This window comes from Mytilus galloprovincialis, chromosome 2 (genome assembly GCF_965363235.1).
Source record: "Mytilus galloprovincialis chromosome 2, xbMytGall1.hap1.1, whole genome shotgun sequence".
NCBI classification, from domain to species: domain Eukaryota; kingdom Metazoa; phylum Mollusca; class Bivalvia; order Mytilida; family Mytilidae; genus Mytilus; species Mytilus galloprovincialis.
In genome coordinates, this window is record NC_134839.1 from 50,102,088 (window position 1) to 50,174,176 (window position 72,089).

General features: G+C 31.7%; 3 protein-coding genes across 3 annotated transcripts; 1 reads left to right on the forward strand and 2 right to left on the reverse strand.

Moving 5' to 3' along the window:
- Positions 1 to 5,578: 5,578 nt before the first annotated feature.
- Positions 5,579 to 22,029, reverse strand: LOC143063780 ((3R)-3-hydroxyacyl-CoA dehydrogenase-like). Its single transcript, XM_076236155.1, has 8 exons — positions 21,932 to 22,029; positions 16,845 to 16,973; positions 15,410 to 15,597; positions 12,862 to 12,957; positions 8,124 to 8,209; positions 6,993 to 7,120; positions 6,333 to 6,407; positions 5,579 to 5,626 (listed from the first exon to the last, which is right to left on the reverse strand). The coding sequence occupies exons 1-8, from the start codon at positions 21,960 to 21,962 to the stop codon at positions 5,610 to 5,612; spliced, it is 750 nt and encodes a 249-aa protein (XP_076092270.1). The 5' UTR covers positions 21,963 to 22,029; the 3' UTR covers positions 5,579 to 5,609.
- LOC143063779 (geranylgeranyl transferase type-2 subunit beta-like) lies at positions 22,010 to 35,567 on the forward strand. The gene is made up of 9 exons (XM_076236154.1): positions 22,010 to 22,142; positions 23,280 to 23,387; positions 25,101 to 25,298; positions 25,836 to 25,941; positions 28,402 to 28,454; positions 30,371 to 30,593; positions 31,427 to 31,515; positions 32,911 to 32,985; positions 33,699 to 35,567. Exons 1-9 carry the CDS (start codon positions 22,140 to 22,142, stop codon positions 33,834 to 33,836), a joined length of 993 nt encoding a protein of 330 aa, XP_076092269.1. The 5' UTR covers positions 22,010 to 22,139; the 3' UTR covers positions 33,837 to 35,567.
- Positions 35,568 to 38,279: 2,712 nt separating this feature from the next.
- LOC143063781 (MORN repeat-containing protein 5-like) lies at positions 38,280 to 45,120 on the reverse strand. The gene is made up of 5 exons (XM_076236156.1): positions 44,966 to 45,120; positions 41,142 to 41,289; positions 40,536 to 40,647; positions 39,759 to 39,890; positions 38,280 to 39,151 (listed from the first exon to the last, which is right to left on the reverse strand). The coding sequence occupies exons 1-5, from the start codon at positions 45,076 to 45,078 to the stop codon at positions 39,057 to 39,059; spliced, it is 600 nt and encodes a 199-aa protein (XP_076092271.1). The 5' UTR covers positions 45,079 to 45,120; the 3' UTR covers positions 38,280 to 39,056.
- Positions 45,121 to 72,089: the final 26,969 nt, after the last annotated feature.

The following is a 72,089-nucleotide window of genomic DNA, read 5'->3' on the forward strand; positions in this document are numbered from 1 at the left end:
TTTAAAGGTAATCTTTTTAAACAACAAAAAATATACAAAAAAACTTAAAAACATGAAAATTTTTTGTGACTAGTTTTCTTTTTATACCACTTTCAAAATAACTTGAAGATTATTGCCCTCAAGAGACATTGTGGTTACTACACTAACTTATATAAAACTTAAATAAGTTTTGGGATCAGTGGCTGATCAGGGCAAGTAATACAGGGCAACCAAACGTGCCTTAAAATCATCATTTTTTTTTAAATCTCATGTTTCTTACACTGATCATAGTTAAAAAGCATAAAAGCATACCAAAAAATGTTCACCTCATTCTGCTCAGCAGTAACTATTACCTTTTCCAAAATATGCCTCCAATTCAATTCCCGGATCTGCCTCGGGCCAGTCTGGGGACTTAAGTTTGACTGACTTTAATTCTAAGCCAGATAATCTGTTACTTGGTAATTAAACAATCATTCTAGTCCATTTTATCAAAGTGAGGCGAAAGATACCAAAGGGACATTCAAACTCATTAGTCGAAAATAAACTGATATGACTAAAAAAGTAAGAGACCAACATACAAACAATAATACACAAAGCACAACATAGAACACTAGAGTGTCCCTAAATAAAGGGAACAGTAGTATACCTCTGTTCGAAATTCATAAATCTATAGAGCTAAAACAAATCCGAGCTACAAACCAAAACCGAGTGAAACGCATCAAATACAAGAGAACCACGACACAACAGAAACACAACATTAAAATGTAACACACACAGGAACAACTATAAAATAACAATGTCCATTTCCCTGAATTGGTACAGGGCATTTTAAGATAAAAATGGTGGGTTGAACCTGGTTTTGTGGCATGCCAAACCTCCCGCTTTAATGGAAACGTTAATTATAACATTAAAATGACAATATTACACGACAGGACTACAACAATACAAATAAATGGGAGAAAATATAGGACAGAGAAACAAACGATTAACAGCTAACAACAGGTACCTGGTTAAACTTTTTAATACACCAGACGCGTGCCACGTCCATCCAAGACTAACCAGCGACGCCCAGAATAAAAGAAGTTTGAAAGCCAAAATATGTACAAAGCTGAAAAGTAGTGAGGACCAAAAGTTGCAAAAAGTTATCACAAATACGGCCAGGTTTATCCACCTAGAACCAGAACATCCGTATTATTTTTGCAAACAGTAAATATTATAAAATAACTATATAATAGATATACATGATTAAACTGAAGTGGTGACTAGCCATAGAACAAAAACAGATAAATAACAAATATTCACAGCCTTGTTAGCCATAACCAGTGTTACGCTCAAAATGACGTCACATTTGAATTACTAAAAATTACAAAGGGATGATTCAAACTTCACCACTTGAAACTCTTCGTTTAATACATTCCTTGTGAGCAACAAACCCAAAAAATATTGATATGAAACACAAGCCCTGGAATATCTTCTCAACTGGGAGATATATACTCTGCATGCAGGTGCAAGATACGCAAGATATGAGGCAGATTTAACTGTATCTGTTGTATCCTTATCTCAAGTTCGGTCAAGAGATGTGTTCATCATGGTCACCAATTTTTTTTTTATTATTTAGTGAAAGAACATCACCTTTATAGCGGAAAGAAAAGTAAAAGGATACTACTATCTTCTTTTCTTTCTTCCTAGGAAGTTTCTGTTCGAAGTCAGCATCATGTAAAATAAAGGAACAGGTTGGCAAGAAGAGGGGCACAGTTGATTCCCATTGATATGCCAATTGATTGTTCGAAAAACATGTCCTCAATAAAAATTCTTACGAAAAAATCTGACATCAATTAAAATCTGTCTAAAGAGAAAATATTCAAACTTACTCGAGTAGTTTTAAATTGCAGTAAGAGTATTTTCACACTGTAGACATAACAAATTTAAATTTAACTTCTATAATGACGTAATATATTATCTTAAGCTGATATATATATATATATCAATGTTGATATTATTTGATAGCAATGTTGACATTCAGTATGTTTAAAGTTAGACAAGAAAAATACTGCATTTTCTACGATACACAAACAAACTGAAAGTTTAACATGAACTTATTTTAGGAGGGTTAGCCATGTATGCATGGCTTAGGTGTGTTTGTTAGTTTATACTGAAATATCTTTGAAAGTAAAGTTTTACCTTTACCATGAGTTCATTGATAACTCTCTTTACCGGGGCATGTTGTTTTAGTTTTCTATATACAATTTTATCAATTTGCCAGAATAACACATTAATAGAGGCAGGCGTGTTTTTTTTTTTTTAGAGTAATGAAGTCACAACTTTTTTACACTGTATTTTAATGTTCAAAACCAAAACAAGGGCCTAAATAGTGAACAGGTTTTTATTCATAAAAGTGATTTAAGCTAGGCACTGTATTAAACTAGGTTGCAGTGATTTATTCCAAGTCCTTAAGTTTATAATGAAATTTTGACACACTTTTGAATATTCAAGCCAGGGATGGGGTCGATTACTATGAAATGTAATCGAATTAATTACAATTACTTTGCTAATTTAATGTAATCAATTATATTACAATTACACTTAAATATAATTGAAACAGATAAATGTGTGCTAAAAAAGACATAAAACACTTACAATATGTGGATGGTCCTCTTTCAAAATCAGCCATATGGCTACCTGAGCTGCAAGAAAATTTTATGAAATCTTTGTTGTATGTGGGTTTTTTTGTTGAAAAGTTAGGTTTTGTACTACACACCCTTTTGGGTCCCATTTTTTCTTTTTACAAATCTAAACATTTCATCTGGAACCATGCAAAGTTTAGTGGAATATATGATCCTAATGAGTGATCTAAAGAAGTGAGTGCATGTACACATAGCCAAATTCAATGTCAGAACTAGTTTCCAAGTCCTGAGTTCCATCATTCATCTAAGATGGCTACCAGAGAATCTGAAAGGCTGAGACAATTGCAACATCACATAGTTCTTACAATGTTAATATTGTTATGGTCATATTAAGTTTTTTGTGATAAGGTTAATCTCTGAACTACTAGATTGATTGATTGTTGCAAGCATTTGCCAGTGGCAAATATGTCATGCATATTCATGGCTAATAGCAATGTGATAAAGTCAAAGGCATCTGCTTTCATGTTATTGTAGTGGATTTTTTGTTACCAAAAACAATTGCATTATAAGTTTTAATATAATCTTCAATTATTGTTGGAGCCTTGCTGTCCAAGTGGTCTTAAAAAAAGTTGTCTACAGTGATTTTGACTAACCTAAAATAACAACACTGAGGTTGTGAGTATGAATCCCTGTTGTTGTAGGTGCATTTGACTCTGATCTTTATTTAATATTGAAGTCCAATCAATAACAGTTTAGTCAAGAGTGATAAAAGTAGCATAAAACCTGAACAGTCAAGTAAATCAGTCAATATTAGAGTTCTTTTAAACCAAAGAACTTCTGTATTATATTTTTATACTTGATCTTTTAGTTTATTATTTGAATATCTGAAAGCATTTAGAAACTAGAGGCTCTAAAGAGCCTGTGTCGCTCACCTTAATCTATGTGAATATTAAACAATGGACACAGATGGATTCATGACAAAATTGTGTTTTGGTGATGGTGATGTGTTTATAGATCTTACTTTACTAAACATTCTTGCTGCTTACAATTATCTCTAGTTATAATAGTACTTTCTGTGGAAAATGTTATTGAAAATCTTCAAATTTTAAGAAAATTGTTAAAAATTGACTAATATCTCCTTAGGGGGTCAATTGACTATTTTGGTCATACTGACTTATTTTTAGTTCTTACTTTGCTGTACATTATTGCTGTTTACAGTTTATCTCTATCTATAATAACATTCAAGATAATAACAAAAAAACAGCAAAATTTTCTCAAAATTACCAATTCAGGGGCAGCAACCTTACAACCGATTATCCGATTCATCTGAAAATTCCAGGGCAGATAGATCGTGACCTGATCAACAATTTTACTTCCTGTCAGATTTGCTCTTTGCTTTGGTTTTTGAGTTGTAAGCCAAAAAATGCATTTTACACTCATGTTCTATTTTTTAGCCATGGTGGCCATCTTGGTTTGTTGGCCGAGTTACCGGACATATTTTTTTTAACTAGATACCCAAATGATGATTATGGCTAAGTTTGGTTAAATTTGGCCCAGTAGTTTCATGCAGAGGAGAAGATTTTTCTAAAAGATTACTAAGATTTACGAAAAATGGTTAAAAATTGACTATAAAGGGCAATAACTCCTAAAGTGGTCAACTGACCATTTTGGTCATGTTGACTTATTTGTAGATCTTACTTTGCTGAACATTATTGCTGTTTACAGTTTATCTCTATCTATAATAATATTCAAGATAATAACCAAAAACAGCAAAATTTCCTTAAAATTACCATTTCAGGGGCAGCAACCCAACAACAGAATGTTCGATTCATCTGAAAATTTCAGGGCAGATAGATCTTGACCTGATCAACAATATGACCTCATGTCAGATTTGCTCTAAATGCTTTGGTTTTTGAGTTATAAGCCAAAAACTGCATTTTACCCCTATGTTCTTTTTTTAGCCATGGTGGCCATCTTGGTTGGTTGGCTGGGTCACCGGACACATTTTTTTAAACTAGATACCCCAATGATGATTATGGCCAAGTTTGGTTAAATTTGGCCCAGTAGTTTCAGAGGAGAAGATTTTTCTAAAAGATTACTAAGATTTACGAAAAATGGTTAAAAATTGACTATAAAGGGCAATAACTCCTAAAGTGGTCAACTGACCATTTTGGTCATGTTGACTTATTTGTAGATCTTACTTTGCTGAACATTGATGAGTGATGAGAAAAGCTCACTTGGCCTTTCGGCCAGGTGAGCTAAAAAGGTCTGTATAACTGTGATTTTCAAAGTCCAAAGCCCGAAATTACAGCAAAAACTAGCAGAGTGGAACAAAACTTAAACTTGATCTATAACTCATCATGAGTAACTCACATACCAAAAATCAGCCCAATATCTGAAAGCTTTTAGAAAAAAAGTCGGTATAACTGTGATTTTCTACAATTTATCAAAGTCCATACCTGTAATAACATTAACGGTACCAATTTTTCTGCACCAGAGACTACTGGACATGAATAGCTAAACATTTAGTAAAGGAATTAAATTTTTTTAGACGAACTACAAGGAGGCATATATTCTTTAATGAGATATGTATATGGCTGTTAATAAATAACATGCTGTTTCCAATATTTTATTTAAAAATATATAAATATCTATCACAGATTAATAAACATTATAAGTTGTAATCCTTCCATTCAACAACAATGTACATATTTATCTTTTATACATGTGCCATATAATGGTGGAAAAATCATAAATCTGATAACTGGCAAGATGAAAACAGAAAGGGTTTAGAGACTATATAGTCAATCAAGATAGTCTTCTTTAGTCTTATACTGTCTTTAATTAATGACTAAGGTAATTTAATGTTGATTTAATCATTTTTGAACAAAATCACATCAATCACTCGTTTGCTTCCACTTTGCAACTGCTGTGGTCAACTTTCTGTGTATTTTCTCTTTTATTATACACATCACATGACATACATCACATGACACAGCTCACAGCTCACATGAACAGACCACCTGTAAAATAAATAGAAATAGAAACATAGGCTCTGTTAAGATATGTAATATACACTGGAATTCTTTATTATCCTGAGTACTAATTTTCATTTATTGAGGAAAAATTATACATTCCTGGATTTGCAAAAGCCTGCAGCGTACAGGCCTTTTTAAAATTGATATCAAAACAATATTATAATAGTGAATTACAGTACAATGTTTTTATTTATTTTTCAAACATAGGTCTTACTGACTTACAAATAACCTTTAATGTAAATTCATTGAATTAAATGTGTAGATGTCTTTAGCGTATTTTTCTGTAGTGTTGTATTGCTGTCTCATTCACATATACCTGTATCACTTTTTATTCATTTGAATGATGCAGTCTATTCATTATTTTGTCTATCAGCTGGGACCCTGCTGTTGAATTGATTGATTGATGTATTTGTGTTTAATGCTACTTTCAATACTATTGTGCTATTTAGTGGCAGTCAGTTTTTACTGGTGAAGGAAGCTGGAATGTCCATAGAGAACCACTGACCTCTGGCAGGAAAACTGACAATCCTACTGCACCTGCCCCATGCCGGATTAGCTTTATATATGTGTGTATAAACTGATGACAATTTTTAAAACATTTTTTGGTGTAGGGATTCTTTAAATTAAATCATTTTTAGGAAATAAAGACCAAAATTGGTATACTGTAGATTCATTTGATTTCTATACATACCTGAAACTTCCAAAGTAGCACCAGTAATGTATCGACTTTTATCTGATGCCAAAAATACACAGGCATCTGCTATGTCTGAAATACAAACAAAGTATATAAATCCTTATTCATAGAGTTGATACTGTACACGTTCAAACAGTCGATTACATAGTAAAAGATCAATTGTAACATTATTTGAGGAATTAACTCAGAAGTTAAATTAACCATGTTTCAAAACAAAAATATATATCCATTTGTAGTAACACTGTTCTTGCTTGTACTGTTGAGCACTATTTGGCATGTTCATTTTCAAAAATATGTATTCCTTTCCAGTATTATTTGTGAAAATTATGAATATTGCTAATTTTTACATTTTATACAGTGATGCTAAGATCAATGAAAATAAAATTATATGTATAATTCAAGTGAGGCCAAATAAAAATATATGTGTGGTTCCAGTAACCCTACCGTCCCTACTTTTTCGGCTTAAAAATAGCCAACCCTAAAGATTTTATTGTCATTTTTCATTAAGCACTGTTAAAGTCAGAATGTTGCTCCCATAGATTCAATGTAAAAAAAAACATAAAATAATAAAAAATCCCTACCTACCTACCCTAACTTTTTTTCAGATGTACCTGGAACCACACATACTTTTTTATTTGGCCTGACTGTTATAGCTACCTTCTGGTTCCCCTAGCTTAGTCATTGGTATCAACATCTGTGTAATCTGCATAAGATGTTCTGGTACCTTTTCTGTCATTGGTGTTTTGATAAAGCCAGGTAGAATAGCATTTACTCTTATGTTAAATCTGAAATTAAATTTAATATGTTAAATCTTTTCTGTTTATAGTTCTATATACTTTGTTTATGCTTATACATTCTTATTTCAAATTACATTCAAATTAGGAGATAACTGTTTTGCATTTAAAGCTTGGCCTTTGTAAAAAATAGATTTTACTGTCGTAAATTGAGTTTACCTTAGTGACGTGGAGCGTAGCTATGTAAACGGATATTTGCAACAGTAAAATCAAGTTTTATGAAGGCCAAGCTTAAAATACAATACAGTTGTCTCCATTCGTATGCAGCATATTAAAATAAATACCATTTAACAAATATTTTGGCTTAAAATAACATAAATTAAAAATCTGCGAAACTGTTGCATTGTCTTTAGCAACTAAACAATGTGACGTCATATGTATACTCACGATGTCAAACATAAAGTTCTAGACGTATTTATACCTTTTGTACACTTCAGAATGGTTTCAACATTGACAAAAGGAACATTTTGAGGCTCAAAATGTGACTTTCATGTTTATTTTGTGAGAAATTACATACCCCAAAAAATCGGAATTCAAAATGGTGCTTTTTAAGTTACGGACTGGTAGAGCGTGGAATTTACCCCTTCAAAATATTTGTAAATGTCCAATGAAAAGTATTGTTACAAACAAATGCATTTGAATGCCAAATATCAAGCATATGAAGCTGATTTATCACTGATTAAAATACATATACTAACATATAAGTGTTCCCAAGTCAAAATCTCATTCGTCATGTGTTTGAATTTATCCTCTTTTTGTGTATGAAAGGAGGTGTTGGCGATATGTTAATGAAACAGCAACCCAACATAAAAAATTAATAAAGGACTTTTTATCCATAAGAGAATATTTACATTAATGATGACAAATTTTTTATGATGATTGTAAAATTTATTCACTTCTTGTCATGACTCAGAATTGACTAAACCCAAACTAACAGACATCCAAATAACTGTGTATTTTTGTATATTATTTAACCTGTATATATGTGACTTACTTTGCTACTTCTTTAGCAGCTGACTTTGTGAAGCCTATAACACCAGCCTTGGATGCTCCATAATTTGTCTGCCCAACATTACCTACCTGTAAATCAGTAAGCATTTATTAAGCAAAACGAAAAGTTAAACTGGCCTTTAACAAAACTAAAGGCTCTCAAGAGCCTGTATAGCTCACCTGACTCAATTTTTTTTTTTGAAATCATATAAAAAAAGATAAAATTTGGCTACAAAGTAACAACACTTGGCCAGCACCTCATAAAGGAAAGGAACATTCATGCTGTTTGGTTTCATTCAATTCAGTGATTCTCTAGAAGAAGACTTTTAAATGCATTTCCCATAGGGTCCTATGTTAAACTATGTCCCCTGCTAGCAGCCATCTTGGATGATGGATCAGCTAAAAGTAACAATACTTGGTCAGCACCTCATAAGGAACATTCATGCTAGGTTTAATTTCATTCCATTCAGTGGTTTTCTAAAAGAAGTCATTTGTATGCATTTCCCATAGGGTCCTATCTTAAACTAAGTCCCTGCTGGCCGCAATCTTGGATAATGGATAGGCTATAAAGTAACAACACTTGGTCAGCACCTCATAAGGAACATCCATGCTATGTTTGCTTTCATTCCATTCAGTGGTTCTCTAAAAGAAGTCATTTGTATGCATTTCCCATAGGGTCCTATGTTAAACTAAGTCCCCCTGCTGGTGGCCATCTTGAATGATGGATCGGCTATAAAGTAACAACACTTGGTCAGCACCTCATAAGGAACATTCATGCTATGTTTGGTTTCATTCCATTCAGTGGTTCTCTAAAAGAAGTCATTTGTATGCATTTACCATAGGGTCCTATGTTAAACTAAGTCCCCAGCTGACGGCCATCTTGGATGATGGATCGGCTACAAAGTAACAACACTTGGTCAGCACCTCATAAGGAACATTCATGTCATGTTTGGTTTCATTCCATTCAGTGGTTCTCTAGAAGAAGTTCATAATGTAAATTGTTAACGACAACGACGACAGACGACAAGTGATGAGAAAAGCTCACTTGGCCATTCGGGCCAGGTGAGCTAAAAATGAACAAGATATACAAGTAAAATTCACAACATTAGATTACTAAAAACATTTCAGCAATTGGATAGAAGTAATAATTGGAATGTGCTTCATTTTTTTCTTTGAGAACCAATAATAAGATGCTTTAGTAAAATGTGGTACAATGACTTGTTTAGAGTTCTTGGAAATTCCACTACACTTGTAGTGATTTTCCATGTGCAAAACTTGAAGATGACAATTTTCCTGCACCATAAGGCATCTGTTATTACCTTTTGAATTCCTTATTAAATTTTCACTATTTTAAAAAATATGACAAAAATATAGAAAGATGTTAGAAATCCCATTGGCTCTAGATCTAATAACTCTGAAACATACACTGAAGTAGCACTGATTTTCTATGATAACCATTGCATGTTTAAAATAAAAGTTGATTATGTTTTCCAATTCAAAAGACAAGGTACGATAAGGTCTGTTTTTGTAAGAAAGTTTTAAATCTGAATAACTTACTAGTAAGTTGAAAAATTTTAGAGAGAAATGGTGAGTGCATTTTTTTCTTTCTATAAAGTATTATAAAAGATATGCAATGTATCCAATACTAAAGGAAGAGATGTATGTATTCTACTTGGAAGATTTTAAGTCACTGCTAAAAAGATAAATGTCAATTTCACAATGAATTAACATTTAATAGAGTTATTTCCTATAATAGAGTTATTTCTCTTATGTTTTATACAAAACCTAATTAAGGGATGTTTTTTTAGTTTGTTTTGAGATGTCCCCTTATCATTTTATCAGTTCATGGAGTTTGGGCTAGATAAATTCAAAATGTTTTACGTATATTGATTTCTTAATATATGACACAATTATAAACCAAAAAAATGAAAATAAAAAGCCAAATTTTTTCACTAATGATAAGTTATTCTATAAAAATATACCAAACAATAAGTTGATGAGCAACTAATTTGAAAATGCATCCCACTGGAAAGCATGTTTACCTGAATTACAGATAGTCCTGAATTGTAGTACCCGAGACAAATGCAAGGAAAATTCCAATTATGTCAATGTATATAAAAGAAAATATTAGTACATGTATTGTGTAAACAGAAATTTTATTAGACAGAATGTGAAAACATATTACAAAGAACAACATACTCAAATGAAGTGGGAAACATAATTTTTTTGGTATTAGTTTCTGAGAAAAGGCAACAGATTATTTTAAGGGATGGACAGCCATGCTTATAAACAGATATATCCCCTTATTATGAGCTGGGGGTATAACATTTTGGATGGACAGCCATGCTTATAAACAGATATATCCCCTTATTATGAGCTGGGGGTATAACATTTTATCTTTTTTTCAAATTTACTAATACATGCATCAGTAATGTTCCCTATTGCTCTATCAAAACATAACCAGGTGCTCCGCAGGGTGCAGCTTTATACGACCGCAGAGGTCGAACCCTGAACAGTTGGGGCAAGTATGGACAAAACATTCAAGCGTGATACAGCTCTGAATTTGGATTGTGATCAAATTTTTGACATTACATGGTTTTTTTTCACACAAAACAAATGTCAAGATTTTACAAATCAATTAAAGATTTCTTCTTCAAACTTTTTAAATCTAAAATTAAATAGTTGACACAGCATAGGTTTCTGACACAGAATGAATGTGGTCTAATGAACTTTTTTTTTTTTTGCCTTTGAGCAATTCACTTTGCTGTTGAATATTAATCCTCTCAAAAAAATGTTTGAAGAAATTTTCTTTTTATTTATGAAATCTGAAATGAGAAAAATTTACCCCCCCCCCCTTTTTTTTCACATCCCTGTTTCCCTTTTTCCAAAACTGATATCAATTCATATTTCTAATGGAGTTTGCAACAATAACTACTCTTTTAAATACATCATAAAATATTAAAATGTAAAATAAAGTGCTTGTTATCACTGAATGGTAAAGATTGGTTGGTAGTAAAAGTGAATATACATTGTTTATTGTATAAAACAATAAAAAAAACTTCATCAGCAACATTTTATATTGGCAAATTTCCAATGAAGTTATTTACATAAAGTTATTGGCAAATAAAAATAGAAAATGACATCATAGTCATGTCTGGCAAATGTCCAACATACATTATCTAAAAACATTTTAGATAAGATAAGGAAAAAAAGCTTCATCAGCAACATTTTATATTGGCAAATTTCCAATGAAGTTATTTACATAAAGTTATTGGCAAATAAAAATAGAAAATGACATCATAGTCATGTCTGGCAAATTTCCAACATATATTATCAACTACTATTCTATACAAAGAAAGATAACTCCAATTGAAAATTAATTGCTATTGCACAATATTGTGCAATTAGATATTTCTTGCTATTGTGCAATACTGTGCAATTGAAAATGTCTTGCTATTGCACAATACTTGATATGGAATCCTGATTTGGACCAACTTGAAAACTGGGCCCATAATCAAAAATCAAAGTACATATTTAGATAAAGCATATCAAATAAGCCCAAGAATTTAATTTTTGTTAAAATCAAACTTAGTTTAATTTTGGACGCTTTGGACCTTAATGTAGACCAAATTGAAAACTGGACCAAAAATTAAGAATCTACATACACAGTTAGATTTGGCATATCAAAGAACCCATTTATTCAATTTTTGATGAAATCAAACAAAGTTTAATTTTGGACCCCCATTTGGACCAACTTGAAAACTAGGCCAATAATTAAAAATCTAAGTACATTTTTAAATTCAGCATATCAAAGAACCCCAAGGATTCAATTTTTGTTAAAATCAAACTAAGTTTAATTTTGGACCCTTTGGACCTTAATGTAGACCAATTTGAAAACGGGACCAAAAATTAAGAATCTACATACATAGTTAGATTCGGCATATCAAAGAACCCCAATTATTCAATTTTTGAAGAAATCACACAAAAAAAAAGTTCAATTTTGGACCCTTTGGGCCCCTTATTCCTAAACTGTTAGGACCAAAACTCCCAAAATCAAACCCAACCTTCCTTTTATGGTCATAAACCTTGTGTTTAAATTTCATAGATTTCTATTTACTTATACTAAAGTTATGGTGCAAAAACCAAAAATAATGATTATTTGGGCTCCTTTTTGGCCCCTAATTCCTAAACTGTTGTGACCTCAACTCCAAAAATCAATCCCAACCTTCCTTTTGTGGTCATAAACCTTGTGTTAAAATTTCATTGATTTCTATTTACTTATACTAAAGTTATTGTGCGAAAACCAAGAATAATGCTTATTTGGGCCCTTTTTTGGCCCTTAATTCCTAAACTGTTGGAACCAAAACTCCCAAAATCAATCCCAACCTTCCTTTTGTGGTCATAAACCTTGTGTCAAAATTTCATAGATTTCTATTCACTTAAACTAAAGTTATAGTGCGAAAACCAAGAAAATGCTTATTTGGGCCCTTTTTGGCCCCTAATTCCTAAAATGTTGGGACCAAAACTCCCAAAATCAATCCCAACCTTCCTCTTGTGGTCATAAACCTTGTGTTAAAATTTCACTGATTTCTATTCACTTTTACTAAAGTTAGAGTGCGAAAACTAGAAGTATTCGGACGACGACGACGACGACGACGACGCAGACGACGACGCCAACGTGATAGCAATATACGACCAAAAAATTAAAATTTTTGCGGTCGTATAAAAATTTAATAAAATACCTTGCCAACAATACTTGATAAATTGATGATGGATCCACCACTTAATTTGTTCTCTACAATGGCTTGACTCACTGCTTTGTTCAACAGAAATGTTCCCTGAAATAAAAGGGAGATAACTCAATACAGATAACTAGAACATTGATAGATTGATGATGGGGCTTGACTGACTGCTTTGTTCAACAGATATGTTCCCTGAAATATATGGGAGATAACTCAATACAGATTGCTAGAACATTGTTAGATTGTTGATGGGGCTTGACTGACTGCTTTGTTCAACAGATATGTTCCCTGAAATATATGGGAGATAACTCAATACAGATTGCTAGAACATTGATAGATTGTTGATGGGGCTTGACTGACTGCTTTGTTCAACAGATATGTTCCCTGAAATATATGGGAGATAACTCAATACAGATTGCTAGAACATTGATAGATTGGTGATGGGGATTGACTCACTGCTTTGTTCAACAGATATGTTCCCAGAAATAAATGGGAGATAACTCAATACAGATTACTAGAACATTGTTAGATTGGTGATGGGGATTGACTCACTGCTATGTCCAACAGATATGTTCCCAGAATAAATGGGAGATAACTCAATACAGATTACTAGAACATTGTTAGATTGGTGATGGGGATTGACTCACTGCTTTGTTCAACAGATATGTTCCCAGAAATAAATGGGAGATAACTCAATACAGATAACTAGAACATTGTTAGATTGGTGATGGGGATTGACTCACTGCTATGTTCAACAGATATGTTCCCAGAATAAATGGGAGATAACTCAATACAGATTACTAGAACATTGTTAGATTGGTGATGGGGATTGACTCACTGCTTTGTTCAACAGATATGTTCCCAGAAATAAATGGGAGATAACTCAATACAGATAACTAGAACATTGATAGATTGATGATGGGCTTGACTGACAGCTTTGTTCAGCAGATATGTTCCCTGAAATAAAAGGGAGATAATTTAATAGAGATAACTAGAACACTGATAGATTGATGATGAGGCTCGGCTGACAGCTCTGTTTAACATACATGTTCCTTGAAATAAATGGTAGATAACTCAATTCAGATTGCTTGAAGAAGAAAAAATGAATAAATATTCCTTATCAGACTTGCTTGCAAGAGTTTCTGAAATAACAACAGGTCTTTTGGGGCCCCACTTTAAAAAAAAGTTTATAATTTTTTTTCCCATATTTACAATTTTCTACAAGACATATGACAAGTCTTAAAAATTCATGACAAGTTGATTACAATACCTGTTTTATTATGGACCCAAAGGGCAAAAGAAGCATCCTTTTAAATAAACATCTGTCATATATATTTCAATTTTACAAAATTAAATTGGTCAGAATTCAGATTCATTTTTTAATCCTAATTTAACCTGCCACATGAACATTTGCTTGTCCCATGTCATCAACCTGATAAGTGATTGTACTTTGTGATATATATTAATGTTTTTGTCCCTTAGGTAATTTCATATTGACAACAGAGTTTCAGTAGTTGTTGATTTCTGTTAAATGAATTTCCAGCTATTTTAGACTCAGAGGATTTCGTTGATGAAAATTGACATATTTTCTTTATGTGCATTTCCCGACTCCCAAGTCAAGAGCGTGTTCCTCAGTGGTTGTTGTTTAAAAAAAAAAAGAAGATGTGGTATGATTGCCAATGAGACAACCGTCCACAAGAGACCAAAATGACACAGAAATTAACAACTATAGGTCACCGTACGGCCTTCAACAATGAGCAAAGCCCATACGGCATAGCTCTCGACTTGGGAGTCAGGACATGTATATAAAACTAATATGACCAGTATGAACTAATGACAACCACTAAAACAAATATGACAATGCCGTCATATTTGTTTTATATACCTGTCCTGACTCCCAAGTCAAGAGCTTGTACTTCAGTGGTTGTCGTTAGTTCATGCTGGTCATATTTGTTTTATATTCCTGTCCTGACTCCCAAGTCAAGAGCTTGTACTTCAGTGGTTGTCGTTAGTTCATGCTGGTCATATTTGTTTTATATTCCTGTCCTGACTCCCTAGTCAAGAGCTTGTACTTCAGTGGTTGTCGTTAGTTCATGTTGGTCATATTTGTTTTATATACCTGTCTCAACTCCAAAGTCAAGAGCTTGTACTTCAGCTATTTAAGTGGTTGTTGTTAGTTCAAGCCTGTCATATTTGTTTTATATAAAACTGTTTTGTTATATAAAATTAGGCTGTTAGTTTTCTTGTTTGAAATGTTTCATATTTTTCGTGTCAAGGCCTTTTATAGCTGACTATTTGGTAAAGGTTAAAACCTTCATCCCATTGATGAAGTTATACAGTTGTATTTTCATTTGAACTTTGGTGGATAGTTGTCTCATTGACAATCATACCACATCTCCTTATATATTTCAATATAGATACCAGTGAATTGTTGAAGACAGAATTTTGGTCTGTAGATAAAATTGTTTTTAATGTTTATGGCTGTATTGTTGACACATACCCCACAATACTTTCTATTTGTTTTAGTTTTTTAATTCTGTTTTACTACCTTTAAATTGACATTGATCACTTCATCCCACATTTCCTCTTTCATTTTTAACATGTATGTATCTCTTGTGATGCCAGCAGAGTTAACAGCAATTGTAGGGACTGCCATATATCTATCTCTTATGTCAGTCATTAATGTCGCTACTGAGGCTGAGGATGAAACGTCAACAGTAAAAGGTTGATGATTTCCTGAAAGTAACATGAACAATAGAAATAAAATTATATGATCATGATGATAAAACAATGTCTTGACAAATGTGAAATTTAACCTAACTTTCTATATGAACTAGCCTTCATAAGTATCTAAGGTCAATAAACATATGTTAAGGGGGCTCCCAGGTATAAATAAAAACAAAATTCTAATATAGGATTTCACTATATTTTTTTTATTAATGAACTCAAGGATTTGTATACTATACAAATCCTTGATAAACTTTATCATATACTTTATCATATACTTAATAGAAAAATGAAATAAAAAAATGGGGTCACCGTTCATTTAAGCTCACAATCTGCCTCCGGAAGAAGCATACATTTTTGTTTATGTCCTTTTTTTCTGTTGAACTAATAGAAGTAATAGAGGTAATATCGAAATAAAAAAATAACCTAATTACAGAAATCGCTTAAATTTTACAATTATTTAGTTGATGTTCATCTTATTCAAATACAATAATAAAAAATATAGGTCACCAATGAGTTAAAAAAGATATTTCAAACTTAATGCCAAAAAATGGCATTTTTGCACCAAAGGGAGATAATTTGGAGCTTTTTCAATGATATAAACATTTTAAGTCATCTGGGGCCAAACCGAATTGATTTTTTTGGTTGATTTTTGTACTATATCATAAAGTAATAACTAATAGTGTAATAAATAAAATTTGTAATGAAAAAATAAATGTTTAATTTTTTGCTGTTTTTTTAGCACCCGCGAGCCTCCTTAAGTAATACAATGTACATGTATATAAATCTAGGTTATAATCATGATAATAAAATCACTAGTCACCAACCCCATGGTTAGTCACAGTGGAAAATTTAAATAGGGATTAAAATGGGCTGCATCAATACTACTTCACACAAATAAATTACTCAATAGCAGCAAAAATGAAATGATTACTATCAGGTAATATACAGGTACTAAAAAATGTAATAACTATCGTAATTTGTTTCAAAGTCAGTTCAAGTATTATAAAGGATAGTAATTATCAGTATATTTCATTGTAGAGTTTTTTTATTTCTTCATATGATTCTATGTGATTGTATTTTGTATATGTTTACCTCCTGTTTCACATGTGAATGTGATGGAGTGTTTCGAAGGAAAGCATATTGACTTATCTTGAAAGTTGTTTTACAGTACAAATGTATACTGTTTTTAAGAAAAAAAATTCATAAAATTATGACAATAGAACTTGCAAGCTATATACATGGTATATTTTAACCTTCACTAATTGACTTGAGAGTTTCATGTACTTGGTGTACTCCATCTTTGTTTACATCAGCCATAGCAACCATTGCACCTTCCTTTGCAAATGTCTGACATATTGCTCGCCCAATACCACTGCCAGCACCTGATTATAAAAAGTATACATAAACAAACACATTTCCCATTATATTCATATGTTTTTCAATTGATATAATTGCAATATTTACTGCATCTGGTAACAAAACTGCTTTAATAACATGAAGAAGTGAATATCACATTTAGTTTACCTAGTTTTTTTTCTAAATTATAAATACCAATCAACCAAACTCTTAAACATAACAGATCTGTATTGGATAACAGTTCAATTTGACACCCCATCTATATAAAAACACATCATTTCAGGCCTTTTATAGCTGACTATACAGTGTGGGCTTTGCTCATTGTTGAAGGCAGTACAGTGACCTTAGTCCTATAGTTCAAGTTGTTAATTTTTGTGTCATTTGGTCTCTTGCCATTTGCTTGTAGAGAGTTGTTTCATTGCAAATCATACCTAATCTTCTTTTAATATTTACAATAATATATCCTAGTACAGTATTCCATCAATTGCATTAAAATTCCTCAGTTTTATCAATTTTTATTCTAACTTTAATAATTCAATTGAATTTATCTGACTTGTTGGAAGGCCTCACAGCAAATAATAGACATATTCTTTTCAAGACATCATCAATCATTTGGACTAGAGTAGATCTATCATCATGATCATGTCTATACATGTACATATTATGATAAGTTTGTTTTTCTTTTCAACATGAAAATAAGGAGATGGTGTATAATTGATAACGAGATAAATATCCACCCAAATTCAAATGAAGTGGATGTAAGCAATTATCATGATTATATGTACATGTTATAGGCAACCATACACCTGTCAACCATTGTCAACAATAAGAAAAAACCATACCATATAATTGGCTATAAAAGGCCCCACTATATGTATCATGACTATGAAAAATATTGAATAATTCAACTGAGAAAACAATTAGCCTAATTTACAATAAAACAAGAAGAAAAACAAATACGACAGGCATGAAGCTGAACCACAACCCACAACCACTGAACTACAGGCTCCTGTCGTGGGACAGACACATAGAGATTCAATGCAACGGGGTTAAGAACTCAACCCTACCCTAATCTTGGACAGTGGTGTTACAGCACAACATGAGATCAAACTACATTTTTGTATAAAATTAGTTCAAAATGGGGGTACCTTCACGATGATTAACAGTAATAATTCTTGACAAATGATGTTAAAATTAATTTTTGGTGCAGGAAGATCAAATATACACTACATCTTTTAGAAGATAAAACTACAGGCTCTTAAGAGCCTGTGTCGTTCACCTTGGTCTATGTGCATATTAAACAAAGGACACAGATGGATTCATGACAAAATTGTGTTTTTGGTGATGGTGATGTGTTTGAAGATCTTACTTTACTGAACATTCTTGCTACTTACAATTTTCTCTATCCATAATAAACTTGTCCCTTTAGTTACAGAAGAAAATATTTTATAAAAATTTACAAAAATTTATTAAATTAATGAAAATTGTTAAAAATTGACTATAAAGAGCAATAACTCCTTAAGGGGTCAACTGACTATTTTGGTCATGTTGACTTATTTGTAGATCTTACTTTGCTAAACATTATAGCTATTTACAGTTTATCTCTTTCTATAATAGTATTCTAGATAATAACTAAAAACAGTAAAATTTCTTTAAAAATTACCAATTAGGGGGGCAGCAACCCAACAACCAGTTGTCCAATTCATCTGAAAATTCCAGGGTAGATAGATCTTGACTTGATAAACAATTTTACCTCATTCAGAATTGCTCTAAAAGCTTTGGTTTCAGAGTTATAAGCCAAAATCTACATTTTACCCCTATGTTCTATTATGAGCCATGGCGGCCGTCTTGGTTGGTTGGACGGGTCACTGGACACATTTTTAAAACTAGATACACCAATGAGGATTGTGGCCATGTTTGGTTAAATATGGCCCAGTAGTTTCAGAGTAGAAGTTTTTTGTAAAAGATTACAAAAATTTACGAAAAATTGGTAAAAAATGACTATAAAGGGCAATAACTCCTTAAGGGGTCAATTGACCATTTTGGTCATGCAGACTTATTTGTAGATCTTACTTTGTTGAACATTATTGCTGTTTACAGTTTATCTCTATCTATAATAATATTCATGATAATAACCAAAAACGGCAAAATTTCCTTAAAATTACCAATTCAGGGGCCGCAACCCAACAACTGGTTGTCCGATTCATCTGAAAATTTCAGGGCAGATAGATCTTGACCTGATAAACAATTTTACTCCCATGTTAGATTTGCTCTAAATGCTTTTGTTTCAGAGATACAAGCCAAAATCTACATTTTACCCCTATGTTCTATTTTTAGCCATGCAACCATCTTGGTTGGTTGGCCGGGTCATGGGACACATTTACTAAACTAAATACCTCAATGATGATTGTGGCCAAGTTTGGTTAAATTTGGCCCAGTAGTTTCAGAGGAGAAGATTTTTGTAAAAAACAGACGCCGGATGCCAAGTGATGAAAAAAAAATAGACTGATTGTAAAACTTTCCCCAAAACAAATAGTGACGATAATTATTTGAGACCTCTGACAAATCACAAAAATTAAGGATATTTTGACGAATCACAGTAAAATTTTAACCTCCCCTTTTGTCAGGTTGGGAACAAACCCCCTGTTTGGTGATTATACCTGTATAGAGGGATAATCCTTCTTTACAGGGATAAAATTATCACCCTATAGAGGGGTATTTTTGTTTACACTGCATTTAAAGCAAATTAGGGCAGAATGGCATTTTCTAGTTATATTGGCTATAATCTCGCATTATATGCATCAACATATGCACTTTACTGAAAATTGGGATGACCTGAGTTTTCTGCTAAAGTGACAAAACTTGCAATCTATTGTATACCTATCTGAACACCTGATCAACAACAAAATGAATAGTTGACCTTTAAATTTCATGTTAAATCTAACAATAGAAATTCTATCCAGTGAGGCATAAGTGAGTAGAATTTACCTGATCATCACAGCTTTCAATCATAGTGAACAATAGATTGTATATTTAGTCAGATAAGCAGCAAACTGGGCATGTGCATATATGGGTCATTTTCAAAAAATGTCGAATTTTGAAATTGAAAAAATTTATTAAAAGTTACTTATTCAAACAACCCTCTACATAAGCAAATCAAAACAAACAGTACTTTAAGAACAACATATTAAAAGATGCAATCTTAATGATGTCATTCAAGAATATATTGAAACATTTTTTGATCGGTGGTACAATATTTTGTCTATCCTGTTACCATTTTCAAAAGAAATTTTGGGTTATTAAGAAAAGATTTAGATAAAATGTTAAGCTTGTTTTACGTTACAAATTAGATGGTTTTCAAGAGAATAAACTTCTATATATATTCATTCTGTAAAATAATAGATTATTTGCCAATTTTCTAGGTTGTACTGAAAAATGGCTCTAATAATTGGTTTTCAAAGGTTGTAAAAGTTACCACCAGTAATGCAAGTCTAAGATAGCAATTTATATTGTTCGGCCTTTTTTCACCCTTTCAAATAAACCCAACATCAAGTAAATCCCTCATAAGTTAATTTACTTTTCTCTTTATTTCGTTGGTAACAGGAACGTATGTTTCTGATATATCACTATATAAAAGTCTATCCTGTTACCTTTTTGTCTATCCTGTTACCGATATCAGTATTGCACCTGCAAATGCTTAATTGGGAAGATTAAGACGTTATAACCTTAAGATGAGTTCAAACAATGAAATATTTCATTCGTTTTCCACCTACATGTTAAGATAAAAAAATTTAACGACGTTTTTGTCTATAATTGTCTATCCTGTTACTGTAACCATAGCAACCATAGTAACAGGATAGACATAACAGGATAGACAAATTTCTTCGTTTTTGATTGCTGTTGTGAAATAACTACTCCCTTTGGTGAAGTGATTATGGTTTTCTGTTGTGAATTTGGTTTCCAACATGTTGTTGCACTTTTTACAACCATACTGTTAGTGTAATTAATCAAAATGGTTGGTAACAGCATAGACATGAAAAAAAGTACGCTCTATTTTTTTCACTAAATGTCTTGAAATTTCTTTTCTCTACACTGTCGTTCAAGAAACGAGGCGTTTTGAATGTAAAGATTACTTTGCATTTTTGAAATCAACACTGACTGATTCAATATTCATAGGGAGAATACATGTAATTTAACGACTGATTTAAGTAGCGGTAACAGGATAGACATGAACCTCCTGTACGCTGATTGAATTTAGTTTGTAGATAATCTGTTACATACAATGATAAAGAAGCTACGATTTTTCGTAAGAATTATAATTAACATTCTTAAAAAGTCCCTTTTTCAGATATCAAGGCGATCAGAAAATTGGAAAAAAATCATTTGAAATGTGTTTTTCTGACAATGTACGCACACAAATACCCCCAAAATCGGACTTAAATGCAGTTTAATCTTATCAAAATAGATGTAAGGTGTGTTTATTATTAATGTTCTGAATCACAAATCCGACAAGCTTTCATTTAAACCATTACAACTGAAATTTCCATTAGAAATAAAAAATTTAGCATGGGTGTACTGAAAATTCGACATTTTTTTAAAATGACCCATATAGTGTAGATCAATATGTGACACTTTAATAAACTATTATTTATCTTTATCTTATCATATTAAATTAAGTACATCATTTGGTGCATCAACTGTTGCAGGTTACTGCCATTATAAGTAGAAAATGCCATTCTGCCCTTTTTTGATTTAAATCCAGTCTAAACAAGGTATTTGAATAGTATACAAATCTTTGGTCTAAACTGAGACTACTATAACTGTGTTATAGTAGTCTCAGGTCTAAACAAAAATACACCTCTATAGACCTCTGTGGACTGGTATTAAAATAAACAAGAGAAGAGTGTAATGTCATCACATAACGTTTTTATAGTACTATGTGAAATAAAAAGAATATGATGAATTATAACACTAAAATATATACCAGTTACAAGTGCAAGTTTTCCAGCAAGCATTTTCAGGGACAGAGGTCTTATCGTCGTCCTATATTTCTAATTTTAGAACCGGAAACCGAAGTTGGGGAAACCCCATCCGGGTCGTTGTGATGGACGCCCCCATGACACACATCAACATGAAATATTTATCACATCTATTTTAGGTTTCACGTTATATGAGTTCTCTGACAGACAGAAATGGTAACTAGACTTAAAATCCATGTTGTCTCTCTTATTAAGTTGAAAATAATGTTTCGCTTCAGCTCACGAATCGAACATTTTAGCCTTTTTATATACAAAAAGGAACATATACAGTATATGTCTAGAAAATTATGTGTCGTAAAATTAACAGATCAGAATTTGTAACTGCTACATGAGATTGTTCTGGTAGACTTACTAAATTTGCTTAGCCATGTTAGCTGTACATGGAGCGGTACGACGATTTCCCAAGGATTACAAGAACTGATCAATATCGAAAGGACAAATTGATTAGTCCTGAACACATGGTTTTAACCCTCTTGCTGCCGGAGGGACACATATGTGTCTACAATTTGACTGTGTCGGAGGGACACATATGTCCATGTTTTAATTTATATAAGCTTCATCAGTGCTGTACCTTTATCAAAATAAAAGACCGAAAAATAAAAAAGTGTGATATGTTTCTACAATTTCTCACAAATGTAACTGTCATTTCGACATATATCAAATGACGTCATTGTTTGGCATGTCACGTCACAAACGTCAAGCGGTCATATTTTCTGGCATTAGAAATGCAACCATGAAAAACAACTGTCAGCAAGAGGGTTAACTTACACTACTTAGAATAATATCAAAGTACCGGTATATAATTTTAAGATATTACTCGTGTTTGCTCAATAAAAGTGCAATTTAACTTCAAGAAATTGATTAGGCAATAAAAAAAAACAAACAATAACAATAATGTAAACATAATAAATACAGAGACAAGCGCATGCACTTGTTTATCATTTGCTATTACATTTTGTACAAGTTTTAGAGCAAACTTTTTAAATGCATAAAAGAAAAGTTCATAATGAACCAAGAAAAGGAAGAATATTAAAAGTACCCACTGCCATGACTGCATGGCTATGTATATGTAGGGGACATGAAATAAAATTTGTGTCCCAGTGTGCCTTTTGGTCTTTAATAGAAGGGCTTTGAAATAAAAATCTCTAATCAAAATAATACCAAATATATATTAGCTTATAGAGTTACTGCCCTTGTACATATACATGTAGAATACATGAATGTGTATCTGCAGGAGCCATTTTTGTGATATTTTTTGTCATAACTAGGAAGCTCTTACTTTTTTCATTTCAGGGAACCCCAGTAAAAGACGTGACGATACCAGACAGTGCCCTGAGGTCCCTCATTCTACAGAAACATTGTGATTATATAGCTTCATATGGGACTAAGAAAGATGATTATGTTAGTAAATATAGAATAACTAAGATAGAGATATGAGTACATTTTTAGCTCACATGGTTGAAAGTCTTAAGTGAGCTTTTCTCATCACTTGGTGTCAGTCTTTGTATGAGTATCCTCTGTAACTTTTACAAACATTTTTTTTTCTCTGAAATTACTGGGTAAATTTTAATCAAACCTGACCACAATCATAATTAGAACATCTTGTTAAAAAATGTGTTGGATGACTGCATTGACAACAGCTATACTGTGGATTCATTTATTTTAACGAATTGCCTAAAACTTGTATTGTCGTTGAAAAAAGTAAGTACCGGTAAGTAAAATTTTACTTTGATTCAGCATATTGACAAACATGTTACAACACAATCTAATGAGCTTTTCATCGAATATAAAAACATGCAATAACAAATAAAACAAGGAATGCAGCATGCAAATTAATAGTAATAAAACAACACCACATTTAACTCTAGCATATATGTACAGTCAGGGGTACTACTTGTACAAGTGTATTTTATTTACTTGAAGAAGTAAAAAAAAATATACACATATAAGTGAATAAATAATGTTTGAATAATCTCCCCTTAATTTTCTAAAAAAATTACTTGTATAAGTAAATTTTTCTTACAATCCCACAAAAATCCTCAAGTTTTGAGATGTAAAATCATGCCTTTAATGATTTTTCCCAGGTTTGCTCAAATTTTTCCATTAAAGTTCAATGTTTCATCTCATTAATTCATCAAAGAAACTGATTGAGCAAAGATCTTATATATTTGCGCAAGGCAATCAAAAATTGCTCCTCTGGGGCTTGTAAATGAGCAGTGTTCTGAAGATAACAGACAAATGGGATTTTCATTGTCCATGAAATTACACTTAAATGATTAGTAAAGACATCTGTAAAGGGTACACAATTTAAAATTCTATTAGAGCAAAGAAATCTTAAGAAATTAAGAAAAGAAGAAAGGATGATTTTTTTACTTATACAAGTAAAAAATTCTGAATGCCTAAGGGACATAACTAAGCCAATTTTTTTTTTACCTATACAAGTAAATAAAATTCACTTGTATAAGTATCCTACAAATTTACTTATATGTGTATATTTTTTTTTACTTCTTCAAGTAAATAAAATACACTTGTACAAGTAGTACCCCTGACTGATATACATGTATCTTGCTAATACTAAAAACATATTTATGAAGCACTATTACAGGAATAACTAAAAAAAAATTGGATCTAATAATTTATAGAGTAAAAACTTTAGCTCTTGTAATTATTAAAACGTAAAAACAAAATTTCAGTTGCAATGCAGCATAAAAAGCATAAATAATGTAACACATATTACATACAGGTAGAGCAAAAACAGTCTGTTACACTCCAGGACTGAACAAGACTTCTAAAATGTGTATATACTGTAAACCAACTTATTTTCGCGGATACTTTATTTCATGTTTACTCCTTACTAACACTTTTCGCAGCGATTTAATTTCGCTATTTTCAAATTTGCTTGCTCATGTTGATGTAGTTAAATAGGTAAAGATCCAAATTGTACATATTCACGACTATTTATATTCGCGTTATTTTTGTACAGTTTGCGAATGTCGCGAAAATTAGTTGGTTTACAGACTTTCATTGTTTCACTTCTACTCACAAAATCAATAAAAATAGTAGTACCCCTGAATAATAATAAATCCACATTTACAATCTAATGTGTATTTACAGGAGTATTGTATCACAGAGTATCTACGTATGAGTGGGATGTATTGGGGTCTAACAGTTATGGATATGATGGGACAATTGGACAGAATGAACAAAGATGAAGTTATACAGTTTATACAGCAATGTCAACACGAGTGTGGAGGAATAGGTGCCAGTGTGGGTCATGACCCTCATTTGCTTTATACTCTGAGTGCTGTGCAGGTGAAATTTAATTTCATAAATCAGTAATTTACAACTTCAGTCAAACTTCTATATTTTGGAAAAGAAATCATACAGAACCTTTTACCGTCTTTAGTTTAAGACTTCTGTTTTCATAAATGAATTCTGATAGAAAAAAAACACTTGTAAGTTAAGCATGAAATTTTTAATGCACCTAAAAATAGTAAAAATATATGACCCAAATTTAACTGAGATGACATGACTTTTTATGCACTTATCAATTGTTAAGTTGATCCTCATGCATGGCCTGTTCAAATAGTTAAACTTAAGAATTATCTTGGATATTCCACTCCTCATACTTTTGTAATATGATTTTTTTTTTGCTGTGCCATTTTGTCTCATGGATGGATACCCCATATCATTTGGTTTTCTATTTTAAGTTTACTGATGATTAATTAAATATGTTGAAGTAATCAGATAATGTATATTTAATGTGTTTATTAATCCTCTTTAATACTCACTGTTTACATCAAAGAATTACATGTACAATTTTCAAATCCTGTTGTTTTTCTTTTACAGATTTTGACCCTGTATGATGCTACAGATACAATAAATGTAGACAAAGTTGTAGACTATGTTAAAAACTTACAACAGGATGATGGTAGTTTCTACGGTGATAAATGGGGTAAAAACATGATAAAGTATTATACTGTACATGTGGATTCATTTATTTTCATGGATACCAATTTTTGTCGAGCCTGCAACTTTTGTTGCAGAAAGCTCGACATAGGGATAGTGATCCGGCGGCGGCCATGGCGGCGGTGTTAGCTCACTTCTTAAAAGCTTTATATTTCAGAAGGTGGAAGACCTGGATGCTTCATACTTTGTATATAGATGCTTCATGTTACGAAGTTTCCGTCAGTCACATGTCCAATGTCCTTGACCTCATTTTCATGGTTCAGTGACCACTTGAAAAAAAAGTTCAAATTTTTTGTAATGTTGAATTCTCTCTTATTATAAGTAATAGGATAACTATATTTGGTATGTGAGTACCTTGCAAGGTCCTCACGTCTGTCAGACAGGTTTCACTTGACCTCGACCTCATTTCATGGATCAGTGATCAAGGTTAAGTTTTGGTGGTCAAGTCCATATCTCAGATACTATAAGCAATAGGGCTAGTATATTCGGTGTATGGAATGACTGTAAGGTGTACATGTCCAACTGGCAGGTGTCATCTGACCTTGACCTCATTTTCATGGTTCAGTGGTTATAGTTAAATTTTTGTGTTTTGGTCTGTTTTTCTCATACTATATGCAATAGGTATACTATATTTGTTGTATGGAATGATGGTAAGGTGTACATGTCTAGCGGGCAGATGTCATGTGACCTTGACCTCATTTTCATGGTTCAGCGGTCAAAGTTAAGTTTTTGAGTTTTGGTCTTTTTATCTAATACTGTATGCCATAGGTCAACTATATTTGGTGTATGGAAATATTTTATGATCTTTATGTCAGTCGCGCAGGTTTTATTTGACCGTGACATCATTGTCACGGTTCATTGCACAGTGTTAAGTTTTTGTGTTTTGGTCTATTTTTCTTAAACTATAACATGTATAAGTAATGGGTCAACTATATATGTTGTATAGAAGCGTTGTTAGCTGTACATGTCTGCCTGGCATGGTTCATCTGACCTTGACCTCATTTTCAAGGTTCATTGGTCTTTGTTTAGTTATCTTGGTTAATGTTAAGTTTATGAGACAGTTGTAATAAAACTAAGCTTTATACTTAGGACTATCAACATAATATCAATGATTAGTATAGAAGGCGAGACATTTCAGCGTGTGCACTCTTGTTATACCACTGCCAATAAATTTTGGGGTTCGTATAATGCTAGGATGTCGTCGTCGTCTAAAAACACATTTGGTTTCCGCACCATAACTTTAGATTTAGTAAATGGATCTCTTTGAAAGAAGGTTCACTACTACAAAAGGAAAGTTGGGATTGATGTTGGGGGTTATGGTATAAACAGTTTAAGAATTAGGGGCCAAAAACAAGAATGTTTGTAGTTTCCGGACAATAATTGTTTGTAAGTGTATGGATCTCTCTGTACCTACGAAGTCCACGAAAATTGGTATCCAATGAGTAATAATGAATCAACTGTTTAATAAGAACTGAAAAAAAAAAATTCAATCAGAATTTGTTCTCTTACTATTATTGATCACAAATACAAGCTGTTTAAATACCATATTGAAATTTTGTCACTAAATTTAAATCACATAATTTCCTGCCAAAGGTCATTGGTTCTCTCCAAGCAATATGGCTTCCACTGCTAATAAAAACTGGTTGTACAAAATATCTTAAGGATGTACTTAGGTGAGGTTAGGTGAAAATTAATAAATTTGCAAGTTGAAATTGATACTTTAAGCCGGTAGAGCATTCGTTAAGGATAAAAATAAACTAAAAATATTGATAGGTCATGGACCTCCTTTTCAAGATATTTGAGATTTAGAATATGGCGGGAAAAGGCTGACTCAGACTTTTACCTTATAATTTCATTGGTATTATTTGGGTCTCAAAACAAAAGAAAAAAATCTAGAACCTTCTAAAATTTTGGGAAATGACCTTTCATGAGCTATTAAGTCTAATATGAAAAAATAAATGTGTGTTATGGGGCAAAATATTTTACCTTTTATTGTATTGTAAAACACCAAGGAGTCCGAATATTTGACCTGAATTCCAAAACCTCACCTAAGTACATCCTTAAATAGTGCTGAAAGTGGTGTCAAACATAAAAAAAAATCAATCAATTAATAAAATCACTAAGAAACTAGTTGTACTTTTGGTGATTCATTTGTAGGATGAAAAAAGGAAACAGTCTGATCCCTAGTTTAATGTCATCAAGACAGCAACCCCAATGCCAAAAATTGCCATAAGACATCTAGAGGTTAACATACAGTCTTTACCAGAGTTAGGTGTCTCAAGTGCAAAATGTCATGCTTGAAATTGACCAAAATCTATATTTACATTTTTACTTCTATCATGTCTATAGATGTAAAAAAAATATTGATAGATCAGTGTTTTGATAACAATTATGAAATTGAAAATTAAAAAAAAGAATGATTATTTAACTTTCTATCTTTTTACAGGGGAAGTTGACACCAGATTTTCATTTTGTGCTGTTACATGTTTAGCGTTATTAGTAAGTATTTGATTTAGGTTAAAACATCAATTAAGGAACAACTGTTATATTCTTTTCTGTCTATAAAGAAATAACATAAATATGTTGGGCACCCATGAATAACCTGTGTAGTAAGTAACTTAAAAGTGTGCACAACAATTTTGATGTTATTTCAAATACACGGTAGACAGAAAAAATATTACAGTGGTTTCTTATCAAGAAAAACATTGATTGCATGACAAAATTATGTCTATGAGCTGATAGTAAAATAACGTTCAGCAAATTAGAAGACATGTTACATCCAAAATTAAGTTATCAAGGTATAAACAACTCATCAATACTACATTTTGTACAAGCAAGCATTACTTATTGATTATTATTATACCTTATATATATTTTAAACAATTCTACTGGGTGAAACATTATAACGTGACATGGAATAATTCAGTTGTTTTTCATTCAATTGCAAGGAAGGACGAGTAACCCTAAAAATTTCCACCAGCGGTGAATAACCCTATTATTCACCGGCGAATAACCTTTTGAGTTTGTTGATTTGTTCTTGAGTAAATGACGTCACAGACGTAAATAAACAAAATGGCAGCGTTCACGTTACACTGGAAGCCCATCGAGAGACGAGGAAAAAAGGCATTGGACATGAATAGTGTGCCAGTAGGTGATGATATCTCTTTCAAAGTAATGGTCCTTTTCAGGGCCATTAATATTTTACAAAAAGATTCTACCTTTGTTGTACATTCGAGAAATTCTAGAACACAAATGTATTTTCAAACATCAGCTTGTCATTGTTATGTAAAGTTTAAAGAATATAGAAAGTGTTCGAAAGGCCTTTCCACTGTTAGTTCGGTATAATAAAACAATTGTGGCCCCTAAGAATCGATGAATATCCAAAATTGTCAACCCTTAAAAGTTATTTAACTTCGGGCTGCGCCCTCATTGAAATAACCTTCTCGTGTTGACAATTTTTGATATTCACCTTTTCAATGGGCCATAATTGTATATTGTTTACTCACCAGTTACCAGTTTATCAGACTTAAGAAATATTGCATCTTATATAAAAAGGATATTCATGAGAATATCTAACTGGAATTTCATTGATGAAATATTTGTTTAGGCAATGCATTAATACTTTAAACCTGATGATTTTTTTTAAATGAAAAAATCCTGTGCGAATCAAGTATGTTAAAAAATTCCATGGAGGAAATGTTAACTTAAACTGGTAACTGATGAGTATTTTTTAAGTCTGATTAAGTTTTTTCGTAGGCAATACGTTTCAACTGAGGGACTACACAGGCATCGAAAGGCATCATTATGGAGTAAAGAGGTGGCGTGGCGTCAAAAGGCGTCATTATTGAGGAAAGGGTTAAACAGTTGTGTTTAGCTCTGACAGACAGTTTATCATTCTATTCTGTTAGATAGTTGATAAATGTGGAGTGCATTCTCTAAATGTAGATTCCTTGTTCCTTTATCAATTTATCTTAGGACTATTCCAGAAAAAAATGTATGGGGGTTGGGGGGTTGGAAAGCACATTGTATTAATAATACATGGGTGATGGCTATTAGAGCAACTTTTCACACTATAATGCACTATAATTCTCAATTACAATTGTCTGGGTGGCGGGTGCTGACAAAAACTGCCTTCCAACCCCCTCATACATTTTTTTCTGGAATAGCCCTTGCCAAAGACCAGTATGTGTTTTTTTCTAATCTTTTGATAGTCACCTGTTAAAATTTCAAAGATCTTTTCTTTTCCTTTTCTGAACAAATGTTAATGAAACTTTTCATGATTGATTTTTATACAGTTTTTAGATAAAACCTTACAATTTTTTTTTTATCAATCATTCAACACAGCCACTTTAATCAAAACTCTGATTACATACATTGTACATATTTATAAAGTAAGGATCATTTTTTTTCTCCAGAAAAGACTTGATGCAATAGATATAGAACATGCAGTAGAGTTTGTGTTGACCTGTATGAACTTTGATGGTGGGTTTGGCTGTAGACCAGGAAGTGAATCTCATTCAGGACAAATTTATTGTTGTGTAGGAATGTTAGCTATTGTAGGACAACTTCATCATATTAATGCAGATTTATTGGGTTGGTGGTTGTGTGAGAGACAACTACCCTCTGGTGGACTAAATGGTAGGTTTAAATAGAAGAGTTTCAAGATATTTGTTGTTTCAGTTTGTGAGTTTGAAAGTTGATTACATGACATTTTTTCATGCATCCGCCTTGTAATTCACAGTGGCAAGTTTAAAAGCTTTTGAATAATTTTAAAAGATTTCTGCTTCAAAATTGAAATTATTTTTTTTTTACCCCTCACCATGTAAAAACTTACCTTAAGGTGACAACACCCTTGAGTGGATGTTTTCATACATACAGCATTGTATTGATCCCAAAACTGCAAAGATTTCTGATGGTTTTTTTTGTGAATTTTATGTTTGAAATGAAATCTATCACAGGAAAAAAGACTATAATATTTGGAACAAAAGAAATGCTGTGATTTAACCTAGTTTCAAATTGTATATGAAAATTTATGAAAAACTTTAACTGTTTTTGTAGTTATGAGATAGTTGTAAATATAAACTAAAAGGAAAAAAATTCTAAATTTAAAAAATAGATATAAAATTGAAAAATATAGCATTGTATTTTTGTAATACAATGTTAAAAATCTAATATTTAATATTCTTTAATATGATTTATGTTCAAAATAGAATCAGTTTACAAATTAATGGCAATATACAAAGATAAGTTATGAAAGCTGAAATTAATATATAAGGTTTGAATAATAATATGTTTGCAGCACATGGATCAATGTTATTTTAAAGAAAGGATATATTTGCAGATGGCAATAACATTTTGCTTAATAATACTAATTTATTACATGTATTATACTAATTATTATTATCGAAAAGTAAAGTTATATAATTTTCAACTTAATGAATAGAGTCCAAAAATCAGAATTTCTTTTATAGGTAGACCAGAGAAATTACCTGACGTTTGTTATTCCTGGTGGGTTTTAGCCTCACTTAAAATTATAGGAAAAATACACTGGATTGATAAGGTAAAAAAACGAAATAATTTCTTACATAGATATAGGAAGATGTGGTTTGAGTGTCAATGAGACAACTCTCCATCCAAGTAACAATTTTCAAAAGTAAACCATTATAGGTCAAGGTACGGCCTTCAACACGGAGCCTTAGCTCACACCAAACAAAAAGCTATAAAGGGCTCCATAATTACTAGTGTAAAACCATTCAAATAGAAAAACCAACAGTCTAATCAATACAAAAACGAAAAACACTTAGGCCTAAAATAAAATATTGTTTGTTTCCCCAATCCCGAATGACCCTGCAAAAACCATGCTACACATAAAATTTTATTGTCAAAACTAAGTAGAAAATTATTTTATTCCCTTCTGATTTTCAGGCTTGCTGCATTGTTCGATATTGTTCAAGCTTTTTGGAAAAAAATAAAATTATTTCCCTACCTACCTACCCACACCTTGCTTGGCAGAGTCGGGATTAGGGAAACAAACAAAATATTAATTTAGGCCTTATGAACCACATAAACAGACGACAACCACTGAACATCAGATTCCTGACTTAGGACAGGTGCAAATTTAAAAAGACAAAATCATAACAAGATTCATAGTATAATAGTAATTAAGGTCAATGGAATTATCTGAGATAATCAACTTTATATAAGACTATATTTATTCTACATCAGTATGCCAGAAATATATAAAAATAAGAATATTGATGAAATTTATTTTATTTATTAACGCTGAACTAATAGTGTCAGAAACTACTCTTTTTCTTTCATGAATAATAAAAGTATAATTGAATATACCACGTTTGGAAAAATCAAAAATGTCACAAAGACTAACAGTCTACAAAACACAACTTAGGATTGAGCTTCAATAACCCAACCAAATCGGTGATAATCTTGGGTGCACTGGAAGGATAAGCAGATCCAGCTCCACATGTGACAACCACTGTATTGCCTAACAGTTAAATATGTTAGAGCATCTGACATGTATGATTTTGTCAGTTTACTTACCACAGCATTTCACAAATTATTCACGATTAATTCCATATAATCTATGGATAAATCTATTTGAATGATGATTAATTTAGACTTTGACTGACATGAAGTATTCAAATCTCTAATGTTTAAGAATATATTTTCCATAAATAAGTTTACTCTTACCATTTAATTGGACTTGAAAAAGCAATTTAAATTTATTTATTGTAGATTCATAAATTATTACAATATTTTTTAATCCAAGAAATGTGATTCTCCTTCATAATTTTAGTAATGATTTTACTCCACAAAATTTTGCAAACAGATTAATTAGATTTGACAAGTAATCAGTGACTTGACAAAAAAAATGTATCCATAACTCTTAAGTTCAGAATTTACAGTATCATAATCAACCTTTGTCTTTCTTTTACAGGCTAAACTAACAAAATTTATTCTGGCATGTCAAGATGACGAGACAGGAGGGTTTGCAGACAGACCTGGAGATATGGTAAATATCAACTTAAAAAACAAAAAGATTTTTTTTTTTGTGGGGTTAAATATAGATTCTACCACTGCATTGAGTGTGATAGGATATTTATCCACTTGAGACAATTAAGTTTTGGAATTTAAAACGTAAGGCTGGCAGAGCATTTCAAATATTTAAAATTTAACTGTCGAGAGTATCGAATATCAAATCTGTTTCTCCAATGATTTTTAGACAATATGTAGACAATTGTTCCTTCTTTTCGAACAACCTACAAAAAGATGTGTTCTTTCTATGTGACATCATCAGGCATGGTCGCCTTTTTTCGTGATATTACAATAGGAATTTCAGAGGAAAGCAAGAAAATTTGACATTATAATCTTATTCTGACCAATGTTGAACTGAGATCAAACGAACCACACGTTGATTAAATAAAAATAATCAACAGTTCATTAAAGGATTGATTAAAAATTAGAGAAAAGGGTGATATTGTGGGTGTACATGACTGAAAACCTGTATACAATAAATAATTTTTGGAACTTTAAAAAAAAAAAAATCTATAATCTCTATACTTGTGAATAAAAAAATATTTATTTCTGGCCTTAGAAAATAACGCTTGAAACACAAATGTTGGAAAAAAATCCAATGAAAAGTGCATTTCGGTTTTTTGCATCAATTTCAACAAATATTGTGATAACATTTTGACAAATAATAATTAATGATTTATTTGATTTCAGGTTGATCCATTCCACACGTTATTTGGCATAGCTGGACTTTCATTGTTAGGAGAAGATAAAATAAAACCTGTCAACCCTGTGTTCTGTATGCCTGAGGAAGTCATAAGGGGGAATGGGATACAGTTAGAACTCTTGTGATATTTATTTATAGTGCTCAGGAATTTTAAACAAAACAGATTTTTTTGATAAGCCAAATTGGCAATTGAGTTGAGGAATAATATTTACGAAATTGCACAACATTGGAGAAAAAATGTTTATGAAATTACACAACATTGGAGGTCGGCTGTGGGAAATGTGTTACTGCAATTGATATTACCAATAAAGGAACTGTATATTGAAACAGCACGTATTTATGTTAGAAAGTGTTCTTAACTAAAACTGATTACGCAAATGTACAAGTAGTGCTGAAAGAAATTAAATGTGCTATGAGTGATGAAGGAGAGATAATTATTTGATTAATTACATGACATATGATATATAAAATGTTCTTTATTATAGTGCTTTTAAATGATTATAAGACCATGGGAAATTGAAAATACATTTATACATTCTTGATGGTAATAACATTAAGTTAAAATATGGATAGTTTAATTTTGATCATCAATCTTTGATAGAAAAATTACAAAGAAAATATCAGATTTAAATTATGTCTTCAAGGAAAATTTTCTTTTACATATTTATGTTTAATATAGTGAATAAACTCAAATTTCGGGTTTATTCTTCTGGATTTCATTTTTATCAAATTTTAAGTTGGGGTATATGTTGAGTTATTGTTCAGGGAAATTTTTTAAGTACAAATGTATCTGCATTTATTCACAAAAACCTATTTTATACTATAATTAACATATTACCATGTGTCATATGTTATAGTGGGATTTAGACATAATAACACATTTGTGCCATATATAATTATATATGTCTAATTTAAATATGAAAAATCAACCAAATATTTTTTTAAAAGCCATTGTAAAATGATCAAGCACTTTTTTATCTGTTTTTCTATAATTCTATTGGTTAATTTGAAAATATTGAAATGCTGTCATTTATTTATTCATACCTGCCAAATGTCACTATTTGCGGGGGATTTCCCCCATGGAGGCTCCCAAATGGAAATTTTGTAAGAGCAATTTTGTCCACTATTTTAAAGAAAACAATTAATTTAACAATTGCTATGAGCTTGTTAAGCATGAAGAAACCAAAAAACCACATTAGAATATATTTGAAGGCCCCCTTGAAGGTTTTGTAGGACTATAACAACCATCTTTCACGTAAAACCCCCATGGGTATTTTGAAAAGTTTGCAGGTATATTTATTGTTAGTGAATGTAAAAGTACATTGTAATGAATAATGCTTTACATGAATGTATGTAATGGTTAACTGACATCATACTTTCATATTTATAGTAGATATTTTGAATAATTGGTAAATATTTTGTGATGAAAGTACCAAGTTGATTATCAGCATGCATACTTGCAGATTAAATCTGTGTTGTGTGAAGACTTTTGAAAAATCAATGGGAACTTTAAGAACAGATGATGGCTGATAGCCTCAGTCAGTAAAAAAAAATATGTTTTAGTAGAATTAAATCTTGCTTTAAAAATGTTAAAGTTCACATTATTTACATCCTCAGAAATATTTTATTTCTTGTATAAAATGCTATTTGTAGTGAATGTGAATTTATGAATTTATTAATTTATTGATTCAACTTAGTCCAAACTTACATGATTTTACTAATTAATTGTAAAAGTTGGTTATAAAAGGTAGAATGAAAGATTTTCCCCTCAGATCATTAATCATGGTAATTGTCATTTTATGTGGATATATCATAATAGTAATGCCTGTATTAGATGTATTAAATGTAAATGAAAATTATGCCAATTGTTATATTTAGTAGGAAAAATCTTTCAAAGGGCCTTACATCCCTGGCTTCAAAATGTTCAAGTTTAAGCATGCCTGATAAAGGAAATTTGAGAACAGCTCTGTACACGTGCAATTTTTAAAGTGTTAATCTCATTTTCTAAGCTTTGGTTATTTATTATTTTCTTCCTTGATGTTTTCAAAACATGTTGTTAATGATTTTGGAAAACACTACAAATGTATATTTAAAAATCTGACAAAATGTATGTGACATAAATCGTGTTAGATAAAATTGAGAATGGAAATGGGGAATGTGCCAAAGAGACAACAACCTGACCATGGAGCAGACAACAGCAGAAGGTCACCAACAGGCTACAATGCAACGAGAAAGTCTCGCACCAGGAGGCGTCCTTCAGCTGGTCCCTACACAAATATATACTGGTTCAGTGATAATGAACCCCATACTAAACTCCAAATTGTACACAAGAAACTAAAAGTTAAAATAATACAAGACTAACAAAGGCCAGAGGCTCCTGACTTGGGACAGGCGCAAAAATGCGGTGGGGTTAAACATGTTTGTGAGATCACAACCATCCCCCTATACAATGCAGAAAAGTAAACGCATATTAAAATTCAGTTCAAGAGTTGTCTTTCTGTGACTAGAAAAAAAAGAATATTAACATTAATTTTATATTTGGTGAGAACATTTATGAGAGGTTTATCTTTCTTTTTACAAAAAAAATTATCAGTGAAGATTATTGGTATTTCTTAACATTTATTAAGTTTTTATACGACCACAAAAAAATAACTTTAGTTTAAGTGAATGGATCTCTATGAAATTTATACACAAGGTTTGAAACCACATATGGTAGGTTGGTATTGATTTGTGGGGTTATGGTCCCAACAGTTTAGGAATTAAGGGCCTGAAAAGGGGTCCAAATAAGCATTTTTCTAGTTTCTAGATAAAAACTTGTAAGTGTATGTATCTTTCTGAAATTGTACCACAAGATTCCATAGCAAAAAATGAAGGTTGGGGTTGATTTTTGGGTTATGGCCCTAACTGTTTTTAGGAATTTGGGCCACAAACAATACTTTTCTAATACTTTGTATAAATTGCTTATTTCTTGACCAATTTCAATGGGGTTTGATTCTTGAATTCTTTGGGTTCTTAAAATGCTGACTCTAACAGTGTATAAAGTTTCTGGATTTTCGGCCCTGTTTTTAAATTGGTCCACATTGAGGTCCAAAGGGTAAAAAATTAAACTTTGTTTGGTTTCAACAAAAATTAAATATATATGTGGTTCTTTGATATGCTGAATCTAACCATGTATTAAGATTTTTGGCCCCTTTATCAACTTGGTCAATATTGAGGTCAAAAGTTCCCAAATTAAACTGTTTGATTTCATCAAAAATTGAATTATTGGGGTTCTTTGATATGCCGAATCTAACTGTGTATTTAGATACTAATTTTGGGTCCCTTTTCAAATTGGTCTACATTAAGGTCCAAAGGGTCCAAAATTTAACTTCGTTTAATTTTAACAAAAATTGGTTTCTTGGGGTTCTTTGATATGCTGAATCTAAACATGTATTTAGATTTTGGATATTGGACCATAATAGGTAAACTTAAAATTTTTAAGTTTAATTTGACCACATTCTCTCTGTGTGAGAAACCTATGCTGTGTCAAATATTTTATCATAATGAAACTTAGAGCTGTATCAATCTTGAATGTAGTGTCCATACTTGCCCAAACTGTTCAGAGTTTGACGTTTGCGGTCATATCAAGCTGTGCCCTGCAGAGCATTTTATTATAAAATATATGAGTATATGAATTCCCTTTAAGATTAATATCAATGCCTATCTCTGGATAGGGTTTTACTATGATAATTTTGCTGATGAGGAACCCATAATGATTTTAATATGTTTGACATTGTGAGTACATGCTATTAATGTCAGTTATCATACCTCAGAAATTGACCAAACCACAAAATCCTAAAGAGAAAATTAGGTCATGGTTATATGAACTTCTGCCAAAGATACATGTTCAGCTAACATTCATTCCATACATAAAATGTAGTTGACCTATTCCACACAGTATCTAACAAAAGGAAAAAACCAAGATAACTTATCATATACATGTACTGGTACCAAAGAACCATGAAAAAGAGATCAAGTTATATGAAACTACCAGACATGCACAACTTACAATTATTAGCTTACCGAATATAGTGACGCTTATAGTACTAAAGCAATAGACCAAACCTCAAAAACTAAACATTGTCCAATGAACCATTACCAATTGAGGTGAAGGTCAGACATCAAGAAACATCTGACATTCACACCTCACAATCATTTCATACACTAAACATAGTTAGCCTATTGCTTACAACTACATTTATCCAAGATGCTGACTTGACCACATAACTTAAACCAGCTAGGAGCACTAATCAATGAAATGAGTTAGTCAGGTAAGTCAGTTGAACCAAACCTATTAAAAGGACATTTGGACGTTGTATGTAACTCATATACCAAATATAGTTATTATTCTAGTTGAGGACACTGATGACAGACGGAAACTCCCCAACAAAGGTATCTGCAAATAAGTTGTGAAGCATACAGGACTTCTACATTCTGAAATATATACTTTATACAAATACATAAAACCGTATTGTAATCACTATCTCGCATTCTGCAATTTTCATCAAGGTGAGACAAAAACAAAAACATTAAAGTTTTATAATTTTAATTATGTTTCATATCCATAAAAATCATGATCATAGTTATTGATGTGTACACAAACATTATGTCATTCCTTATCAGTGTCCAAGATTTTTCCTGCTTAGATAGCAATAATGTTTATATATCACTTTAAAAAAAAAGAAAAAATAGAATACATAAGTTACAAATGTTCTTGGTAACAAAACAAAACACTATTTTTATTGTGGTTATATAAACAGATAAAACTTCACATTAAAAAATCTCTATGACATCTAGAATTGTTGGAATTTCAGATGAAACAGTACAACTAACATGCATCAATTACAAAATGCAACTATTTGGTAGATCTGATGCTTTATGACATGATATGTAAAATCACTGACTTTGTTTCAAGAAGGAATGGTATATTTAAATATGTATTTCCTTGGTTTCAATAAACTTTCAATTATTATAATTATTTTTTAGGGGTTATCAAAATGTAAACAACAAAAACCTCATCACTTGAGATGGTTAAGATTTCTTGGGCTTGAACATAAGTATACTTTTTTGTTTTTTTTTAAATGATTATATAAAGACGAGATAATTAAACATAATATCACAGATCAGCTTATTTATCATCATCACTTGAAATCTTTATAAACAATCAATATAAATAAAACATAAAAAACAGGATATAAACAGACTCAGCACATAAATCTAACTCTCATCATGTAACTAACTCTCAGTGTTTCCATAATGTCATTCACACTCATCCATCCATCACATTCATACAGGTATCACATATCTCATGCTGCTGACTGAGGTATTCTCCCTTTAATTCCGACAATCTCATCCCAACCTTTCCTACATGTTCGTCGAATCCATTCATCCTCATCATCATCTATAATTATAAGTCAAATATTTACAATGTGTTAACTTTTTAATTGGGGCACTTCATTTAAATTTGTTTGTTCATCTTATTTCATATGGTAAAAAAATTAGCTTTTTTTTTTCATAAAAATAATTTTCAAATACATTGTCGGTGATATTCAGTTGAAAATATGTTGAATAAATAATAAAGGCATCCAAATAAGTAAATTTAGTAATGTCACAATTTTAGCTGGTGTAGTTGTGTAGGGTTATTTTTTTTAAGTTCCCTGTGTTTTCTTAAAATGATGTAATCTGTAGAACCTTAGCTCTTTGGTCCTTGTAACATTTTTTCGACAATTAGCGTAACAGCTAGTAATGTTAGATGATACCATGTACACATAGTGTTAAAATTTTGTAAAATTGGTTGAGGCAAATGCCGATGTTATTTTTCAAAGATATCATTTTATTAAGGTGACCTTTGGTCTTTTCAACTTATTATTCCTCTGAATTGATTATGATTTATAACAAAAACATGAGTCATACTATACCTTTAGATATAAATGTGCATACATGTATTATATAATTAATTAAAAATTTAAAGTTTTTTTTGTAAGATTTTGTTCTAACTCAATACTTGCCTGCATTTCGTAAAAATTTCTGATTATAATCCACAACGACTCTTGTATCTGGATTATAGAATCCATCTCCACAATCATAACAGCCTTCTGGTATGTCTCTGGGTGGCACTCTGTTAGTTAACTGTGATCGACCTGAAAGAAAAAATATATTATCACAATATGAAAATAAGGTGATGTAGTATGATTGCCAATGAGACAACTTTCTACCAGAGATACTATAAGCAAAACCTTACTGTATTATAAGCTATAAAAGGCACAGACATGACAACATGTAAAAAAAAATTGGTTAAAATATTTAGTTCTTTCAACAAATTGAGAATTTCAAATATCAGCAAACAGGTAGTAGGTGTCTTACAGATGAAAAAGCGATCACACTTTATAACTCATCCTTGTCAAGCTGCTCACTAAATATGAAGAATTTTTGTCTAGTAGTACAATGAGATAAGCATTGAAATGTTTATAGGATGAATGGACAGTGGAATAAAAGGCTGCTGTCTTTTTGACTAATTCTTATGTCCCCTTTCATTTTTCATCATATAATATGCAGTAAAATATGCATACTAACTTTTTGATATTCTTCTATTCAGTGTTTGTTTTTGCAGGGGAGGTAAATTATATTATTGTATTTTTTTGTAGGGGAGATAACTTATATCATTGTATTTTTTTGTAGGAGAGATAACTTTCATCATTGTATTTTTTGCAGGGTAGATAACTGCTATTTATAATTAGACAGTATGTAAAAATGACCATAACATAAATATAGTTTTGTAGACTTACCTGCAGGTTTTAAACCATTACAAATTTCTGTATAAAATCTTCTATCATAACCATCACAATACTCCCAATTCTCTTCTTCATATCTTAAACCATCAGCAAATGTGTATTTACCCTGTAAAAAGAAGCATAATTTACAAGTGTCTACTGTCAGAATATATATTGAATAAATTATTGAAAATAAAATCTATTGTCTAGCTTTCAAAGATAGATAATTGATTGTCCAGAAAAGATAATAATCATTGAGCAAATAGTTTATTTTGTAAAATTAATCAATAAGTGCTTTAGCAGTGCATTATTTTTTTTTTCATCTTTAGAAAATCTCTCATTAGATTCCATGGCAAATATCTTGTTAACTGTACATAAGTTTAGCATTATAATTGAAGACACTATGTTAAGTTGGTACCAATTCAAACACACATTTTTTTATTGGAAAAATTTCATTGAACATGCATATACATGTAGCAGGTTGACATGCACTTATTTTAATCATTGAGAAGCTTAATATTTCCTTAACAATAGAACATGATTAAAAAGTTAATTTGATTTTAACAGAGTTATCTCCCTGTAGTGTTATTTACCACCTTAAAATCTAATACACTTGCATACCTCTATGGCAATACCATTTTCCCATGATGCATCATATTTACTTCCATTTGGGAAAAATAGTGTTCCTTTTCCATGGAACATACCATCTTTCATATCACCTTCATATTTTGTTTCTGTTGGAAATTCATATTTTCCCTTTCCCTCCATCCTAAAAAGTAAATAAACTGAATTAGTAAAATTAAAAACTCACTTGCATCGTTAGAATTTATAAAACTTAAAGTAAGAATTACATAATTGAAAATTTAAAAAAAACTTCAAAGACACTGTTTCAATTTTTTTTTAATACCACTACAATTTGTACCCAGTATTTTGCACTGAAATTTTTTGGTAAAATGCATTACTTCTTTTTAAAAAATCAATTCCACCTGCATTGATATTTCTAAATTTTTGTGAGCATTTAAAAGGCCTTCAATTAAAGAAAATGTATGTGACATGAGAAATATTAGTCTGTTGTTGAAGACTAATCAGACTATAATATGCCCCCAAGATGTCTTATTATTATTGGTTTTATTGACTTGCTGTCTCATTAGTGTATGCATTATCACACATCTTCTTACAGCAATACCTATTCTATTCAATAACCTTTTAAGAGTAGTGGTTTTCATCTTTGATCTTCTATGTTTTTTAACAATTTATTTCTGACAGTATCATGCATTCTCAAAACTAACTTTGCTCACTTGTATGTTTACAAGTTTTTCTTTGTATTTTTTTTTTTTATTCCTTACAGTTTAAATTTGAGTAATACATGTTTGAATGTGAGCCAGTTCTAATTTACAATAAGAAAATTTAATAATAAAAAAATCTAGATACCATACTGGTACTACATGTAATAAATCCAAAATTATTAATTTTTCTAGCTTCCTGCATTTGAGCAAAAATTGTTTTGGGTATCATTTCCCTTTTCTGTTATTGTTTGTATCTGGACTTCGAATAAACATGTATAAAAAGGACATCATTTTAAAATCAGAGTTCGTGAAATCTTTTTGTCCTTGGTGGTCCTTGAAGAAAATCTGCTAGTCCTCACTATTAATTCTATTGAAAAATACTGAAATTGTGTCAGTCCTATGCAAAATTTTGGTGGTAAAATTCTGAGGACCGCCACTTTTCGCGAACTCAGTAAAATGTGTCTAGTGCTTATTCTACAAACAACTTAAAAGCAAACAAAAAATGAGTTCCCTGTGGAAACTCCTAGCTGATCTATACATACAGATTTTCATTGGAGGTATTTATAAATCATTATATTTTTTTTTAAGTTATGGGAAGATAGCTTTTCCTCGTTTATATTCAAAACAAAGTCATAAACAAAATCCCTCCCAACTGCACCAATATCAGAACATTTCTGCATTGTCTTAACTTTTACAGATTCATAACTTTTTTCAACAGAATTTTAAAATATGTTGACCTGATAGGTGATTTTTTTTTCTTTGGTAATTAATGGTAAAGGGTTTTCTATTGTTCAGTTTACAAAAGAAGAGGTGTGGTATTGTTTAATATAAAAATAAGGAGATGTGGTATGATTGCCCATGAAGTGGGTGTTTACAAGCAATGTATATATTAATGAGGAAACTCATACTGTAGTCAGGTACATGTACATATAAACGTATGAAAGTCCCCAGCTGTGCAACATGGAAAAATGAAAAATAATTTAAACTAAAAAATTGACAACCTGAATTTTAACAAAACAATTTACAAAAATGTATATCTAGAAGCCATGGACATGACTTCCATAGCATTTTTTTTTTTTAAATTTCATAATTTGTTAAATGTATTTCTACATCTACATTTGTACATGTATACTATCTGCAGTGGAAATCCATAACACAGATACCTGACTGCTTAGTATATTTTTTTGTAGTTTTAATATTGCAGAAATCAATGACAGTATTTGAGTAATAATTTATACAAACTTTGTCCTTTCTCAACATTGCTTAAAGGTGACAGGGTTAAAAGGTTTTTCAGTTTTATCAGTTTGGAAAAAAATGTCAATGTAATGAGTATCCCTTTTATGGGAGGTACAGTTCAAGTACTGTAAATTCAGAAATTATTGCAATGTTTTTATCATTGTGAAAAATGCGACAGGGTTATACGTTGTTATCGCCATCATTTGAAATTGCATTTTGAAATTTTTTATATGAATTAAACAGGATTTTTCTCAATTTCATAAAAAATTAAAAATACATTTTAGTCTTAAATGGCAAAATCGCAATGATATTTGCACTCAATTATTTCTGAATTTACAGACCAGTAATAAATTTTTAATATTTTTGTAAAAAACATGTCTTGGTTCAAAAAGGGCACATACGTTTATTGTTTGAAAAATTTTCCCCAAAGAACTAGAATGAAATTCAAAACAGTGTGGCTGTGGCCATTGATTGACACATTAAAATCATCCATTGACTGGGACAATTTACATGAACGTTTGTCTGTAACGACCACCGTTCACGACGTACCTACGATAGACATTTAAACTGTGGGGTCACCAAAGGTTTCTTTACACCTTTAATTATAAAATAATTCAAAAAATTAATCAGGAATAACCTTTATGTTTTGATTTATATAATTGATATAAATCAAAACATTGTGTTATTTCTGATTAGTTTTTCGAATTACTTTATTAAGGTGTTGAGAACCTTTGGTGACCCCATAGTTTAAGTGTCTTTAAAAAGTACATAGTGAGCAGTGGTTGTTACATACAAACGTTCACCTAAATTGTCCCAGTCAATGGATGATTTTAATGTGTCAATCAATGGCCACAACCACACTGTTTTGAATTTCATTCTATACATGTACATCTAACTGTTATTTTATGGTCAAAGCATATTTAAGAATTTTGTAAGAGATGCATGGACTTATACCAAAACAAGAATGCGTCCATAGTACATGGATGCCCACTCCCACTATCATTTTCTATGTTCAGTGGACCGTGAAATTGGGGTCAAAACTTTAATTTGGAATTAAAATTAAAAAGATCATATCATAGGGAACATGTGTACTAAGTTTCAAGTTGATGTAACTTTAACTTCATCAAAAACTACCTTGACCAAAAACTTTAACCTGAACTTTGCACTTTCATTTTCTATGTTCAGTGGACCATGAAATTGGGGTCAAAACTATAATTTGGCATTAAAATTAGAAAGATCATATCATGGGGAACATGTGTATTAAGTTTCAAGTTGATTGGACTTCAGCTTCATCAAAAACTACCTCGACCAAAAACTTTAACCGAACGGACGAACGGAGGCACAGACCAGAAAACATAATGCCCCCTACTATCGTAGGTGGGGCATAAAAAGTGGACCCCTCTTAATTACACAAGTTGTTCCAATACATGTATAATGAATATTTCCCCCTTTACATGTTTTAAGTTTACTTTAAGTTTAAAAAGCTTAGCTTTTCTTTATTCTTTTCTACAAAAGGAAAATGACCCCTCGTCTTGGGACATTCCGTCATTGAAGGGATATCCCTCATTAGGGGGATTGTACCCAACCTGTTTATTGGTATATTACTTGCGTGATGGGTTTTAGACCCTTTGCATTTCAACGATGTAGATGTAGTAGATTTGCCAAGCTCAGTGTTTACGCTCAGTGTTTATGTAAAATTTTCATGGCTTGTCAACATGCTAGTATGGTGAGCTTAATTGATACAAGATTGAGTTGACTTGATGCACAGGGGCTTGTTACAATTGTTACAATCCTCCCTTGTGTTTTTTTAGGGGTTCGTATATAGTAAACCCGGCAATTGTAACAAGCCCCTGTGCTTGATGAGTGCATGTATAAAATGTGATAAATATATCTTATATTCTACTGATATTAACTGATATTAACCTCCCATTTTTGTGATCTCCATCATAACTGCTGCCTGTGTACTCCATTTTGCCGCAATATTTTGTTGTCAAGGAAAACGGAAGTAGTAATTTTATACAACAAACGTCGGACATCTTAAATCCGGAGAGTGTATACTGTAATGCGTGTTTTAACTAAATAAAAAGTCATTATATTAAGAGCTGTGAAGTAGATTGTTTTCTGAATTTTGAACTTTCCAACGGATAATAACAATAGAGATCAGTAAAAATAAATTTGTTTATTAAGCTGTGAAGACGAGCAGGGTCCGTATGCATAAAGCTACTTAAGGATGTACTAACTTAGGTGAGGTTAAGTGAAAATTAATAAATTAAGAAGTTAAAATTGATTCTATAAGCTGGTAGAGAATCAATTAAGGATAAAAATAAGCTAAAGATATTGATAGGTCATGGAGCTCCTTTGTGAGATATTTGAGATTTTAAATATTGCGGGAAAAGGTTGACTCGGACTTTTACCTTATATTTGTATTGATATTATTGGGTCTCAAAAAAAGAAAGAAAATCAAGAATCTTCTAAAATTTTGGTAAATGACCTTTCATGAGCTATTAAGCTTAGATGAAAAAATAAATGGGTGTTATGGGGCAAAATATTTTACATCGTATTGTATGGAAAAACTCCAAGGAGTCCGAACAATTGATACAAATTCCAAAACCTCACCTAAGTACATCCTTAAGTTAAGATTTTCCTTAGTAAACACTTAGTTAACTCCGACCTTTTTATCAAAGTGGTATGCATAAAAAATCTCAAACTATGTATTTCCTAAGTAAAACCTTAGTTGTTTTAAGTCACGCCCACAAAACTTAAGTGGTATGCATAAAACTCCTTATACTAAGGAAACACCTAAGATAACACTTAAGTCTAAGGTACCTATAGAGCTACCTTAAATTTTCAAAAATAGTTAAAAATCAATCGAAAGTATGCATTTTTGGGAGAACATTAATAGGTTACTTACAATTTAATTGATTAATAACAATATCAGTAACAAAATACTAATTATTCGTTTATTTATTGCTAAACAATAAAATATATCTTATTTTATATTATCTTATCTTATAATACAGTTATGGTTTAATCGCGAGATAATAGCAAAAGTACGTTAAATATGGTGGTGTGTGTTAAAGAAATTAAAGAAATTTAACTTTGAGTGAATATTTGAAAATATAATTTAGAAATAGGGTGGTCCATTACAAAATCCCCTGTGGACATAATGCCATTTGTTTGAACATTTTCCGTTATCTTAGTTCAACCAGAAATGCGAGAAATCCATTAATTCAAGATTCATAAGAATAAATTTCCATAGTTGCGGTTTCCTATCAGTAAACGAAAAGAATAAAATACATTCTAAAATGCATATTTTGCGCTGCCAACATTAAAATTCGGAGATGAGATGTGATTGCCTATGAGGCAACTATCCACCAAAGTTCAAATGAAGTGCATATAAGCAATTATAGGTAACATTATGGCCTTTAATAATAAGAAAAACCCATACCGCATGGACGACTACAAGAGCCATCAACCATGATGGAAAATGTGAAACAATTGAATTGAGAAAACTAGCAATTAACCGAATTAGATCAATACAATTAACGATAAACAAATATAATTATGTCAGCCATGAACGAATGACACCAGCTGAACAAAATACTCCTGAATTGGGTATGGAAAGCCAACACTGTCTTGTTATGACCATTTTCTTTATATGATGTGCATTTACCTTTATATGATGTGCAATTGTCATTATATGATGTGCAAACATCCTTATATGATGTACAAACATCATTATTTGATGTGCAAACATCATTATATGATGTGCAAAAATCATTATATGATGTGCAAACATCATTATATGATGTACAAACATCATTATATGATGTGCATGTATACTTATATGATGTGCTTATATACTTATATGATGTGCAAATATACTTATATGATGTGCATATGTACTTATATGATGTGCGAATGTACTTATATGATGTGCAAACATTCTTATATGATGTGCAAACGTACGTATATTATGTACAACGATCCTTATATGATGTGCAAATATACTTATGTCATGTGCAAATATACTTATATGATGTGTACATATCATTATATGATGTGCAGTTACCATTGTATTATGTGCAAATATCTTTATATGATGTGGTTGTGTCATTATATTATGTGCTTGTAATCTTATATTATGTGGTTTGGTTTACTTCATTATGATGTCGAAACGTCATTATATGATGTGCTTTCATCGTCCTTATGGTCAATGAACATGATTACGATTAGAATGATTACTGTCTACGTCATAACTGATTCCGATCTGCTTCTGTAAACTATAAACCCGGCTCAAATATGTGTCCATCGCTAGCGAGAGTGCAATTAATAGGAAAAATGAGACAATGCAATTTAACAAAATCAACGTTTTAAACAGTTCAGAGGGAGATAATTAAAAGATCAATTAATACAGGAGCTAATTGGAGAAATTTGCGGCTGTGGCGAAAATATGATAAAACAAATTTTGAGGCTCTTTATAGGTTGCTATTTGGGTTTAGCAAAAGCTACGTGTTGCAGGTCGTACTTTGACCTATGAGTGTTTACTCTTACAAAATATGACTTGGATAGAGAGGTTTCTCATTGGTTCTCATACCACATCTTCTTATTTCTATTCATTGCAAAATGTATCATTGAACTCACAGTCAGTTTTAAAAATATTTCACAACAATAGCTATAAAATTATCTACTCATGCATAATATGGCGAGATGGTTTGTTTTATAAACTGTTATTGAATAATATAAATGGTAAGATGTATAATGTAGTGTTACTCCTCCAAAACCATACAAAGTCGGATATATTTGTGATATGATCATGACGTATACATGTAGTGTTTTGTACTTCCTTTATTTGTCTTTGAAACAATCTTTTTTTCCTCAGAAAAAGCCAAAATATCCAAATTCGGAGACTGCATGCTTAATCCACGTACTGCCCGCGAAATGCAAAATGGTCAGGTTTGGTAATGTTCACATATTTGTATTTACAGATTGTTTATTTTCAACTTATTTCAATGGAGATTTTTTTTTAACGTATTGAGAAAGGTGTGTGTAATTGTTCTCTTGTGGTTTTTTTTAGGGGGGGGGGGGGGGGAGTCGTGACAAGTTTATGTCTTTGGAATGATTGTTTTTTTTCCTATTTCACGGTAATAACTTGGAAAATAAATTAGAGGAATTCCCATCTTTCCTACGCCGTCCCCACCACCAATGATGAAAATGACAATAATTATAATTTACTTATTTTTAAATCTGTTCTTATAATATAAAAAAGAAGACGTGGTATGATTGCCAATGAGACAACTCTCCACAAGAGACCAAAATGACACAGAAATTAACACTTATAGGTAACCGTAAGGCCTTCAACAATGAGCAAAGCCCATACCGCATAGTCAGTACAAAAGGCCCCGAAATGACAATGTAAAACAATTCAAACGAGAAAACTATTTTGCTCAGAAAAGGTTTCCCTATAAATAAGTATCAAGATAAAAGGCAATAAAACAACAAAACTCATAAGAGCCAAAATTGCCCAAAATGGGACCTTAAAATTTACCATAAAATATATTCAGACACATTGCAGTATTTTTTTTAATCTATTGTAGTTTTAAAGATAAACCTAAAATATTAAAAGTCACCGCCGTAAATCTTCACTTAGAAAAAAATAAAACACAACTCTCTATATGTCAGAGACCACCAGGCCTCAGTAAACAAAAAATAAATATAGTATTTTTATGTTCATTCAGACACAAATCTAATTGTGTGTCCAAGCTATGCTTACGCGGATCTGAAAACGCTCCATTCTATTTTCTGTTTAAAGACCATTGGGATTCTCGGTTTTGTCGGATTTATATACATCTTCAAAAATGTGAAGGCTGAATGTCATTGGCTTATGTAATATTTACTAGAACAGAAAGTATCAAAGGACTGAAGTACTGAACATCGGATGACCACAAGTTCTCGTTGATGGTCACACGCACTTGTCTTAAAGAAAATCACATCACAATACCTGAAAGTGAGGTTAACTTGCAGGGACATATTTTTTCTGAGACAAGTTCGTGCGTGGATGATGAACGGGCTCGTCTAGATATTCAACATGATATAGTCAGTATCAAAAACGAAACTACCTATTATTCTATATATAACAGTTACATGTATACATAATTTTTATCCAAATGCTATAGCATTCTATTCTACTATTCTAATAATAGTGCAGTGCAAGTGCATGGTGAAAACACTTCTATAATTCGGATTTTCTAATAGTTTGGATTTATGTAGGCATTCATTTTTCCCGTATAAACGTTCTTGAGATGTTCTTCCGAATGCGTTAACACAATTATCCTGTATGTGTGCCTAGATATGACTTACTTATAACTTAAAAATAAATTTCTAACGACGCAACATTTTCATATAATTAATTTAATATGTTCTAAAAAAAAATTTTTATGAATATTACTTGAAGCGACAAGGAATGCTATTTTGCACTCGGTTATGTCTGCGTTTTTATACGATCGGTAACATGTACCAGTCAAAGTCGAAAGTCAAATCTCTGTTGCGACAATACATCGGAATGCCGTTACGGTCATCGTGATGTAAACATGAAGTGTGGGCAGGAGGACGTGTGCTTCCTTGTTCCAGAACAAACACTATTGTTTTATTTTTTCTCTCATTTTCTCATATTTATCAGAATAATCTGTCCGGGTAAGGTGAAATGGATTTCTGTGAAGTAGCATGTTAAAAATCCGACTCAGGGTGTTGGTCTATTACAAAACAGGGTTAATATTCCTTTCACATTAATATGTTCCCGTACGAATATGCACCTGTCCCAAGTCTGGAGCCTGTAATTCAGTGGGTTGTCGTCTGTTGATGTGTTACATACCGGTTTTTGTTTTTCGTTCATTTTTTGTTCATAAATTATGTCGTTAGTTTTCTCGTTTTAATTGTTTTACATTTGTCATTAAGGGGCCTTTTATAGCTGATTATGCGGTATGGGCTTTGTTCATTGTTGAAGGCCGTACGGTGACCTATAGTTGTTAATTTCTGTGTCATTTGGTGTTTTGTGGAGAGTTGTCTCCTTCAATTCCTTTGGGGGGGGGGGTGGGGGGAGGGGGTCTCGGTTTGCGAGTAGTCCAAGTATCTAGCCTGTCAACACTTACATGTAGGTTGTGAGTTCGAATCCCACACGTGGCAGGTAAGCTCGACTCCAATCTTAATTTAATAGAATTATTAGTTTTTCCTACCGAAAGTCGGTGGTTCTTTCCTCTTCCATCAATATAAACTCACCGCCACGATATAGCATGATAATGTTGAAAGTGGCGTTAAAAAGCAATCAATCAACAAATTAATCAACTAATCATCCATACCGGTACAATTATAAATGCAAGAGAGGATAATTTTGTAGCTATCGTTATTAAATATTTTTAAAATTGACTCTGAGTTCATTGGTGTCTTTTGCAATGAATAGAAATAAGAAGATATGATATGAGTGCCAATGAGACTACTCTACATTTAAGTCATAATGTGTAAAAGGTTAAATTACGGCCTTCAACACGGAGCTTTTACTCAAACCGAACAGCAAGCTATAAATAATAGCCACAAAATTTGTTATATCATATTTTCGCTGCTGCAGGGAAATTCTTCAACTAGTTCCTGTATCAATTGATCTTAATCTTCCGCCGAAATGTTTGAAACGTTAATTTTTGTTAAAATGCATTGTCTCACTTTATCTTAAAAATGCACTTTCGCTTAAAAGATTAAAGATCTATTTCTAAAACGTAATAAGTTAACTACATATGCTCAATATTGTAGATCCCGTATATTCATTATTGTAGACCCATCCATAAAAATTCATAATTTGACAATTTTCCATCAATAATATCTGGTGTGATTTTTAAAATGCATTGTCTCACTTTATTTTAAAAATGCACTTTCGCTTAAAAGATTAAAGATCTATTTCTAAAACGTAATAAGTTAACTATATATGCTCATTATTGTAGATCCCGTATATTCATTATTGTAGACCCATCGATAAAAATTCATAATTTGACAATTTTCCATCAACAATATCTGGTGTGATTTTTTTCATCTTTAATCAAGGAACAAACATGTCAAGGTTTTTTCTTTTTACATCTCAACCATTTTCCAAACGATAGCTAAAGATTTGATCCGGGTTTATATTAATTCTGTAGAAGCAGATCGGAATCAGTTCTGACGTAATGAGTAATCGCTTTAATCGTAATCATGTTCATTGACCATCAGGACGATGAATGCACATCATCATAATGATGTTTTGACATCATCATAATGCTGTTCTGACACCCTATAAAGATGTAAACCGAACCACACCCTATGATGTTACATTGTCATAATATAATGACATTACCACATCATATAACGATGTTAGCACAAAACATAAGGATACGTTCACATCATATAAAGAAGTTTACACATAATATAAAGACATCTGTACATGATATAAGACCATTTGCACATCATATAAGATAATTTGCACATCATATAATATAATTTGCACATCAGATAATGTCAAATTGTCATCATATAAAGGTGATTGCACATCACCTAATGCCGTTTCTACATCGTATAAGGAAAGCATCACATAATATAAGGACGCAATCACATGACATAATGGAGAAAGCACATTATATAATGAATTGTGGACATGATATAAAGATGTTTGTACCTCATATAAATGTGTTTGAACAGCATATAATGACAAGTGTACATCATATTTAAGGACAAGTTCACATCACATAATGACAAGTGTACATCATATAATGACAAGTGCACATCATATAATGTCATTTGCACATCATATAAGGGTAAAATAACATCATATAAAGGCAAATGAACATCATATAATGAGAAATGTCATAATAAGACAGTGTCGGCGTTCCATAATTGGGACTGGCACAAAATATGACAGGGTTAAATATGTTCGTGAACGCACAATCTACCCCTATCATTGAAAGTGACAAACTGTAAAAATCAGCAGCAATTGGTATAACTCAACAGAACAACTATAGATACCAATCACCGATATAAGAGTAAACGCAGTACTGACTGAAAGCTAGTTAAAACCTATCACAACTTATATATAAAGCATGTTCTCCCAGATTTAAGTATCAATCAGTACACATTCAACGGATTTAGTATAAAGATGTTACAAACTGTACGAGAAACACAAGACCGTGTGCAATGCATGTCGAACATATTAGTAAACAGTATTGACAGGAAAAAGGATTACGAGTTTACCTGGTCATAACTGTACATATATACGAATTTATTAGGTCTTTCCACTTTTCGTGGAAAGACCTTTTGTTTTTCTTCTGATTATTTTGTTTTTCTTCTGCCGTTTGAGATGCGTTTTTGTCTTACAACATATGGAACGGATTTTTTGGCCAATGATTTTGTTAAGTAATGGGGGTTTCAAAACTCACCCTGTGTGACCGAACGCTTATTCTTATAGGAGTTATCTCCCCGCGTCCCCTTTTTCTTGTTATCGCTATAACTCTAAAACCATAAAAGATTTTAGCAAACTGTTTTCACCAAATTGTTCATCTACTGATTGAGAATGATTCGGTTTATTTTGACTTGAGTGATCGGCAGACATCTTATGGGAGTTATTTCCCTTTGAAAATTTAAGATTTGTGATTTGTTGGATAAATTCATACGTTATAAGTCGTAGAGGCCTACAGTCATTTGATATGGAGTCCTTGGTCCATTTGAAGGAAATTGAGGTCAAGGTCAAAGGTCAAGGTCATGTTCTAAATTTTGAATTTTGCTTGTTATCGTTATTCCACAGAAACTGTGACAGTAAATGATATGATGTGTTTGCCAAATAACTGTTTACAATAAGGCGCAACTTCAACCTATTTCAGTCGAAGTGTTTTGGTTAACCCTTATAGGAGTTTTCTCCCCTGATGTACTTGAAATCAGTATTTCTCCACAACCACACAAATGATTGACCTGGGGTCTTTTGATTTGAGTTTACTGACCTATGGCCTTGAAATTGATGTCAAGGTCAAAGGTCAAGTTGACGTTCTAGATTTTGACCTTTTCTAAAAATTATTTTCTGTTCATAATAAAACAATTAAGTCTTCTGCATAGACCTATTAATCTTATTTTTTTATATCAATTTGAAGTACCGAATTACATCAACAAGGAGTGACATCGTTTTTTAAATTTCATTCTTATTATCGAGGTGGAATGACCTTCAATTGTTCTCTGAAGAATTGGTTTTTAATTAGGTCTTTCCACTTTTCGTGGAAAGACCTTTTGTTTTTCTTCTAATTTTTTTTTTTTTTTTTTCTTCTGCCGTCTGAGATGCTTTTTTGTCTTACAACATATCGAATGGATTTTTTGGCCAATGATGTTGTACAGTAATGGGGGTTTTAAAACTCAGCCTGTGTGACCGAACACTTATTCTTAAAGGAGTTATCTCCATGCATCCCCTTTTTCTTGTTATCACTATATCTCTAAAACCGTAAAAGATTTTAGCAAACTGTTTTCACCAAATTGTTTGTCTACTCTTGAGAATGGTTTAGTTTATTTTGACTTGAGTGATCGGAAGACATCTTATAGGAGTCATTGACCTTTGAAAATTTAAGATAGGCAATTTGTTGGATAAATTCCTACGTTATAAGTCGTAGAGGTCTACAGTCTTTTGATATGAAGTCCTTGGTCCATTAGAAGGAAATTGAGGTCAAGGTCAAAGGTCAGTCATGTTCTAAATTTTGAATTTTGCTTGTTATCGTTATTCCACAGAAACTGTGACAGTAAATGATATGATGTGTTTGCCAAATGACTGTTTACAATAAGGCGCAGCTTCAACCTATTTCAGTCAAAGTGTTTTAGTTAACCCTTATAGGAGTTTTCTCCCCTTATGTATTTCAAATCAGCATTTCTCCACAACCATACAAGTGATTGACCTCCGGTCTTCTATTTTGAGTTCACTGACCTATGACCTTGAAATTGAGATCAAGGTCAAAGGTCAAGGTCATGTTATAAATTTTTGAATTTTGCTTGTTATCGTTATTCAAAAGAAACTGTTACAGTTAATGATATGATTTGTTTGCCAAATTACTGTTTACAAAAAGGCGCAACTTCAACCTGTTTCAGTCGAAGTGTTTTGGTTAACCCTTATAGGAGTGTTCTCCCCTTATGTATTTGAAATCAGTAAATCAGTATTTCTCTACAACCATACAAATGATTGACCTAGGGTCTTTTGATTTGAGATCACTGACCTATGACCTTGAAATTGAGGTCAAGGTCAAAGGTCAATTTGACGTTCTAGATTTTGACCTTTGCTTTCTGTTCATAATAAAACAATTAAGTCTTCTACATATACCTATTAATCTTATTTTTTATGTCAATTTGAAGAACCAAATTACATCAACAAGGAGTGACATTTTCTTACATCGTTTTTTTAAATTTCATTCTTATTATCGAGGTGGAAAGACCTTCAATTGTTCTCTGAAGAATTGGTTTTTAATTATTTTAGTTATATTTTAAGTTTGATGGAACAAAATCAATGTTAGGAATGATAAAAGCTATATTTAAAGGTTTTATTTGTATATTGACAACCTTTTAGAATAAGTTCATTTTTTCTTAAGAGGATTAATGATTTTACATAGATCTTATCTGAGTTTACACGCTCTTTCGACAACATCACCGTTAAAAAAAGAATGAGGTATCCCGTTTGAATAGGAATTTTACAGGGACAGACACAATTCCTATATAACTGAATTTGTGTACCTTTGATAGAGTTGGGTTAGGGTGTTAATTAAATTGAAAGTGTGGTCACGAAATGCATGCCGTTGTCAAAAGAATGCAATTAGTGCTGATAGGAATGCATAGAACCTCTGTATCAACTTCTTAGACTTTATGTGTTATAGATGTTATAAAGGGGAAAAACATTATTATAACTTTCTCGTTTATATATAGATTAGACCGTTGGTTTATCCTGTTTGAATGGGTTTACACTAGTAATTTTTAACCAAGGATCTGTGTTAAAGGCCGTACTTTGACCTATAATGGTTTACTTTTATAAATTATTACTTTGGTGGAGAGTTGTCTCATTGGCACTCATACCACGTCTTCCTATACCTAACTAATCGTCTATTCACAGTTCCAGTAATTAAGTATTTCTAGCATATTTCCTTTTTTTCATTACAGAAGAGTTACAGAAAATTAAATTTGTATTATCAGATTTTTAATAGATAACAGAACTTCTGTCTATCAGATCAAACGCACATATTCTATCAAAACATTCAAAGAGTTAATGACAGTTGATTCCAATATTATTTCATATGATTTATTACAAAAACTAAGTTATTTGATAGAAGTAATTGAACTAGTCAACGGTACTGTTTTAGTCGTAGAACAGTTCCATTAACCTTACCACAGAAGCTGATATGAAACGAAACTTGAATGTGTTTTTGTGTAGTTTATGAAGCCAATACGTAAAAGTGACCTTCAGAACCAGTTTTTTTGTTTTTGTTTTGTTATCTCTACACCTTCACAACAGTAAAAGTTTACTCCAACCATGTAGCCGCAAGGTTTGAAATCATACTTTTCAGCTTTTTTTCTTAAAATCTGGCTACTTTATTTAAGACAATGATTGGCGTTAAAATTATTGTCTTCTTGTTTTGAAAGTATATTTTTCGATCGTGCTAAAAATTTCACAACTAACAGTAAATTGCAACCAAAAGTTTATTTTATTTTTGTCGTATCACATAAATTAATTCAAACAAAGCTCTACTGCTTCATAATTCGTACACTATTTTGTTTGAACCCAAGACAATAAAATGCAAAACAATTTGACAATAATGAAAAGTTACATAAGAAATCCAATTATAGACCTGGTAGAAAACAGAATTGCTTATCAGTTTCGTATTGATTCTGCAAGTTTATATTTGATAAGAACCAAATAGATCCCACTTGAATCTGATAGATTTGCCAACTTAGACAATATTTTATACGTATTGTCTACAATTTATTTAGGTAATATAAGCTGAAGGTGGAAATATCTTTCCAAGTCTATTAATAAATTAATGAGGTTTATGTGGACGGTGTCTGGATACGTATAATGCTGATGCAGATAAAATAAAGTGTTGAGCAGTCAATAAACATTTCTACAATCAATACACATTCCTACAGCATGTATAGAAGATCTAGTACTAACAAACACGTCTTTACCTTGGGATTAAAAAAAACAAATTATAGCAACATAAGATTTGAGTCCCACTCAACCTTATGTATATATTCTACAAAAAATGCACTCACAAGCGCACATGTGAATATCGTATTTACTATTTCCCTTGTTCACTACTCCTTATAAGTGTGTTGCAACTGTTTGTGCTAGGGGTCGGATGTTGACATAAAATATTTACCATATTTGATAAAAAAAAAAAAAATCCCTCAATATAATCGAAAAAAAAATCGACTCTAAATAGAACCATTTTAAGTGTAATATCCTACTCATATGAGCCTTTTTTTAATTAATTTTAAACATATTTTTGTCACATTCCCATATATATAGAAATATGTAACGGATTATCTCTTTTGCACCGAGAGGACTTTCATAAATGGATGTGTTTGTCCTAGATATTTGACATTTTTACAGTTGTAAATAACTCGTCTTAGCCTTTAAGCTAACCATTTATATTTCAGTAGACTTTTTAATTGATAATTGTGAAATTCGCATTATCCTGTCAAAGTTAAGCTCAATAACTTTTAATTTATTAGATTTTACATATTTGGACCTTCTATTATCGTTCTGATTTTGAATTATGGGTGTTTTTATTGCTGTTCATTTAACAGAAACCATATCGTTTTCACACGACGTATGGTAGAGACATAAGGTTAACTTTCAAGTATAAACACCTAAAACCCAGAGGCAAAGGTTTAAGAGGATTTTAAACTTGAAAGAAAATGAAATCTTTATCTTTAAAAAAAAATAACGAGTATGTTAATTTGTTAGTGCATACTTAAGACAGTATAAAAATAAGGAGAGCAGGAGACACCCATCTACCAGATACCACTGAATTGCGTGGTTGCAAGCAGCTATATAGGTCATTGTACATGTACGATTTCCAACAATGAACAAAACTCATACACCGTAAAGCCAGCAATGAAAAAAATGTTTATATCATAGAGAATTTAAACCAGAAAACAAGTGCATTATGCATGTTATGTGCAGGGCATTACGTGCGTGGGCTGTTTTCAATTCTATTACATTTTAAATAAACTTCTTGGAAACCATAGAACCGAATAAAAAATGCACCTCGTGTATATAATCTGTACACATTAGCATAGTAGAACAGAAAGGATTGTGGCTATGGCTATATATCAAAGACACAAAAGAAAATAAAAATCATTCTTTTGTAAATATGTCATGAAATCTGTTTGAGATAAAGATGTAAAATTTATTACACAAATTCATTGGTATTTTATCCTTAAGATAGTATCCAATGTTAATAGTGTTATAAACTATAACCTATAGGGATATTGTGATTATTAGATTTCATTTGAAATTGACTGTTTTATCAATGAAATGTACGACACATTTACATCCTACTTTATGATGAAAAAGATCGACGTACAGATATCATCATAACCCATTGGTTATTATAGTGTTAATTCATATAAATAGTATCATTGTTAATTCATGAAGAAAATATAGGATTATTTGTCAAGAATGTAACCTTACAATGGACATTCCGATGTTATCTTGCTTTTATAACTGTTATATTTCCCTTTTTGTAAAACATTTCAATATCATTTATAATATTTTGAAATGTCCAATATCTTACAAAAAAGTAATATAACAGAACTTTCAGGTCTACATTCTGAACACTGACATTTTACAGAGTTATCTCCCTGTAGTGTAAGGTACCACCTTACGAATTGATAATTGTGAAATTCGCATTATCCTGTCATAGTTATCTCCCTGTAGTGTAAGGTTATTGTATTTTTAATCCTTTCATTAAATTAACTGAACTTACAAATTAAAAAAAAAGGTTTATGTATCACTCTATATCTTTTAATGTAAAACACCTCAAATCATCGTTGGATCAGACAGAGTACAATAATTTCCACTGGACGTTAAACAACCAACAATCGATCAATCAGAGTACAATAATCAAATTTCAACTTTCAACTTTATTTGATCACTCAGACACAATACAAAGTTATATCTACTTAACTCGAATGCTTTCGATAATAATTTGGATTTTCTCTCCCGCAAAGACATTGCTCTAGTTTTCAACAACTCGATTTCTACCTCAGTTTTCTACCCACGGTTAATAATTAACAAGCTAACACGAACACGTATATTCCATAAATAATTAAGGACTTATTGGTACTAATCTTGAAAAGTACTTTAATTCTATCATTTGTATATCTATGGACTTTCATTTTCAGAAAAAGGTTTCTCTCGGAATAAGAAGTTCTTTAAGTGAAAAAATAAATAAATGTATCCATCAAACCTTAAAAGGTATTTCGTTTAATCATAATGGTGTTTTGGATAAATCTAAATGTGACCATATTTTCGTTTTTTTTACACTGAAATAAATGCTGTGTTCGATAAGAGGCACATTTTGAACGCTAAAGTAATGCAAATAGTCCACGAGAGGATCGAATGACCGTGGTTTGCTCAACGTCCAGTGACACATATATTGCATGCATATCAAACTCATACCTTTTCCCGAATGTAATCTGCCAAATAAGATTTTTATTACCGGGTTAGTACTAAAATGAGCATCACGAAGGGTGTCGTATATGGAGCAGATTCTTCCTACCCTTCCGGAACACCTGAGATCACTCCAGTTTTGGGTTTGGTTCGTGTTGCTCAGTCTTTAGTTTCCTGTACTAGTGTTTGATTGTGGTTCTTTTTCTTTTTTTAATAGCCATGGCGTTGTCAATTTATTTACAACTTTGAATGTCCCTTTTGACGTACAAATGTATCTTTCGCCTCTCTTATAGACGAAAACAAATTAAACAATAACCAATTAGATGAAGTGAGAAATATTTCTAGTATAAGAGTCCTACTGGACAATGAGACTGGTCATGAAGATGTAAAGACGTTGACGTAGAAGATAAATTATTCAGAACCATGCAAGCTCTCACACAGGTTGTCATTCAATGAAAGCAAAGTGCAAAATGTACATAATAGTTACTATGATATAAATATTTATTATCAGGGATTTATTTCACTCCTTAAAACAAACTTATTTAATTGTTATGTACCTATAAAATACGAAACCATGTAGACTTAATCTATGGAAATTAAAAATCTATTCAGAAAAGTTGTTAACACAATATGTAAAAATAGATCCCAGTAACAAAAATGTGATGAGTCGGAGGGACTCAAATTCTTGCCTCATTGGTAACCTAAATGATCAAACACATTATGTATAGAACAATACATACACTGCATTATACGTAAATGTTTCGCTATAATTCGATTAGAATATATGTATCGAAGTTATCATTCACATCTTATTCTATTATGAATTTTATTCAGTATAAATTTCAATATATTTTGGTCAATCAAATGTATTCGCTTATTGTTGGTCATCTTTGTGTATTGTTAGGCTCCATATAAGGAAGAAACTGTTGATCAGAAGTTTGAAAGTTTAATGATCTGTTTGTTGAGCACCGAATTACGTGATCGGTATTTCTTTCCGTTTTTTTGTTAATCATTGGCTCATATATATCAGTATGATTTTGAGATTTGACGTCATTGAATAATTTTATCATAAGAACCTTCTTATAAAATCAATTTGAGAGGTGTTATTCTATTTCAATTATTATGTGGTTTTTTTTTTTTTTTTTAAGGTGGTACCTAACACTACAGGGAGATAGCTCAGTAAAATCAGCAGAATGTTTTAATGACGTTGTGTTCATAAGCGAATATCAAGCTTCTCAATGATCAAAATAAGTGTTTGTCAAACTGCTATATAACCAGTGTAATTTTTCTGATTAAACGGTTGGTTCAAATTTTTTGAAATTTTTATATTTTTGTCAAAGGGTCAAAGTAAATAATTTCTCAAAATATTAAGAAAATTAGACAAGCCAAATTAGATTTAGTTAAAGTGTTAGGTACCACCTTAATTGGACATTGAAGTTAAATGTGACGTCCATTTTCACTGAACTAGTACACATTTTTATTTAGGGGCCAGCTGTGGCCGACCTCCGGGTGCGGGAATTTAAGACCCATTGGTGGCCTTCGGCTGTTATCTGCTGTTTGGTCTGGTTGTTTTCTCTTTGACATATTGCACATTTCCATTCTCAATTTTATGCACAATGCTGAGGATGTGGAAAGGTTTAAAAAGTTTTATGAGTACTTAGCTATAACTTTCTCGATCAGGGCCCAGTTGTTCAAAAGTGTCGTTTAAGCTATAAGCAGTCTTTAAGGTGTCGTTAGAGAGTCGTTAAACACCTGGGTCCTGAGTACTAGTCTTGCTAAAGAAAAGTGCTAGATTTATACTGGCAATATACTTGATAGAGAAACAGTAACATCAAAATCGTTACCATATATATTGACGTTTCACAAACTAGTTACTGAAGTCGAACTAACACTTCATTTACTGAAATAGAAATCAAGCATTCTAGTCTGATATTGGCTGCTGTACTTTTGAAAGGATTTGAATAAGAAATGCAGTTCGTAAAATAACAGTAAATAGGTCTAACATTCTGTTCATTTCAATTTTTCGAACCATTCTTTGCTGATTTGATGATTCAATGTCTGAGTAAGTTTCTGAAACTAAGTTTGTTTTTTCGGTGTTGTAGTTAATATTTTCATATACCATTTGAAAATTTAATATTTAAATGTTATAAAGGACTTATTTATCATTGAATTTCTCACGTAGAAATCAGGAAGTATGTTTTTTTTTCATCTACATTTTGTTTTAACGACTTCTTGAATACTATATATGATCATTATTTGAATACGAATGTATTCATTTTCGATACCTTCTTTACATTTTTGTTCCTCTTCAACTGAACTTTTATGTATTTGACTTGGTTGATCCGTTATAATTATCAGTTTGATTTTGAATTATTATACAGCGCATCAAATAATAGGAAACTTATCCAAAACTCTTTACAACATTAGTATCAATCCAAAGATACTTGTAAGCATTTACAATAAAATATCAAATTCCATGAGAAAAGATCTATCAAAACCTACTTATTATAATTAGTGTTTTCTTGGTTTCTCCTTCATTTGGTTAAAATATTTGCAACTGAACGATAAGCAAACAGCAATCAAATAATCTAAATTCCCCCAATGTCATTTAAAAATTACACCTTTTAAGGTCAAATGGCATAATTGAACTGTAATTTATGGTTCCAATGACAGTTATTAAAGATAAATGTATTTTTTTATTGACAAACGTTGAACACGATACATGTCGAGATTGTGTGAAAAATAACATAAGGATATTATTAATATGTTCATATAAACATGCAATTATTCATCTCTGTAAGGGTTAAAGGGTAATTGAATAATATTGTCGAAAAGTTGACGTGTTTTCTCCTTCAGCTGGATCTGATGTGTCATAAACACAATAAAATACAAACGTTTATGTAATCTAAAGAATCTGGCGGGTTCAAGTTACACATGCATTTTTGTAATAACTGTGAAACTCATGATAGGACAGACATTTTGCTCTTGCATGTTTAAAAAGGTTTTGATATTGAGACATGGATTTTGTTGTTGTTGTTTCTTAGTTTGGTTTTTTGTATGTTTTAAGTGTGTTTCATAGCTTTCGAACCATATAGTGCGTATAGATTTAATGTTTTTTTTTTTGTAGGAAAAAATACTTTAAGATTTAAAAGGGAATTTAAAATTAAGAGGACCAAATCTGATTCATATATAGTTTAGATCTAGTATTCAGTTATAATCTACAAAAAAACAAATAACACTTTATACAATCAGTAAGCATATTTTCTTATGTCGCGAGTCAGGCTTTTTGTCATTGTGTTTTGCTGAAATGTGTCATCTTAATTTGTGTTGGCTTTCAAATATATGATAATTCACTTTGAAAACTTAAATTTCGAAAAAAAAGGTTATCAATAGTTGTACATTTCTGTCTTATAATATAAGGAGAGAAAAAAAAACATTTGCTATTTTCCACATAAACACCATGAGCTAATTGTAGTTTGAACAGAAGCAACATCATAAATAATTTATCAAGTGAACTTTCTTGGTATGTGTACCAATACCAATATCTTTATTCTCATACACATTGCAGATACATAGGTGTATGTACATGAATATACATCTATTTACAAAACATATATACAATTACAAAATTTTAAATCTATATAAATTATCATAGTGTTTTTTTTTTATGAACTGCAAAATATAAAAATGGAGAAGGTACTGATGTAGCTAGCGCCTCCATATACAATTTTTTAATTTCAAGGATTTTTAACAATATCAAGCATACGCATTCACCAGAAAATGTATATGACATTCGTAATGGCAGATGACAATGAAAAATGAAAAAAGAGATCATTATCTATTTGATATTATCTACATCAAAGGAAAATAATTTAAATCCTTAAGTATAAACTTTAAAAAAAAAAAATGAATAGTAAGTGTGGTTTAGCTTACAGGAATATATAACAAAAACACGTACATGAAACAATGTTCAAAGGAAACTTTTTACTAGCAAAGAATTCATACAACTTTTGTAAGGGTAAAAGTGTAACTGAAACAAATTTATCAAACCACGATGTTGAAAACCATACTGAAGACAAAATAAAAACTATATTGTATTTGCTTCAGACAATTAATGATAAACATTCTCAGAGAAGATGTTGTGTATGCCCACGGGCAGCCGATTCATTTGACGTGTATATCTATAGCCTACTCCCAACCCATGACCTCATCACCTTTTGACAGTTGCCTCCGGACCAGCACTGTATAGAAAGATTAAATCATTAACACTTTAACACCTTATATAGTATGATGATATAGTTTTTATCTTCATCACTTTAGGGCACAAAAGACATGTCTTTAATGTCTTGAAATGCAAGTTTATAAAAGGAAGAAACAAATATAACTTGCATTTTTCTCAAAAGAATTTGAATAAAATATCTGTCACAGTTGGTAAATAATCAAATCGCTTACTTTGTTTCAAACACAATTTTCAGAACGTATAAACATCATTAAACTGTTCATTTTGGAAACAAACACAAATCTCTTGAATTTTTTTTATGTTGAGTCGGAAGACGGTTTTATGCGAAAACAAAACTGTCCTTGATTAAGACAGGTTTGTTGTTTATGACCTCCCGTATCAAGATTAAGCTGATAATATAAGAAAAGTCTTAAACAGGAAAAGAATATATTATATTTATCTACATGTATATCACGCCCGCCTAATTCATGCTGCGCTGTATTTATCTATATCACGCGCGCCTAATTCATGCTGCGCTGTATTTATCTATATCACGCGCGCCTAATTCATGCTGCGCTGTATTTATCTATATCACGCGCGCCTAATTCATGCTGCGCTGCATTTATCTATATCACGAGCGCCTAATTCATGCTACGCTGTATTTCAAACGACAATTTACCATACATATTCAAATTCTAGTTTCGTATTTATAATGAGAGTTTTTTTGTGATGAAACACCCAACTTGCATACAGAGAGCGAGAGAGCGAGAGAGAGAGAGAGAGAGAGAGAGAGAGAGAGAGAGAGACGAATGATAACAAAGGGACATTCAAACGCATCAGGCAAAAATAAACTGACAACAACATGGCTGAAAAATCTACTGTCTCAAGTCATGAGGATGTAAATCAGCAGTTGGTGTTTATTTCTGTATCTTATATTTATTTTTCTTTTATTGTTTTATATATAAATCAGTAGTCAGTTTGCTCGTTCGAAGTATTTGATTTTTCACGTTGGAACATATTATTGCTTAATATTACTAGCATCTGATATGGTATTTGCTAATAGTCGGAGGCCGCACTGTGATTTATGTTCAATAAATTCCGTCAGTTTGGTCTCTAGTGTAAAGTTGTTCCATTTGGAAATCATGCCACATCTTTTTTTATATAAGTTCTTCGGTTAGATATATAAGAATCAATAATAGTTTACCAAGAATATTTTTCTTTTTGTTCGTTTGATGAAACATGAAATAATTGAAGAATCGAATTTTTCAAATGAAAGTTTATGCTTTGTTAATTATCCATCAATGATGATACTCATTTTTAGCCTTTTAGAAATATTCTAGAAGTTTTGTTTTACTAGTTTGATAATATATAGTGTCATCCATTTTATAAAAAATAGAACTTAGATTTCTTAATCACTTTTCACATCAATATAAATTATGTTTCATACATAGACCATGTAGACTGTATATGATCATAATCTACAAATGACTGTTTCAATATACATTGTAATAGAGTATACACCAAATATCTCAGTTTATTATTTCTAGAAATATAGAATCCTTGTTAAACTTGCATTGCAGTATGTAATCATTTGATTTGTGTTGATGACTCAATGTGACTTTGAAATGCAGCATAAAAATGGAACAGTTGCCCCTTTTCTGGTGTTAATCCAAAATACAACATCCCTTTAAACTTATCATTCTTTATCTATTGTATTAAATATTTTACAACTATACTATTTCTTACATATAATGAAATAGGGATACAATACCAATGTGACAATCAAATAGATATAGGAAGATGTGGCGTGAGTGCCAATGAGACAACTCTCCATCCAGATAACAATTTTAAAAAAGTAAACCAATTTAGGTCAATGTACGGCCTTCAACACGGAGCCTTGGCTCACACCGAACAACAGGCTATAAAGGGCCCCAAAATCACCAGTGTAAAACCATTCAAACGGAAAAACCAACGGTCTAATCTATAAAAAAAAAAAAAAAAAAACGAGAAACGAGAAACGCGTATAAATTACATAAACAAACGACAACTACTGCATGTACATCAGATTCCTGACTTAGGACAGGTGTAAACATTTGCAGCGGAATTAAAAGTTTTAATGGACCCAAACCTTCTCTCTTTTTCTGAAATAATAGCATAACATCACAACATAGAAAAGCCATAAGTAGAAGAGAGTAAGACAACACTACATATGGTCAAAAGAAAAACGAGAAATAGACAAATAACATTTACAAAAAATCCTTACATACAGAAAGAGAAACACGAACAGTTATTGCGATGATGGTATCACTTGACGTTTTGCCTACATGCATGTTTTGTTACTGCCATACACCGTCTACAACGACTGATTTAAGGAGTCTTATTCTTCTAGGGTTTTTTTGAAATCATTGTTGTTACTGAACTGTTTTTTTTCTTGCATTTGCATTTGCAACATGTTTTCTCAACTTCTAGCATGCAGTAACAAAATGCATCAACTTCTAGCGCTAACCGACAGATAAGAAAATGCACAAGAGTGCACACACTGAAATGTCTCGCCTTCTATACTAATCATTGATATTATGTTGATAGTCCTAAGTATAAAGCTAAGCTTTATTACAACTGTCACATAAACTTAACATTAACCAAGATAACTAAACAAAGACCAATGAACCTTGAAAATGAGGTCAAGGTCAGATGAACCAAGCCAGGCAGACATGTACAGCTAACAATGCTTCTATACAACATATATAGTTGACCCATTACTTATAGTTTAAGAAAAATAGACCAAAACACAAAAACTTAACACTGTGCAATGAACCGTAAAAATGAGGTCACGGTCAAATAAAACCTGCGCAACTGACATAAAGATCATAAAATATTTCCATACACCAAATATAGTTGACCTATGGCATACAGTATTAGATAAAAAGACCGAAACTCAAAAACTTAACTTTGACCACTGAACCATGAAAATGAGGTCAACGTCACATGACATCTGCCCGCTAGATATGTACACCTTACAATCATTCCATACAACAAATATAGTAGACCTATTGCATATAGTATGAGAAAAATAGACCAAAACACAAAAATTTAACTATAACCACTGAACCATGAAAATGAGGTCAAGGTCAGATGACACCTGCCAGTTGGACATGTACACCTTACAGTCCTTCCATACACCGAATATACTAGCCCTATTGCTTATAGTATCTGAGATATGGACTTGACCACGAAAACTTAACCTTGTTCACTGATCCATGAAATGAGGTCGAGGTCAAGTGAAAACTGTCTGACAGACATGAGGACCTTGCAAGGTACGCACATATTAAATATAATTATCCTATTACTTATAATAAGAGAGAATTCAACATTACAAAAAATTTGAACTTTTTTTTCAAGTGGTCACTGAACCATGAAAATGAGGTTAAGGACATTGGACATGTGACTGACGGAAACTTCGTAACATGAAGCATCTATATACAAAGTATGAAGCATCCAGGTCTTCCACCTTCTAAAATATAAAGCTTTTAAGAAGTGAGCTAACACCGCCGCCGCCGCCGCCGCCGGATCACTATCCCTATGTCGAGCTTTCTGCAACAAAAGTTGCAGGCTCGACAATAAACCAAGTCAGGAATATGACAGTTGTTATCCATTCATCTGATATGTTTGAACGTTGATTTTGCCTCTGATTACGGACTTGCAAAACCTCTTACTGACAGAAACAGCAACACGAACAATTTCTGCTCTACATGTATCACTCGACGTGTTGCAAAGATGCATGTTTTGTTGTATCATATACCAGCCACAACAAGGAGTCTGATTCTTCTAGTTTATTTTGAAATCATTATAATTATGTAGTGTATTTTTTTTTTTTTTTCTTTTTGCATTTGCTAAATGTTTTCTCAAATTCTAGCACTAACCGATTGATAATAGAGAATATGGTTTAAAATTTCCTCTCATGATATTACTAAAATGTAAATTAAATCGACAATTTCAAATTAGGTTTGTTATCATATTGTAGAGTTTACAGTATGGAGACATTCAGTGCAATTATATTAATGATTGATCTCTCTGCACTGACATATAGATAGCTTCAAGCAGCAATTTCTAGAACTGCACTCTTTAAGGTTTCGCTACATTGCAAGAGGAGTTGTAGAAATTTGCAAAATTTAAAGAACACGTCTAACTGAGCAATGTGATATCTTCGTCTATCGTGGATTAATAAATAAATGTTGGTTTTTTTCTAAGACATATTCATTAAATATAATCAAACCTTTACATTGAATCATTGCAACTTGGAAGTTTATAATTTGATTACACATCTGTTTATCTACAATAAATGTCCCCTCCCTTTTACTCATGTGTAATATATACTGTAAAACAACAACCATTTAAATGATGATCCGGATTATATTGTAATTTATCAACATCTTCATCAAGTCCCGGGGTAAAGTCTGTCATTTGTCAGTGAATCAAACAGCCCCGGGCATTTGTTACTCACGGCTGAACAAGGACCATTCACCTTGCATTTCAATGTTACACATCAAAGGGAATAAGAATAGACGGAAAACAAGCGATATAGACATCAAAGACATAATGTCACAAAATGCAATACACTTAAATAAAAATTATCAGATTAAAAAGGCAGGTTTAACCTTTTATTAAGACGACCGAGATAAAGAAAAGACTGGGGTTGTAAAAACAAAAACAATGAATGTGATGGTAAAAATTGTTCAAATTTACAACAATATGAATCAAGTTTAATTCAAATGGTCCGTTTACAAATGTTTAACTATAACGTAACATAGATGATGATTGTGCACAGTTTGCATGTTTTAAAATAACAAAAATAAAATTTGAAATGTCGATGTGCACACGCAACATCAGACTTAAATGAACACAGAAATGGTTTGAAATGTCTTTTTATACCAATTCACGACGGACAAGGAGCCTAACAACTAGCAAGCTAAAAAGAACCTTTGTCTTAACAATCGATTTGTTAACAGAAAACGAATAAAGAATCAACGTGTTCTGCGACTTCATACCCGTAGCCAGGGGGGGGGGGGGTTCGGGGGGTTCGGACGAACCCCCTCTTGAAAACAAATAATGACTGTTAAAGTCAACGTTCTGTTCGAATTGTGACTGTAAAAGTCGAGTTTTTGAGGCCAACGAACTCCCCTTTGGAAATTCCTGGCTACGGGCCTGGACTTCCTAGACTAAACCATATGAGCACCTTTTCTTATTCTTAGATAGACGTTCTAATGGCTGAGTGACATTTTAATAAATAAAAATAACTCAATTTCAGCTACTACTGCTCAAAGGATGGTCTTACTTTCCTTATAGCTTAGAATATGTAAAGAAGTGATAAAATCATATTAGGAAAAATTATATTTTACGGATTGAAAAGATAAAATTCATCTTAGGTATTATTAATTCTATGTTATATTCCCGTGCATTTTAAAACTTATTAACATCAAATGTATTATTTCTGGTCATTACGAGAAAATTGAACGAAAATGAAATATTTCTGTTACAGTCAGCTTCAAATAAGATTTGTTAACCTAATCAACCGTTCGATCAATCTTTTGGTAAAATTCAAACACGCCTTTAATTTGATTGAAAATGTTTGCCTTAGACAATTTAATCCAGTACTTTTGTTATGCAATAATTGATGAAATTACATGTCTGTCAATTTTTGTTTGTTTGACATAAAGTAAAGTACGTTTTAGTCAAAGCGAAACCATGTGACTTTGTTTTCTTTGGAAGTGAGTTGCTGTTCAAACGGACCATATATTTTTAGTAATAGACATACATCCGTGTAACTAATTAGCAGACTAGATTCAGCAGCCACATTTTTTGTCGATATAGCTTTATATACATTTCTACTTAATCAAAGACACTCATTTCGAGTACATTCCAATCATGATTGTATTTAAATTATTAAATAATTAATATTTTTTTTTCTAATAATATATTTGTTGTATTTGCTGTATACGAATGAAATCAGTAACAGAAATCTTAATTAGTATAAAGATTAATAACCAAATGCATGATTGTGTCGATAATGAATCGGATACAAATATGAATAAAAAGAAATGTGTTGTTTGCGTCAAAGAGACAGTGCAACACCATCACAATAAAACACATAAGACATGTATAAAGAGGTCAACATACAACCTTTAACAATAGACAAAAGCTTAACATCTAAAGTCTAGACTGATAAGCTGTGACTTGATTTAATAAAGGATATCAAAGATAAACAGACAACAACAGAATCTTCAACGGAAAAGAGGACTAAGACAAAAACAAAGATAACCACTTTGAATTTCTCAACTGAGTGGCTTGTTTACTCAGAATGTTTGTACACTTTCAAGACAGTATATGTGTTCGATACAATATTTCGCAAAGCGAAAAACAACATTCGCTGATGCATCGGCATTTTTGTTTACTTTACAAATTTGTTAATTCGAAAGTATCACATCTGTAAATTAAAAACATTTATCACAAATCGTCTTCTTTAAACGTTTGGCGCTATTTGTAATTTTCTGCTTTCAACGTTTGGTGCTTAACCGTCTTTTGTCGTCGACCGATAGGTGTATGCTTATTTGTCTAGTTTGAACCTGATGTAGACTATGGTTAGAGAAAGGCAGGAACGCATGTCATTCTAACACTACAGAAATGTTTGAGTGGAAAATATCAAATACGTCCAATGTAAACAAAAAATTACGAGGCGGAAGACACCAATACGGCGAATCAAACTATAAAGAATATAAAGTCGACATCAGACCAACAAAATTATGACAGCAAAAAACAAAACGATAAAAGACAAACAGACTAACAACAGTCTACTATACACTAATTACTTGCAAAATTAGCGCATAAACACTACACGAGACTGAAAACTAGAATAATTGGAAACGCAATCATCATAAACTTCCGATCAAATAACAACACTATTGGACGAACAAATGGTTACGACGACAAACCTTCCATGTATTCCAATCTAGAAAATTTCCAAACAATTATATTGTACAAATTTTTTTCATTTTGTGTTTGTAAAGTTAAGTATATTCATTCTTATCAGTGAGCTACTTTTAGACATTATGTTTTGATCATTCGTCATAATAGTATTCCATCAACAAAGGTGCAAAAAAAACAGTAAAGACAAAAAAGTAAACAACATTCTATGGTCAAATAATGGCGTAACAGGAAATACAATTAAATTGAGAGCGAAAATCCCAATAGTTCACATACAAATTTGATATTCGAAGATGCGGATCTGTTAGCTTTTGAATGTGGGATAAAATAGAGGAAACGAGGAGACCAAAATGACATAAAAGTTAACAACTATAGACTAAACCGTATAGTCAACTATGAAAGGGCGGGAAACAATTCAAACGAGAATTTAACGGCCTGATTTATATAGAAAACATGAAATTCCGGGAAGTTTAAAGTAAAATGTAAATAAACTGATAATTTAATAAATAACTTTCCAGGTTCTTTTGTATTTCTTTTATAACCCAAAACAAATACACAATGCGACAACAACCTTCAATTGAAACACGTTCGCATTTGTACTACATGTATAAGCACACACATTTTAGTACATGTTCTTCTTGAAGATGGATCGGACACATTGGATGCTGTTGAAAACTTTAGTCTTTACACCAGTTGCGCATTTAGATACACACTATTCCTTCAGTGATGTTCGTAGCCAAACTATTTGATGATCCAAATCTTATTCGAACAACGAAGAGCTGATAAACCAGAGGAGGAAAAGGGTATAGCCAAAGTCGGCAAAATAATCAGAGCTGGGTATGAGGAAGATATATTCCTTCATTTAAAACCATTTCCCAAATTTTGTAATAGAAAATGTTAATGACATGCTATACGTATTTTTCATGTCAGAAACTATAAGTACGTGACTATTGCGCTGGTGATGCCATGTTTCGAGGTAAATTGTTCCAATTATGCAATCATCGAAGAAGTGAATAATTTTAACGAATTTCAAGCGGACTATGTAAATATAAATATCGATATACTTGCACTTCAACGTATTATTTTGTTAAACAAGACTTGAGTTTTTAATAACAGCATCTTGTTTGCTGTCTCTACTGTTAATAAGCAGCATTTGTCACAAATACAACGTATCAATTTCTATTATTTGTTTCTTCGAATTTATAGCCCAACAGAAAAGGCAAACAGTTATTTCGTCATTTTTAAGGACTTAAAAAACCCACATTGTTTGGCGAATTATAAATGTGTATTTTATTTTAAAATATGTTCGTTCTTTGCAGTTCCGATTAGTTACAAACGCCTGAAACAATTGGTCTTCTACCCATGACTTGAGAGTATTTTAATGTTTAGTTATGTACAATGAAATAACTTTTAACGGTTGTCATTTATGATTTCAAAATGGTGAATTCGGCGACAGGGGACTTCGGGCACTTGCAACTTAAGAAGTGATCGCTTTCTCAATGTAGAAAACCTCATTGTGACTTTGAGATGCAGAACAGTATTTTCGTTTATAATCCTTTTCTTTTGGATTTGTCAAGTATTGATTTCTTGTAACGACATTATACACGATATTCGTTCTTTTCAATTGAATTCGCTAATTGCTAATTTTCAGTGATGTTTAACATGTGTTCTTGTGATCTCTGCAGATAGTATTGTAAAACATATCCACTGTAATATAGAAGGAATGTTTTATATCAAGCGCCAAAACCACGACTGTCCTTAAGGAAGATATGTCAAATATTTGTCCATGAAAAGTTCAGTATTGGCACATGTCCATATAAGTATATTCTGACCACAATCAGATACGCGTCTACTACTATCGGTGTATTTTTCGTACAAATCTTTCGTCCTTTTGTAATTATTCGAATTTTGTCTTTGTGTTGTCGTTTTTTCTACGGCTTCACGACTTTTGACTGTACGTTTGGTATCATCTACCGTAAAGTTTGTTTTTACTTTTCGGATTTGTAATATATAAATGTTATGAAGATATTTGGTCGCAGGTTTGACTTCACAGCAATTTTCTTTTACTTTGTATGAATAAATGGAGATGTAGGCTATAAGCAGGAAGAGACTTGTGTCTTAATGCATAAACAAGATGTGTTTACCAA

Coding starts and splice junctions, on each gene's coding strand:
- LOC143063780 (XM_076236155.1), bottom strand. CDS start 21,962: ATGCTTGCTGGAAAACTTGCACTTGTAACTG. Junction 12,958..15,409: donor TGATCAATGTCAATTTAAAG/GTAGTAAAACAG, acceptor CTTTTATTTCAG/GGAACATTTCTGTTGAACAA. Junction 7,121..8,123: donor GCTGCTAAAGAAGTAGCAAA/GTAAGTCACATA, acceptor ATTTAATTTCAG/ATTTAACATAAGAGTAAATG.
- LOC143063779 (XM_076236154.1), top strand. Junction 25,942..28,401: donor TTTCTACGGTGATAAATGGG/GTAAAAACATGA, acceptor ATCTTTTTACAG/GGGAAGTTGACACCAGATTT. Junction 31,516..32,910: donor AAATACACTGGATTGATAAG/GTAAAAAAACGA, acceptor TTTCTTTTACAG/GCTAAACTAACAAAATTTAT.
- LOC143063781 (XM_076236156.1), bottom strand. CDS start 45,078: ATGTCCGACGTTTGTTGTATAAAATTACTACTTCCGTTTTCCTTGACA. Junction 40,648..41,141: donor AAAATGGTATTGCCATAGAG/GTATGCAAGTGT, acceptor TTCTTTTTACAG/GGTAAATACACATTTGCTGA. Junction 39,891..40,535: donor TAATGGTTTAAAACCTGCAG/GTAAGTCTACAA, acceptor TTTTTCTTTCAG/GTCGATCACAGTTAACTAAC.